Raw genomic sequence first — 60,948 nt, forward strand, 5'->3', positions numbered from 1 at the left:
TCTACCCTATGACGTCACCTAACAACGGGCTTGATAATGGCCCGTCGTCAAGCAATATGAGGGCATTATCAAATTACAGTGGCCCGCTCATTTCTGATAACGTGCGGGCGGTTTAATGATAATTCTATCCATTTTAGCTATTAATGTTCATTATCCCCATTTAGATAACACGTTCCACCTTCAGCTCGTGTCCCTGGGAACCAGCTCCTTGTGGACCTCAGGTCATGTCCAGCCACGTCGCTAACGTCCACACCCTGTACGGAGCCCTGGTAGGAGGGCCCGATGACAGTGACGGCTACAAGGACGACCGCTCCAACTACGTCAACAACGAAGTAGCTTGTGACTACAACGCCGGCTTCCAGGGAGCTGTTGCAGGTGAGTGTTCTTCCAGAAGCAAAAAATGTCATGATATGTTCTTATGTTGTAATGAATGATCTTGAGTAGGATTTTGTTGGATTTTATGCCTGCTTACAAACAGACAAAATTTAATCTTAATTAGAATCGAAATCAAGTATTTTACCTTCACCAAACCAATTTTCTGGTTTTGGAATGTTGATCTTATTGGTACGGAAGTCTGGAACGAAACCACTGTGTACAACAGTGTTGATAGCTATCTCAGAGTTATCCCCTATGAGGGGCGGTGGAGTAGCCTAGTGGTTAAAGCGTTCGCTCGTCACCCCGAAGACCCGGGTTCGATTCCCTACCTGGGTACAATGTATGAAGCCCATTTCTGGTTTCCCCCGCCGTGATATTGGTTGAACATTGCTAAAAGTGGCGTAAATCCATGCTCACTCACTATCACGTATGATCGGACTATGAGCCAAAAAATTGAAAAACGTGGTAACAAAATGTAAAAAAAGTATTTGGTATTTTTCCTTGCAGGTCTGAGGTCTTTGGTCACAAGGAAGGTTCACCCAGAACAGTTGGCTAAACCTTAAGTTGAATATTGGTAATAAAGTTAAATCAATACATGCATCGGTTGTTTTATCCTTTTCGTATCGGTAAGCATTAAAGTGAATCAATAAGTGGTTCATTTGGTTCATGCGGTTCATGCGGTTCATTATCAAGCATAGAACTGACGGTACTTCAACGGTAAGCCACCTCGGCGCATTGAAAATTATATATTCAACTATCATTATAAAATTATTCATTTTTCCGGGTTCAAATGATAAAAAGATTTCAATGTACAACTTGGTATATTCATTGAAAAGAGACGAATTTACAAAATGTTATATAATGATCACGAGAGAGAGAGAGGGAGAGAGAGAGAGAGAGAGAGAGAGAGACAAAGAGAGAGAGAGAGATTATTATACGAGCATATGTTATTATACTAATTTTAAGAAACGAGTGTCAGATTTTCTGTATCTCCAGAACGAGGCTAATACATGTATTCTTACACGAGTTTCGTAAAATCAGTATTACGCATGCGAATGTAATATTTTCTGTATTACTTATCATTTCTTATTCCTTTTGAGCTCCCCTTTAGAAAATGCACTGTTCACGATTACCGTCTTAAGCCCCGTTTACACGACCACGTTTACTTATATAAGTAAATATACTTACATAAGTATATATACTCACATAAGTAAAAGTGGTCGTGTAAACGCATTTGTTTACGTAAGCAAATATACTCCAGGAGTAAATATGCTTATGTGAGTAACATTTGGCCGTATAAACAGGGCTTTAGACAACCAAAAGTCGATCAAAATGTGACGTCAACAATTTTCAATTATAAGCTGTTTGAAAATAAGCCCTTTAGCAACTTGTGGCGAACTAATTACTGTTATATCCTATTCCTATAGAATATTTAAAATCACAAAACACAAAAGCGTGTGACCTTTGTATTATATATTGCCTTTCATACATTCCATCACAGAAACAAGTATTCTCGTTACTAGCAACCGACACCTAAACATTGTTTTATTGGAACTTTGGCATTGATATAGTACGTCACAAGCTTGGTGAATACTCAGTCGGACAGTTACAACAGTCGTATAGTTCAAACCGAAACCGTTTTCAGACAGGGACGTATCTACCATACAGGCAAAACGACACACAGTGTGTTCAGACAGGGACGTATCTACCATACAGGCAAAACGACACACAGTGTGTTCAGACAGGGACGTATCTACCATACAGGCAAAACGACACACAGTGTGTTCAGACAGGGATGTATCTACCATACAGGCAAAACGACACACAGTGTGTTCAGACAGGGGCGTATCTACCATACAGGCAAAACGACACACAGTGTGTTCAGACAGGGACGTATCTACCATACAGGCAAAACGACACACAGTGTGTTCAGACAGGGACGTATCTACCATACAGGCAAAACGACACACAGTGTGTTCAGACAGGGACGTATCTACCATACAGGCAAAACGACACACAGTGTGTTCAGACAGGGATGTATCTACCATACAGGCAAAACGACACACAGTGTGTTCAGACAGGGACGTATCTACCATACAGGCAAAACGACACACAGTGTGTTCAGACAGGGACGTATCTACCATACAGGCAAAACGACACACAGTGTGTTCAGACAGGGACGTATCTACCATACAGGCAAAACGACACACAGTGTGCTCAGACAGGGACGTATCTACCATACAGGCAAAACGACACACAGTGTGTTCAGACAGGGATGTATCTACCATACAGGCAAAACGACACACAGTGTGTTCAGACAGGGACGTATGAACCATACAGGCAAAACGACACACAGTGTGTTCAGACAGGGACGTATCTACCATAGAGGCAAAACGACACACAGTGTGTTCAGACAGGGACGTATCTACCATACAGGCAAAACGACCCACAGTGTGTTCAGACAGGGGCGTATCTACCATACAGGCAAAACGACACACAGTGTGTTCAGACAGGGACGTATCTACCATACAGGCAAAACGACACACAGTGTGTTCAGACAGGGACGTATCTACCATACAGGCAAAACGACACACAGTGTGTTCAGACAGGGGCGTATCTACCATACAGGCAAAACGACACACAGTGTGTTCAGACAGGGACGTATCTACCATAGAGGCAAAACGACACACAGTGTGTTCAGACAGGGACGTATCTACCATACAGGCAAAACGACACACAGTGTGTTCAGACAGGGACGTATCTACCATAGAGGCAAAACGACACACAGTGTGTTCAGACAGGGGCGTATCTACCATACAGGCAAAACGACACACAGTGTGTTCAGACAGGGACGTATCTACCATACAGGCAAAACGACACACAGTGTGTTCAGACAGGGGCGTATCTACCATACAGGCAAAACGACACACAGTGTGTTCAGACAGGGACGTATCTACCATACAGGCAAAACGACACACAGTGTGTTCAGACAGGGGCGTATCTACCATACAGGCAAAACGACACACAGTGTGTTCAGACAGGGTCGTATCTACCATACAGGCAAAACGACACACAGTGTGTTCAGACAGGGGCGTATCTACCATACAGGCAAAACGACACACAGTGTGTTCAGACAGGGACGTATCTACCATACAGGCAAAACGACACACAGTGTGTTCAGACAGGGATGTATCTACCATACAGGCAAAACGACACACTGTGTGTTCAGACAGGGACGTATCTACCATAAAGGCAAAACGACACACAGTGTGTTCAGACAGGGACGTATCTACCATACAGGCAAAACGACACACAGTGTGTTCAGACAGGGATGTATCTACCATACAGGCAAAACGACACACAGTGTGTTCAGACAGGGACGTATCAACCATAGAGGCAAAACGACACACAGTGTGTTCAGACAGGGACGTATCTACCATACAGGCAAAACGACACACAGTGTGTTCAGACAGGGACGTATCTACCATACAGGCAAAACGACACACAGTGTGTTCAGACAGGGACGTATCTACCATACAGGCAAAACGACACACAGTGTGTTCAGACAGGGATGTATCTACCATACAGGCAAAACGACACACAGTGTGTTCAGACAGGGACGTATCTACCATAGAGGCAAAACGACACACAGTGTGTTCAGACAGGGATGTATCTACCATACAGGCAAAACGACACACAGTGTGTTCAGACAGGGACGTATCTACCATACAGGCAAAACGACACACAGTGTGTTCAGACAGGGACGTATCTACCATACAGGCAAAACGACACACAGTGTGTTCAGACAGGGAGGTATCTACCATACAGGCAAAACGACACACAGTGTGTTCAGACAGGGACGTATCAACCATACAGGCAAAACGACACACAGTGTGTTCAGACAGGGACGTATCTACCATACAGGCAAAACGACACACAGTGTGTTCAGACAGGGACGTATCTACCATAGAGGCAAAACGACACACAGTGTGTTCAGACAGGGACGTATCTACCATACAGGCAAAACGACACACAGTGTGTTCAGACAGGGACGTATCTACCATACAGGCAAAACGACACACAGTGTGTTCAGACAGGGACGTATCTACCATACAGGCAAAACGACACACAGTGTGTTCAGACAGGGGCGTATCTACCATACAGGCAAAACGACACACAGTTTGTTCAGACAGGGACGTATCTACCATACAGGCAAAACGACACACAGTGTGTTCAGACAGGGACGTATCTACCATACAGGCAAAACGACACACAGTGTGTTCAGACAGGGACGTATCTACCATACTGGCAAAACGACACACAGTGTGTTCAGACAGGGACGTATCTACCATACAGGCAAAACGACACACAGTGTGTTCAGACAGGGACGTATCTACCATACAGGCAAAACGACACACAGTGTGTTCAGACAGGGACGTATCTACCATACAGGCAAAACGACACACAGTGTGTTCAGACAGGGACGCATCTACCATACAGGCAAAACGACACACAGTGTATTCAGACAGGGACCTATCTACCATACAGGCAAAACGACACACAGTGTGTTCAGACAGAACGTATCTACCATACAGGCAAAACGACACACAGTGTGTTCAGACAGGGACGTATCTACCATACAGGCAAAACGACACACAGTGTGTTCAGACAGGGACGTATCTACCATACAGCCAAAACGACACACAGTGTGTTCAGACAGGGATGTATCTACCATACAGGCAAAACGACACACAGTGTGTTCAGACAGTGACGTATCTACCATACAGGCAAAACGACACACAGTGTGTTCAGACAGGGGCGTATCTACCATACAGGCAAAACGACACACAGTGTGTTCAGACAGGGACGTATCTACCATACAGGCAAAACGACACACAGTGTGTTCAGACAGGGATGTATCTACCATACAGGCAAAACGACACACTGTGTGTTCAGACAGGGACGTATCTACCATAAAGGCAAAACGACACACAGTGTGTTCAGACAGGGATGTATCTACCATACAGGCAAAACGACACACAGTGTGTTCAGACAGGGATGTATCTACCATACAGGCAAAACGACACACAGTGTGTTCAGACAGGGACGTATCTACCATACAGGCAAAACGACACACAGTGTGTTCAGACAGGGATGTATCTACCATACAGCCAAAACGACACACAGTGTGTTCAGACAGGGATGTATCTACCATACAGGCAAAACGACACACAGTGTGTTCAGACAGTGACGTATCTACCATACAGGCAAAACGACAAACAGTGTGTTCAGACAGGGACGTATCTACCATACAGGCAAAACGACACACAGTGTGTTCAGACAGGGACGTATCTACCATACAGGCAAAACGACACACAGTGTGTTCAGACAGGGTCGTATCTACCATACAGGCAAAACGACACACAGTGTGTTCAGACAGGGACGTATCTACCATACAGGCAAAACGACACACAGTGTGTTCAGACAGGGATGTATCTACCATACAGGCAAAACGACACACAGTGTGTTCAGACAGGGACGTATCTACCATACAGGCAAAACGACACACAGTGTGTTCAGACAGGGACGTATCTACCATACAGGCAAAACGACACACAGTGTGTTCAGACAGGGACGTATCTACCATACAGGCAAAACGACACACAGTGTGTTCAGACAGGGACGTATCTACCATACAGGCAAAACGACACACAGTGTGTTCAGACAGGGGCGTATCTACCATACAGGCAAAACGACACACAGTGTGTTCAGACAGGGGCGTATCTACCATACAGGCAAAACGACACACAGTGTGTTCAGACAGTGGCGTATCTACCATACAGGCAAAACGACACACAGTGTGTTCAGACAGGGGCGTATCTACCATACAGGCAAAACGACACACAGTGTGTTCAGACAGGGGCGTATCTACCATACAGGCAAAACGACACACAGTGTGTTCAGACAGGGGCGTATCTACCATACAGGCAAAACGACACACAGTGTGTTCAGACAGGGGCGTATCTACCATACAGGCAAAACGACACACAGTGTGTTCAGACAGGGACGTATCTACCATACAGGCAAAACGACACACAGTGTGTTCAGACAGGGGCGTATCTACCATACAGGCAAAACGACACACAGTGTGTTCAGACAGGGATGTATCTACCATACAGGCAAAACGACACACAGTGTGTTCAGACAGGGATGTATCTACCATACAGGCAAAACGACACACAGTGTGTTCAGACAGGGATGTATCTACCATACAGGCAAAACGACACACAGTGTGTTCAGACAGGGATGTATCTACCATACAGGCAAAACGACACACAGTGTGTTCAGACAGGGGCGTATCTACCATACAGGCAAACCGACACACAGTGTGTTCAGACAGGGACGTATCTACCATACAGGCAAAACGACACACAGTATGTTCAGACAGGGTCGTATCTACCATACAGGCAAAACGACACACAGTGTGTTCAGACAGGGTCGTATCTACCATACAGGCAAAACGACACACAGTATGTTCAGACAGGGTCGTATCTACCATACAGGCAAAACGACACACAGTGTGTTCAGACAGGGGCGTATCTACCATACAGGCAAAACGACACACAGTGTGTTCAGACAGGGATGTATCTACCATACAGGCAAAACGACACACAGTGTGTTCAGACAGAACGTATCTACCATACAGGCAAAACGACACACAGTGTGTTCAGACAGGGACGTATCTACCATACAGGCAAAACGACACACAGTGTGTTCAGACAGGGGCGTATCTACCATACAGGCAAAACGACACACAGTGTGTTCAGACAGGGGCGTATCTACCATACAGGCAAAACGACACACAGTGTGTTCAGACAGGGATGTATCTACCATACAGACAAAACGACACACAGTGTGTTCAGACAGGGATGTATCTACCATACAGGCAAAACGACACACAGTGTGTTCAGACAGGGACGTATCTACCATACAGGCAAAACGACACACAGTGTGTTCAGACAGGGGCGTATCTACCATACAGGCAAAACGACACACAGTGTGTTCAGACAGGGACGTATCTACCATACAGGCAAAACGACACACAGTGTGTTCAGACAGGGTCGTATCTACCATACAGGCAAAACGACACACAGTGTGTTCAGACAGGGTCGTATCTACCATACAGGCAAAACGACACACAGTGTGTTCAGACAGGGACGTATCTACCATACAGGCAAAACGACACACAGTGTGTTCAGACAGGGGCGTATCTACCATACAGGCAAAACGACACACAGTGTGTTCAGACAGGGATGTATCTACCATACAGGCAAAACGACACACAGTGTGTTCAGACAGGGACGTATCTACCATACAGGCAAAACGACACACAGTGTGTTCAGACAGGGACGTATCTACCATACAGGCAAAACGACACACAGTGTGTTCAGACAGGGACGTATCTACCATACAGGCAAAACGACACACAGTGTGTTCAGACAGGGACGTATCTACATGTACCATACAGGCAAAACGACACACAGTGTGTTCAGACAGGGACGTATCTACCATACAGGCAAAACGACACACAGTGTGTTCAGACAGGGACGTATCTACATGTACCATACAGGCAAAACGACACACAGTGTGTTCAGACAGGGACGTATCTACCATACAGGCAAAACGACACACAGTGTGTTCAGACAGGGACGTATCTACCATACAGGCAAAACGACACACAGTGTGTTCAGACAGGGACGTATCTACCATACAGGCAAAACGACACACAGTGTGTTCAGACAGGGACGTATCTACATGTACCATACAGGCAAAACGACACACAGTGTGTTCAGACAGGGACGTATCTACCATACAGGCAAAACGACACACAGTGTGTTCAGACAGGGACGTATCTACCATACAGGCAAAACGACCTACAGTGTGTTCAGACAGGGACGTATCTACCATACAGGCAAAACGACACACAGTGTGTTCAGACAGGGACGTATCTACATGTACCATACAGGCAAAACGACACACAGTGTGTTCAGACAAGGACGTATCTACCATACAGGCAAAACGACACACAGTGTGTTCAGACAGGGATGTATCTACCATACAGGCAAAACGACACACAGTGTGTTCAGACAGGGATGTATCTACATGTACCATACAGGCAAAACGACACACAGTGTGTTCAGACAAGGACGTATCTACCATACAGGCAAAACGACACACAGTGTGTTCAGACAGGGACGTATCTACCATACAGGCAAAACGACACACAGTGTGTTCAGACAGGGACGTATCTACCATACAGGCAAAACGACACACACTGTGTTCAGACAGGGACGTATCTACCATACAGGCAAAACGACACACACTGTGTTCAGACAGGGACGTATCTACCATACAGGCAAAACGACACACAGTGTGTTCAGACAGGGACGTATCTACCATAAAGGCAAAACGACACACAGTGTGTTCAGACAGGGACGTATCTACCATAGAGGCAAAACGACACACAGTGTGTTCAGACAGGGACGTATCTACCATAAAGGCAAAACGACACACAGTGTGTTCAGACAGGGACGTATCTACCATACAGGCAAAACGACACACAGTGTGTTCAGACAGGGACGTATCTACCATACAGGCAAAACGACACACAGTGTGTTCAGACAGGGACGTATCTACATGTACCATACAGGCAAAACGACACACAGTGTGTTCAGACAGGGACGTATCTACCATACAGGCAAAACGACACACAGTGTGTTCAGACAGGGACGTATCTACCATACAGGCAAAACGACACACAGTGTGTTCAGACAGGGACGTATCTACCATACAGGCAAAACGACACACAGTGTGTTCAGACAGGGACGTATCTACATGTACCATACAGGCAAAACGACACACAGTGTGTTCAGACAAGGACGTATCTACCATACAGGCAAAACGACACACAGTGTGTTCAGACAGGGATGTATCTACCATACAGGCAAAACGACACACAGTGTGTTCAGACAGGGATGTATCTATATGTACCATACAGGCAAAACGACACACAGTGTGTTCAGACAAGGACGTATCTACCATACAGGCAAAACGACACACAGTGTGTTCAGACAGGGACGTATCTACCATACAGGCAAAACGACACACAGTGTGTTCAGACAGGGACGTATCTACCATACAGGCAAAACGACACACACTGTGTTCAGACAGGGACGTATCTACCATACAGGCAAAACGACACACACTGTGTTCAGACAGGGACGTATCTACCATACAGGCAAAACGACACACAGTGTGTTCAGACAGGGGCGTATCTACCATACAGGCAAAACGACACACAGTGTGTTCAGACAGGGATGTATCTACCATACAGGCAAAACGACACACAGTGTGTTCAGACAGGGACGTATCTACCATACAGGCAAAACGACACACAGTGTGTTCAGACAGGGACGTATCTACCATACAGGCAAAACGACACACAGTGTGTTCAGACAGGGACGTATCTACCATACAGGCAAAACGACACACACTGTGTTCAGACAGGGACGTATCTACCATACAGGCAAAACGACACACAGTGTGTTCAGACAGGGTCGTATCTACCATACAGGCAAAACGACACACAGTGTGTTCAGACAGGGACGTATCTACCATACAGGCAAAACGACACACAGTGTGTTCAGACAGGGATGTATCTACCATACAGGCAAAACGACACACAGTGTGTTCAGACAGGGACGTATCTACCATACAGGCAAAACGACACACAGTGTGTTCAGACAGGGACGTATCTACCATACAGGCAAAACGACACACAGTGTGTTCAGACAGGGACGTATCTACCATACAGGCAAAACGACACACAGTGTGTTCAGACAGGGACGTATCTACCATACAGGCAAAACGACACACAGTGTGTTCAGACAGGGATGTATCTACCATACAGGCAAAACGACACACAGTGTGTTCAGACAGAAGCGTATCTACCATACAGGCAAAACGACACACAGTGTGTTCAGACAGGGGCGTATCTACCATACAGGCAAAACGACACACAGTGTGTTCAGACAGGGACGTATCTACCATACAGGCAAAACGACACACAGTGTGTTCAGACAGGGACGTATCTACCATACAGGCAAAACGACACACAGTGTGTTCAGACAGGGACGTATCTACCATACAGGCAAAACGACACACAGTGTGTTCAGACAGGGACGTATCTACCATACAGGCAAAACGACACACAGTGTGTTCAGACAGGGACGTATCTACCATACAGGCAAAACGACACACAGTGTGTTCAGACAGGGACGTATCTACCATACAGGCAAAACGACACACAGTGTGTTCAGACAGGGACGTATCTACCATACAGGCAAAACGACACACAGTGTGTTCAGACAGGGTCGTATCTACCATACAGGCAAAACGACACACAGTGTGTTCAGACAGGGACGTATCTACCATACAGGCAAAACGACACACAGTGTGTTCAGACAGGGACGTATCTACCATACAGGCAAAACGACACACAGTGTGTTCAGACAGGGATGTATCTACCATACAGGCAAAACGACACACAGTGTGTTCAGACAGGGGCGTATCTACCATACAGGCAAAACGACACACAGTGTGTTCAGACAGGGGCGTATCTACCATACAGGCAAAACGACACACAGTGTGTTCAGACAGGGATGTATCTACCATACAGGCAAAACGACACACAGTGTGTTCAGACAGGGACGTATCTACCATACAGGCAAAACGACACACAGTGTGTTCAGACAGGGACGTATCTACCATACAGGCAAAACGACACACAGTGTATTCAGACAGGGACCTATCTACATCTACCATACAGGCAAAACGACACACAGTGTGTTCAGACAGGGATGTATCTACCATACAGGCAAAACGACACACAGTGTGTTCAGACAGTGACGTATCTACCATACAGGCAAAACGACACACAGTGTGTTCAGACAGGGACGTATCTACCATACAGGCAAAACGACACACAGTGTGTTCAGACAGGGACGTATCTACCATACAGGCAAAACGACACACAGTGTGTTCAGACAGGGACGTATCTACCATACAGGCAAAACGACACACAGTGTGTTCAGACAGGGACGTATCTACCATACAGGCAAAACGACACACAGTGTGTTCAGACAGGGATGTATCTACCATACAGGTAAAACGACACACAGTGTGTTCAGACAGGGGCGTATCTACCATACAGGCAAAACGACACACAGTGTGTTCAGACAGGGACGTATCTACCATACAGGCAAAACGACACACAGTGTGTTCAGACAGGGATGTATCTACCATACAGGCAAAACGACACACAGTGTGTTCAGACAGGGACGTATCTACCATACAGGCAAAACGACACACAGTGTGTTCAGACAGGGACGTATCTACCATACAGGCAAAACGACACACAGTGTGTTCAGACAGGGACGTATCTACCATACAGGCAAAACGACACACCGTGTGTTCAGACAGGGACGTATCTACCATACAGGCAAAACGACACACAGTGTGTTCAGACAGGGTCGTATCTACCATACAGGCAAAACGACACACAGTGTGTTCAGACAGGGTCGTATCTACCATACAGTCAAAACGACACACAGTGTGTTCAGACAGGGTCGTATCTACCATACAGGCAAAACGACACACAGTGTGTTCAGACAGGGTCGTATCTACCATACAGTCAAAACGACACACAGTGTGTTCAGACAGGGTCGTATCTACCATACAGGCAAAACGACACACAGTGTGTTCAGACAGGGTCGTATCTACCATACAGGCAAAACGACACACAGTGTGTTCAGACAGGGTCGTATCTACCATACAGTCAAAACGACACACAGTGTGTTCAGACAGGGTCGTATCTACCATACAGGCAAAACGACACACAGTGTGTTCAGACAGGGACGTATCTACCATACAGGCAAAACGACACACAGTGTGTTCAGACAGGGACGTATCTACCATACAGGCAAAACGACACACAGTGTGTTCAGACAGGGACGTATCTACCATACAGGCAAAACGACACACAGTGTGTTCAGACAGGGACGTATCTACCATACAGGCAAAACGACACACAGTGTGTTCAGACAGGGACGTATCTACCATACAGGCAAAACGACACACAGTGTGTTCAGACAGGGACGTATCTACCATACAGGCAAAACGACACACAGTGTGTTCAGACAGGGATGTATCTACCATACAGGCAAAACGACACACAGTGTGTTCAGACAGGGATGTATCTACCATACAGGCAAAACGACACACAGTGTGTTCAGACAGGGACGTATCTACCATACAGGCAAAACGACACACAGTGTGTTCAGACAGGGACGTATCTACATGTACCATACAGGCAAAACGACACACAGTGTGTTCAGACAGGGTCGTATCTACCATACAGGCAAAACGACACACAGTGTGTTCAGACAGGGACGTATCTACCATACAGGCAAAACGACACACAGTGTGTTCAGACAGGGGCGTATCTACAATACAGGCAAAACGACACACAGTGTGTTCAGACAGGGGCGTATCTACCATACAGGCAAAACGACACACAGTGTGTTCAGACAGGGACGTATCTACCATACAGGCAAAACGACACACAGTGTGTTCAGACAGGGTCGTATCTACCATACAGGCAAAACGACACACAGTGTGTTCAGACAGGGGCGTATCTACCATACAGGCAAAACGACACACAGTGTGTTCAGACAGGGACGTATCTACCATACAGGCAAAACGACACACAGTGTGTTCAGACAGGGACGTATCTACATGTACCATACAGGCAAAACGACACACAGTGTGTTCAGACAGGGACGTATCTACCATACAGGCAAAACGACACAGTGTTTCAATGTCATTGACTACCTTCACGGCATTCCATCGATCCGCTGGAGTAATTGCATTTTTTCTAACTACACTAGTCTATGAGACGTCACCTATGTTAAGAGTTTGTCTTGATTGTCATTTCGTTAAACAAAACGAAAAAAGCTAAAATAATTCTGAAAATCCAACTGTTTTAAATTCAGAAAAAGACCCTACGCTGCAGAGGCCTGTCTGCTCGCTCAGACATGTAAACTGATCCTTCTTATGTCCTTACTATACTGTTTCCTAATAAGTACCTCCAAATGTGCTTCAGTTACGTTTCTGTTAGACTGTCACTTGATAATGATAACAATTAACCCAGTAATTTGCCTGAAGACCTATTCTACCCCGCAACTAGGATACGATGACGACGATGACGTGCATCAACCAAGTCAGCGAGCCTGACCACCCGATCCCGTTAGGCGCCCCTTACGACAAGCATAGTCGCCTTTTACGGCAAGTGAGTGGGCGAGTATAGTTTTACGCCGCTTTTAGCAATATTCCAGCAATATCACGTCGGGGGACTCCAGAATGGGCTTCACACATTGTACCCATGTCGGGAATCGAACCCGGGTCTTCGGCGTGACGAGCGAACGCTTTAACCACTAGGCTACCCGACCGCTATTTTACGGCAACATGGGTTGCATTTCATAAAGGATTATATAATAACATATACAATATTTCTGCTGTTGTAGGGGCGGTCGGGTAGACTAGTGGTTAAAGCGTTCGCTCGTCACGCCGAAGACCCGGGTTCGATTCCCGACATGGGTACTATGTGTGAAGCCCATTTCTGGAGTCCCCCGCCGTGATATTGCTGGAATATTGCTAAAAGCGGCGTAAAACCATACTCATTCACTCACTCTGCTGTTGTAATTAAGAGTACAAAGAAAGTCTTATCATTTGGAATCTGTGCAGGTGATCTTTCAGTTCTGTTTTTACTTGACAGATAATAAACAGTCGTAAACAACCTTATCATGAGACGACTTTTAACGTCCTCTAAATTCAACTCCTTCTAGTTGAAATGAGCTGATTAATGCTCAGAACTAATATCGCGGAGCTGTGTTCCTGAGACCAGGGTGTCATTAAACACAAATAAAGTTGGTTGGTGGTTGATGTGTTGTTTAACGCCGCACTCAGCAATATTCCAGCTACATGACGGCGGTCTGTAAATAATCGAGACTGGATCAGACAATCCAGTGATTAATGTCATGAGCATCGATCCACCCAATTGGGATCGATGACATGCATCAACCAAGTCAGCGAGCCAGACCACCCGATCCCGTTAGTCGCCTCTTACGACAAACATAGTCGCCTTTTACGGCAAGCATGGGTTGCTGAAGACCTATTCTACCCCGGAATCTTCACGGGTCTCAAGTTATAATGAAAACACCAACATGGTAATTGGTTCACAAGTGTATAACTAACAGCTAATTGTATCAACAGATGACAATATAAAGGATAAAAAACAAACATGCATTGATAATGATCACTGATTAATTAAATCAGAGCGAATACACAAGCTGATTAGCTAAGCAACTGTAAATGTAATAAAACAACACTGTGACAAGATATTTGACAAGTTGCATAGACAGTCAATTTAGCCGGATCTGACCAATCAAAAACTGAGAGTAAATTAACTCAGCACTCTTATGAGTGGAAAACCTCGGTTGGTTTGAGCTACAGTCACAGACAATGCGACCGCGATGCAACCTCTTTGCGACTGATTTCCTTTGCGACCGACTGGCGATTTCTGAGACCGGTGCAACTACTTCTGCCCATATTTGGAATTAGCGTATGATCGCCGTCAATCAGCGATAGGTTTTGCAACTTGTCAGTGATCGATCGGCAACTGTTCACCGCAGATACGGCGAAATGGTTGCAACTGGCTGAGACCGATCGGTGACTAGACAGCGAATCTTCGGTGACTTGTTGCAACTGAACGGGGACTGGACGGTGACTAGTTGTCGATCGATCACCGATCAAAACATAATGCCTATAAAAAGGGTGCTTTTCTGAATGAAATAATTTCTTTGCAAATTGTCAAGATGTTAACAGCAGAACTGTTGAAGTTGCTCTGCCTGCAAAGAATAAATCAAAATGCTGCAGTTGCTGCCATGATGATGTACAGAAGAATAAGAAGGACCAGGCGAAATCAGTATTGGCCACAGCTAGGAGATGGTAGAGTTGGAGAAAGAAAGTCGTGGTGATTTCGTGGGCTTCCTAAGAATGAAGCCCGCCAACACCTGATATCTCTGGCTCTTCCTCCTCATCAGGTATCCGCCTCTTCTTTTGTTGAGATGTTGTTGGCTCTGGCTCAAATGTAGCAGACCTGTGCACCACAGCAGTTGTCTCTATTGTATCTTCTACAATTTCTGTTTTTTTTGTTTTCCTGCCTTCACGGACCAAAGTGATGAATTGAAATAATTGATGTGAACTCTCTGAGTACATATGCCAAACTGATGCTGATGTGCACAGACAAGTCTTTTTATAGACGGAGACATGTTGCAAACCCAACAGCAAATGAACGACGCACGCTTGGAAACCACTTTGCAACCAATCGACAACCAGTCACCGATGAAGCGCCGGTCGATCACCGCCTCATCACTGATCAATCACCGATAGGTCGCCACAACGTTGCAAAGAGTCAACACCTTTGTGTAGACGAAACCGATCGCCGCTAAGTGAAAACCAATCTGCGATTAAAATAACACCACATGGGGACCTCTAGGAGACCAATGAAACCTCGGAGCGACCAAATAGATCGCAGCCAGTCTTTTGTGCATGTTAAAAAGACTGGTTGCGACCGAACGGGTTTTGCGACCGCTCTGAAACCTTGTGGCGACCTCAGTGAAACCTTTCAGAGACCTCTGAAACCTCATTGCGATTGTCAATATTTTGGTCACCAAGAGGTTGCATCGCGGTTGCATTGTGTGTGACTGAGGCTTTAAATAGCGGGAAATAAACACAGGGCCTAGCCCTAACATAAATCTCTTGGACAATACAACAGACGGAAATCGCCTGAATATCAAACTAGTCTTATAGACTAAAGCCTCAGTCACATTGAGTTGGCAAGGCAAGGAAATTCTAACCTTACCAAAATTATAAGGTACTTGACCTAAGGAGTACCTCGACTGTCAATAACAAGGGTACTGGACCGAAACACCAGACCCCCAATAGTAAACAGATACTTGGCCTAAACTACACTATCTCGGGAAGGTTGGTTCTCCACGGATTACTAGCAAAACGGAGAATGAAAAACCCCAGCTGATACGTTTAGTTCAATACAACCAGAGTAAGTCAGTACCAGATTGGCACTGTCTCATGATCACTTACGAACGAAACCTGATTTTCGACTGACCGCCCTGAAGCAAGACGACCTGTAAACGGTCTAACGACGCCTGGAGGTCCAGACACATGATTATGACAATGATTTTTATACATGTGCGCGGACGTCGGAGAGAACAACCTTTCCTTGCCATTAGTGGGAATGCAATAGGCTGGAGAGCTTAGCCAATTGTGTTTCTTAATTCAGGGAAAACCCGAATAGCAAACTAACTACTAAGCCATTATGGAAATAAAGCGCTGAACATAAGCTATCCAACCGCATAACTAAAGATTTACAACCAGGTATGTACAAATAGAGGTGGCGAAAATGACCATAAATACAAGAGAAATATCTATAAGTACAAGAAAATCGCGAAACAGCGTGAAAATCGTAGTCACAGACAAATAAATGAGTTAGCAAACACATGTGAGATAACATATACCAAATCAATACATGATTAAAGTTTGACATTAAATCGCTAGAGAATAAAAGATACTGGTCACTAGTTCTATAAGAGGGAATGGTGCAGACACTTGACAACATGTCCGAGGTTTTGTCTGGAGATAAGATATTTTTTCAGCTACAGCTGCAAAACCAGACGCTTTTTTATGAAAACCATGAGTCTGAATAATGTTTTAAGAAAAACATTTTGCAACAATCTAATTTTTCGGGCAGACAATTTCTTGTTTATCAACTGTTTAATGCCTAATTACGAGGGGTGTTCATTAAAGATTTCCCCTTACCCACTTACGATGGACCTATTGGAATGAAACTTGGCATATGTATTAGTCTTTCTCCACATAGGAACCACCAAGAGTTACACACTTCTCCCATCGTTTTATGCAACTATGGAGACCTCGCCTGTAAAAGCCCTCATTTTGCGTCTCAAACCAGGACTTGACTTCAGAAATCAGTGTTTCATCATCTGTGAAACGTTTTCCCTTAGAAAATGACTTCATGGTTGGAAAGAGGTGGAAGTCAGATGGTGCAAGGTCAGGAGAGTAAGGAGGATGTGGAAGGATTTCATAGCCACAGGACCGCGCTTCTGTCTGGGCAACATGAGAATTGTGTACTGGAGCATTGTCTTGCAGGAGACGGACACCCTTGGTCAGCATGCGACGCCTCTTAAGCTTGATAGCGTCCCTGCAATTTCCGCAGCAGTGAAGCATAATAATTGTAATTGTGGTACCCTTTGCCAAGAAATCCAGCAACCCTACTCCGTGCTGGTCCCAAAACACCGTGAGCATGACCTTGCCTGCAGAGGGCTGGACACGTGCCTTCTTTGGGGGTGGTGACTCCACATGCTTCCATTGCATCGACTGAACTTTAGTCTCAGGATCATAGTGATGGACCCATGTTTCATCCTGTGTGATAAGTCTGTCAAAAAGTTTGCCTGGTTTTTTGGGCACATGTCCAAAAGATCCTTTGAGCAATTGACTTGTTCCTGCTTTTGGAAAGGTGTGAGCAACTGGGAATTCATCGTGCAGACACCTTATGAATGTTCAAATTGTCATGGATGATTTTTGTCCACATACCCTACCCTGATCTTGACATCTTGTGCTAACCGGCGAACAGTTATATGTCGGTCTGCCAAAATGGCGGTCTCCACTTGATGGATAGTGTCCTCATCAATGGCTGAATGGGGGCGACCAGGAATGGCAGCTGTTTCCACAGATGTCCGACCACACTTGAACTGGCGATACCAGTGTTTAACAACGTCATATGATGGGGCATCCTCCCCATAAGTTGCTTTCATTTCATCGAAAGTTTCTTTTGGTGTGCGACCTTTCAAATATATAAACCTAATCACTGCTCGGTATTCTACTGGCTCCATTGTCACACCCTACTCGAACATAACACCTGTAAAAGTGGTAAGATTAATAGTTCGGTGCTGCAAATTCAGACATAACCCATAGATACATGTATCATTACACATGTGAAATTTCAACCAAATATGATAACCCTAAGTGGTTTAGGGGAAATCTTTAATGAACACCCCTCGTATGTTTTCAAAGTTTGTCTGGGACAACCAACAATTTCAAATGGTCGGTCTCTAATGATTTGAATGTAGCTATCGTTGAGGTGTAAATCCAATACCGTGATGCACGTGCACACTGAAGCCAAAATGTGTGCACCTATTGGGATAGTCACAATCACGCACACGCTTAAAATGCCCCCGATACAGCATCTTAGTGAACGGAAACAATACGGTGTGCCTGCGTGCGTGCGTGCGTGCCTGCGTGCCTGCGTGCGTGCCTGCGTAGATGGCGACAAAACATCAAGCAGTACGCCAGAGCAACAATTATTGGTCATGATCGATATGGGGATGGCGGTGTCAAGGTGTGGGGCGGTATCACACATGGAAGGCGAACTGGTGTGGTTATTGTAAATGGGCCTTTGACCGGCCAGCGATATGTTGACGAGATTTTGCTTCCTGTCTTTGTTCCATTCGCTAGAATTATCGGCAGAAATTTTGAACTGCAAGATGACAATGCCAAAACACATCGTTACCCAGGTCGTCACCGATAATCTCCGACGAGGTTGGTTGGTTGGTTGTTTAACGCCGCACTCAGCAATATTCCAGCTATATGACGGCGGTCTGTAAATAAGCGATTGACATCATGAGCATCGATCCACCCAATTGGGATCGATGACGTGCATCAACCAAGTCAGCGAGCCTGACCATCCGATCCCGTTAGTCGCCTTTTACGACAAGCATAGTCGCCTTTTACGGCAAGCATGGGTTGCTGAAGACCTATTCTACCCCGGAATATCTCCGACGAGGAGGCATAGGGACACTGGACTAGCCCGCTAAGTCCCCTGACATGTCACCAGCACAGGACCTCTGGGAAGTTCTTGGGCGGAGAGTGTTCATCAGAGACCCAGTGCCCGCCAACGTGGCCCAGCTCGGGGTAGCTCTTCGAGCGGAATATCGGGCATTGCCAAGGTCAACCATACGCAAGTTAATCAACAGTATGCCGTCAAGATGTCGTGCATGTGTTGACCAACACAGTAGACGCACCAGGCATTGATCTACGCGCCCGAAATTAGTTTTACAGACGTTTATCGTTTCTACGGTGGCCAATACTTTTCACCGCGGTGGAAATATTATCACCGCAGCGGAAATACTTTTCTGTATTTTCATTTTAGTTTTTGACCTTTCCGTTTTTGTTTTAGACATTTCCATTTTAGTTTTTGACATTTTCGCTTCACGTTTAAGCGATTCAATAGCTAATTGAAAGTACATTTTCCATGTTTTCGGTTGTTTTTATACATGATTTATCACATATTTGAATGACAAATTGTGTTAATTTGCAAAAGGTTACGATAAAAGTAAGTGAAATATCAAAATATTGAAAAACAGACTCCATGTCCATTTTGGGCCACCGTACGTTTCACTAGTTCCTTTTTTTGTGTGTGTGTCGGTAGTATATACTCTCCAGATTGTTCCAGGGTCAGAAACATCTATTTACAGCCATGGTAAATCATGCGGCGTGAGTGAGAGGTCAACGCAATATCAGCAGAGTGGTAGCCTTGAAGAAATTCCATAACGAATGTACACACCAGTGTCCAAAACAACAGACACTGATAATCGACAACCTTGGTAAATTCCTTGGAAAACAGATTCCACATGACGTAAAAAGCAAAATAGTGATGAAAATAGATCACTGGAAATCATGATTACACCAGGTGTTCGCGAACATGTTTAGCAAGTCCTGCTGTACCGTAGCACCCGTCACCCACGCAACGGTCATTACAAAACAAGTGTCATGCAGAGAGCACGATGTGTGAAAACTCCATGCACAAGTCACGGGACAGAATGCATGCCAACTGTACTGTTTACGGGTTAATGTTAGGTTATACAGGGAGCATGGAAATATTGACGAATAACGTCACTGCTCTTGACATATTGCCTCATGTCAGTACTGGGTCATTTGGTGCAATGCTTCATGTCAGTACTGGGTCATTTGGTGCAATGCTTCATGTCAGTACTGAGTAACTGTGTGCAATGCTTCATGTCAGTACTGGGTCACTGGGTGCAATGCTTCATGTTCGCACTGGGTCATTTGGTGCAATGCTTCATGTCAGTACTGGGTCATTTGGTGCAATGCTTCATGTCAGTACTGGGGCATTTGCTGCACTGCTTCATGTTAGTACTGGGTCATTTGGTGCATTGCTTCATGTCAGTACTGGGTCATTTGGTGCAATGCTTCATGTCGGTACTGGGTCATTTGGTGCAATGCTTCATATCAGTACTGGGTCTTTGGTTCAAGGCTTCATGTCAGTACTGAGTAACTGTGTGCAATGCTTCATGTCAGTACTGGGTCACTGGGTGCAATGCTTCATGTCAGTACTGGGGCATTTGGTGCAATGTTTCATGTAAGTACTGGGGCATTTGCTGCACTGCTTCATGTTAGTACTGGGTCATTTTGTGCATTGCTTCATGTCAGTACTGGGTCATTTGGTGTAATGATTCATGTCGGTACTGGGTCTTTGGTGCAATGCTTCACGTCAGTACTGGGTCTTTTGATGCAATGCTTCATGTCAGTACTGGGTCATTTGGTACAATGCTTCATGTCGGTACTGGGTCATTTGGTGCAATGCTTCATGTCAGTACTGGGTCATTTTGTGCAATGTTTCATGTCAGTACTGGGTCATTTGGTGCAATGTTTCATGTCAGTACTGGGTCATTTGGTGCAATGCTTCATGTCAGTACTGGGTCATTTGGTGCAATGCTTCATGTCAGTACTGGGTCATTTGGTGCAATGCTTCATGTCAGTACTGGGTCATTTGGTGCAATGCTTCATGTTAATACTGAGTAACTGTGTGCAATGCTTCAGGTCAGTACTCGGTCATTTGGTGCAATGCTTCATGTCAGTACTGGGTCATTTGGTGCCACGCTTCATGTCAGTACTGGGTCATTTGGTGCCACGCTTCATGTCAGTACTGGGTCATTTGGTGCAATGCTTCATGTCAGTACTGGGTCATTTGGTGCAATGCTTCATGTCAGTACTGGGTCATTTGGTGCAATGCTTCATGTCAGTACTGGGTCATTTGGTGCAATGCTTCATGTCAGTACTGGGTCATTTGGTGCAATGCTTCATGTCAGTACTGGGTCATTTGGTGCAATGCTTCATGTCAGTACTGGGTCATTTGGTGCAATGCTTCATGTCAGTCCTGGGTCATTTGGTGCCACGCTTCATGTCAGTACTGGGTCATTTGGTGCAATGCTTCATGTCAGTACCGGGGCATTTGGTGCAATGCTTCATGTCAGCACTGGGTCATTTTTTGCAATGCTCCATGTCAGTACTGGGTCATTTGGTGCAAAGCTTGGATCAATCATGATGTGCACAGCACTTTCGAAAAAACACTTGAATCCTGGGTAAACACTGAATTATGAACCAAACATGATTCATTATCTACAATGACGATACCATGAAGTCGTGAAACGAATCACCACACCATATCAATAAGAACAACACCATGTCCGAGGTAGGTGGTTGCAGACAGAGTGATAGGGAAACAGTAAACAGACGCTCTTCATTCAGGGCGCAGACAGATAAAACTAAAAAAGTAATAGGAAGTGGTTTTTTTATTAATTCATGTCTCTTTCATCACCAAATGTGATTTGTAAAATGCCTAGATCTCCTTCAACATTTCTTTATAAAAGAATGAGTGAGTTGGGGTTAACGTAGCTGTGAACAATATTCCAGTTATATTAAAGCGTATCAGTTTAATGTGGGAGGAAAGCCCGAAGTAATGCAGATCTCAGACGTTTACCAGTTTGGTGGGTCCGACGAACACGGGTATGGTGCTGAAAAACCTAGAAACATACCCGGGGCGAACCAGGATTCGAACCCATGATCATACGTTTCTGGCGTGCCCAAGGGACGCAACTCTGCACAGCGAATTGCGGCGCCTTAGACGACTCGGTCACCACTGCCCCTCTTCATATAAGAGATCAATGTGACCGCCTCTTCTGTTTCATATATAGATCTACGCATAAAGATTCAGAGACTTGTTAAGATACAAGAACTTATCCACAATACTGTTTGACAAGAGGGATGACTTCAACTTTATGTCAAGCAATATTCCAGTCTTTTGAGGTACAATCGAGCATACTCATCTGCCAAGATTCAAAGACCGTCAAGTGACTCTTTCTCGAAATTGTTTCATCACGGTTCCAACATTCAAGGCCTTCGTAAAGCTTTCAAAACGTTTCTTTGGTAAACATTTCCACAATTTACGCATCAGTGACAAAAATTATGCCTGACGCAATTCCTTCGTACAATATGATCCCGTGGGTTTTTGCAGGTGAACACGTGACTTGTTGAGCCCGTGTTTGTGACGGGTGCCACGGAGCAGGATACACTCACCTTTCAGCCAACACCCGGTGTCATCACTGACAGTGTTTCTTGATACCCATGCTATAGTCGGAATCGTACAATGGATAATTGTTATGCCAATTGTTTTGTCGCTTTTATTTAATGATACTTTGTACTGAGCCGATGGAGAATATTTGTTGGCGGCTCATGATATTACCTAAATCAAATATGGCCATATTCAACTACACACTTCCTAGACTTGCCGATTGCGTGGTATAGTGGTTGCATTGTCTCGTTCCGAGTTCGAATCCCCACGTGGCCCATTTTCGGTGTTTCCCCGCCTCAATATGACTAGAATATAGCTAAAAGCGGCATAAAACACAACTCATTTACTCGCTTACATACTTCAAATTGTACCTCAGTTATGTGGATCACAAGAAATGCCGTCATATTGTGTTGATTACATATTGTACTCTTGGTGCATTCGTTAACCGCCGTGATATTGCTGGAATATTGCTAATAGCGGTGTAAAACCATACTCACTCACTGATGCATTAGTTGGTACTAACTGGTTTACCTGGGTATCTGTCGCGTCTATTTAAGTATAGTTTCTACAATGATACACATCCCGCCTCCGCTCACCCTAAAAGACGGAAGCACATGGCACAAGCCAAAACGGTCACGGCATCGGACACCGCCCCGGGCTCCATGCGCAAAACCCGGAAATGTCCTCCACCTGTCACCAAACACGCAATGTTTGAGGGGGGGAGCCGTACAATTACTGTTTTCACAACACATGTTTTCAGGACATCCATATGTACAGCGAGCAATGTATTTTAGAGGGTAACCATGGTGTTCTTCCCATGTTAAACGACCGCCTCCGTGGTACTTGTTGTTACCCTGTCTGGCGTTCGGCATTAAGGGGCTAAAACAAGGACTGGTCGGCTCGGAGTCAGTATACTGTGTCTGAGTGGGGTATTCATGTTAAACTGCGGCATGGTATCTCAGTGAGCTAGCACTATAAATCGGCATCAGTCCGGACTAGTACAAGCAGCCACACACACACACGTGCATGCACGACGCTATATAAGTGCAAAAATCTTGGACGCGACGTTAAACCCAATTTCACCTCACCCCATGTTAAACAGAATACCCTGATGTGATTGAACTACCTTAATGCATTTGTTACACCTTTCCAGATACATGCATCGTTGATACAGTCATTGTGTCATACTATAGACGTTTGTAAAACTGTATACTAATAAAAAAAATGGATATAACCAATGTTATATTTGGGATAACACTTTCTTAGTAAAATACAGATTCTAGTACTTTTGGGGTGTGAATCTGTACTTTACGAAGAAAGTGTTAACCCAAATATAACATGTGTTACATACTTTCTAAATAGCATTGTGTGTTCATAGCTTTCGGCCATATGAGCCTGCCAATTTACAGTTGTCAGAGGGGTACACAAAGTACGTGATCTAAATAAACAGTTGTCGGACTTTTATTTTGTGGAAGCCCGGTGACTGAGTGGGTCGCGGACTTTGTGTGCGAGCTATTAGATACAGTAGACCACTTTCTAAATGGCATTGTGTGTTCAAAGGAATAAATAGTATACATGCATGATATTTTAATGGGAAATCGGTAGTTCTGAAAATCAATAAATGTGATAATGTCATGTGGAGAAATGCCGATCTCCATACAAACTTAAAAATGTGCTTCATCTGAAACCGTTTTCTTAGATAATAGTACCAAGTGCATACAAACTTAAAAATGTGCTTCATCTGAAACCGTTTTCTTAGATAATAGTACCAAGTGCATACAAACTTTAAAATGTGCTTCATCTGAAACCGTTTTTTTAGATAATAGTACCAAGTGCCGGCAAGTACTTTTAAAAATATTTTTTGACTAGTATGGTTATCTTGTTTTCTTAGGATGTCACGAAAAGAGATAGGAATAACGAAAATAGATGGTTTATCTCAAACTGTGACATAAAGCCCACAATGCCAGCTGGCTAGTTGACACACACGGGACTTGAGCAAGGTAAGCGAAGTTGCATGAAATGGCCTAAAATGAAACAACCATGTAGAAATATACTCATGCCACTGAAGTAACCCAGATGAATTAACGATATCTATACTTGCTTCCGTGTCTACTTTCCGAATATTATACAGATAAGGTGCAAGGCATTACATCTCTACGTTATATGATTCACTAGTTGTCATCTTACTGATACCTGCACTTTTGCTAGTGTCCCTAACAGAGGCTCAGTTGCTACAAGACTATTGTGAGTGAGTGAGTTGGGTTTAACGCCGCTTTTAACAGTATTCCAGTTATATCACGGCGTGTCAGCTTAATGTGGGAGGAAAGCCCGAGGTGATGCAGGTCTTAGACGTTTATCACTTCGGTGAAACCCATGAGCACGGGTATGGTGCTGACTTTTGTTATATTTGTGAGTACGGGTCAGATGATTTAACGTTCTAGGATGTCTGAGATATATATATATATTTTTAGTCAGAGTGAGTGGTTATTGTTTTACGCCGCTTTTAGCAATATTCAAGCAATATCAAGGCAATGATATCAATGGACTTCGCACACTGTACCCATGAGGGGAATCAACCCGGCCCTTCGGCGTGACGGGCAAGCGCGTTCACCAGTAGGCTACCCAACCGCCCCTTTTTAGTGAGAAATTCTGTTACGTTAAGCATAATTTTGTCCTATGGTTTTACAAAAACGTCAGTGGATGGATCCAACAAAAGTCTCCTCCTTCCAGAGAAAGTCTAGTACTAGCGCCTTCACGCACACCCTAACGTCCCCTCTATAATTAAGCGGTCGGTCCCTAACGGTTCTAAGGGGCGGTCGGGTAGCCTAGTGGTTAAAGCGTTCGCTCGTCACACCGAAGACCCGGGTTCGATTCCCGACATGGGTACAATGGGTGAAGCCCATTTCTGGTGTCCCCCGCCGTGATATTGCTGGAATATTGCTAAAAGCGGCGTAAAACTATACTCACCCACTCACTCCTAACGGTTCTAAAATCGTGTGTATCAGGTAGTTCATGGCCATCGCTTGTTGTAGTCTCAAGATGCTTCTGCTGCTGTTGGCAAGTAGTATCGCCCTCTGCGGGGCAGACCTTTCAGTGAATATCGGCAACCACTGGAACGGTGGTTTCCAGGCCAAGATTTGCATCCCCATCACTCAAGAGCTTCACTCATGGAAGGTGCACCTGCATTTTGATAAAGAAGTGGATAGTATAAATGTAAGTAACCTCTTGATCATTTTGGTTTATGATTAGTAGCATGTTCTACTTAAATGGTGGACAGAAATTATGCCCGATGTAGTTCCCTATTTTGACGTGCACCATGTGCTCCGGTGACGTGCCTTTGCATGTGTTTGTGACGGTTGGGGCAGGATACGCTAACCTTTTCGCGAACACCTTGAATCATCACCATTTGATAGTGATTCATAAACACATGCTTATGATATAGTCGGCATCGTACAATGAACTCTAAATCGTTCAGCGGATTCTTATGAGTGAGTGAGTATGGTTTTACGCCGCTTTTAGCAATATTCCAGCAATATCACGGCGGGGGACACCACAAATGGGCTTCACACATTGTACCCATGTCGGGAATCGAACCCGGGTCTTCGGCGTGACGAGCGAACGCTTTAACCACTAGGCTACCCGACCGCCCCCGGATTCTTATGAATATGGAAAGGACTTTGTCGCTTTTATTTACAAAAGCATAAGGCATGGTTTAGCTGGCCTGGAGAAAAAACTGATTTAGGTTTAATTATATTTACGGGCATAGGTTTCATCTCCAACTTTATCATACTGCTATGACAGGAATCGGTGAGGACCAACACTCACGTGATTGCCCAATGTGCAAACTAAGGTAATGTCACCTTGACCTCAGAGCAATAAAATTCATGTAACCAAATAGGAATACGAGTGATTGAATAAAGTTTTACGCCGCTTTTAACAGTATTCTATTAATATCACGGCGGGGACACCAGAAACGGGCACAACACATTGAACCTATATGGACCACTAGACTATCCAAAGCCCCGGACGGTCTCCGTGGTCTAGTTGTAGAACGTCCGCCCGGAGAAAGGAAGGTCTGGGGTTCGATCCCCGGCCGCGTCATACCAAAAGACGCTGAAAGATGGTACTTGTTGTTACCCTGTCCGGCGCTCGGCATTAAGGGGCTAAAACAAGGACTGGTCGGCTCGGAGTCAGTATACTGTGTCTGAGTGGGGTATTCATGTTAAACTGCGGCATGGTATCTGGGTGGGCTAGCACTATAAAATCGGCATCAGTCCGGACGAGTACAAGCAGCCACACACACACACGTGCATGCACGTCGCAAAATAAGTGCAAAAATCTTGGACGCGACGTTAATTAAACCCCATTTCACCCCACACCCCAATGGCGGATACAGCTTTTTTGAAAAGGGGGGGGGGGGGTGCACAATTAAGATCTATTTATTGTCTTTGGTGGTAATTTATACAGAAATAAAGCACACACACACACACACACACACACACACACACACTCCCCCTCTGTACCCGCCCTCACCCCCTATCTACCGCCCAAAAACGGCACATCGAACTAGTACGACCTGTTAATACAATCACCACGCATATATTTTCAACAACAGTGCGGCACAGCTGACGTCCAAAAGACGAATGGAATGGAATACATTTTATCGGACAAGAAATGGAACGCTGATGAGCATGTTGGGGATCAGCTGTGTCTGGACATCGTGGCCGTCACAAGCGGAGATGTAACTCCGCAGATTACCGTGACGGTCGAGGGGATGCCCATCAGTGGGACGTCTTCTGGCGGCGGGTCTACAGGGACGCCTTCTGGCGGCAATAACAATCACAACACCGCACAGCCAGGTGCCACGGTAAAAGTGCCAGCGTCTACTAAAGTCAGTAAGTGATGGTACATTTGTCGCTCAAACTATAAGATGTCCACCGGTCTCTACAGGATATTTAAGAAATAAACGATGAATGGGAGTTGTTTGCCGTACGATAAAAGACCGAAGGGAGAATAAACCACGAGGGGCGATAAACATTTCTTATATGAGATATCAACATTACGTACAGCCTCTTTAAGGATGTTATAATTAGCTTTAAAAATGCTTTAAAAATATTAACCTGTATTTATAATTAACTAATGATGACTCCCTGAATAGAATTCGCGGCAATGTCGGACCAGTCCATTTTATGAACGGGGGGGGGGGGGGGGACTGTAGTCTCACATTCTCACAATTTTCACGTCGATTATCTGTACCTTTTCTCCCAATTCAGATTGTCACATCTCTCCTACTTTTGGAAGCGATCGTTCGACAATTGCATTTATGTACGTTGCCCAGCTACATCTAGGGGGGAGGGGGTGTCTTCAGCAGCCCATGCTTGCCGCAAAAGGCGACTATACTTGTCGTAAGAGGCGACTAACGGGATCGGATGGTCAGGCTTGCTGACTTGGTTCATACATGTCATTGTATCCCAATTGCATGGATGGATCGATGCTCAATCACTGGATTGTCTGATCCCGACTCGATTATTTACAGACCGCCGTCATAACCTGTAATATTGCCTAGTGCGGCGTTAAACAACGAACAAAACATCTATGGGGTACAACTCACAAGACACTTCCCTCTCAAAAATATCATCATCTAATTTACGACGTCATCAAACCTCCAGAAATAACGCCAGGATAGAACAATGTTTCATCGTGAATTAAATCACACTTCGTTCTTCATAGTTGTTTGCGATATACATATTGTGTTTGATCCTGTATTTATCCTCTGCTAAACCATGCAACTTTATTTGTGAATGACATGCACTAATCAACGCATACTGCGATAGCCACTTTAAGAAAACATTTTCATATACAAAAAGATGTTTTGTTTTGTTCTAAAATACTATAATTTCAGTTTGGGATAGGTTGAAAAAATTGCCCATAAAAGCTTGTTTGACAATATGAGGTTCCACAATTGCACGTAACGTTACGTGTTACATAGCAGTATATAGCAGTTATAAGAATGCTTGTATGAAGTAGTTCTAAATCGAATTTTACACCTGTAAACTCAATTATCGGTCACATTGTAATTGAAATCAATTTCTTGAAAACCAAATGATTTACTGAAAGAAATGTGGCGTGTGTTTAATGTCGACACTGTTTTTATGTTTATCAACATCTGTGACCCACTGTTATAGGACCTTACGGGTGAACAATCACATTTGGACTCATTAGATTTTTAAACTACAATATCTTCGGAACACAAAAATACAATTCACAGGGTTCAGTTTATATTTATTACAGAGATACATGACATCAAACATTTGGACTCATTTTCCGACTTATTGTTTTAGTAATAATTGAAGTTTTTAGACACAATTCTTGAAGATTTGAGAGTAGACATCAATGCCGAAAGGTTTTGAAATTATCTTTTTATTTCATTACGAAATAACGAGAGAAAAATAAGATAGTATTGTACAGTCCTCACACATGGCGATCTTCACTGAAGTAACTTGACGTCAAACGTCTTTGTGATGAATACACAATGCCGTTTAGAAAGTGGTCAAATGTAATAAATGTTATATTTTGGGTAACACTTTCTTCGTAAAGTACAGATTCTCGTACGTTTTTTGGTTGAGTCCCGTCCGGGATTCGAACCCACACTTGCCAGAGAGAGGCACCTAATCGCCAGCACCCAAAGTCAGCGATCTAACCCACCGAGGCTTCCACAAAAATGAAAGTCCGACAACTGGTAGTCTAGATCACGTACTTTGAGTACCCCTCTGACAAGTATAAATTGGCCGAAAGACAAATGTTATATTTGGGATAACACTTTCTTAGTAAAGTACAGATTCTCGTACTTTTTTGGGTTGAGTCCCGTCCGGGATTCGAACCCACACTTGCCAGAGTCTTTGTGATGTGACAGCACAATTGTATCTTAGCACCCATAAAGTCCCCTTTCTCCTGGTGGGTGACATACACATATATTAATATTGGCTGACTGATCATGATGGTGTTTATACCTGCAGCTCACAATGGCGTCGGGGGCGGTGAAGTGGCCACAACCAACGCCATGCAAATCTTCAACGACTGGGGCACCCGGTTTGAGGCTCAGTTTGAGTTCCCGGTCACTGAGCGCATTGAAGGGTGGAAGGTGGACATCCAGTGGTCTACTTCAGTCGACAAGATGGACGTAGGTACCGCGGCGTTATTGTCTCAGTAGCAGTTAAAAGAGTAAAGTAAATGCAATTTGCTGGTACATTTATACTCTTCGACTCTGGCAACAGCAAACAAACAAACAAACAAACAAACAAAAGGTCCACATGGAATTAGTTCCTTCCGAAATACATAATATAGTTTCCATAGTTTCATGAACCCAAATTTGTCCAGATACCACAAGGAAAGCGTGCTTTACGTGTTGCTGCAGTTCCCCAACCCTATAAATAGTGAAATTCAAGTTTCAGACACGTGGTTGCATTTTGCTCCTGTGTGAGATTCCCCTTCCAATAGAGGTTGAAAATCAGCCATGGTGAGGAAAAAATTAACGAACGCTTAAAGATGGAAAGTGATAGACATGAAAAATGCTGGCATGTCATGCAGGGCCATTGCAAGACAAATTGGTCGTCATCACAGTGTTATCACTCGTTTGATTGTCAAACATGGTCAAACCAATGATGTCAATGACAGGCATAGGTCTGGTAGGCCAAGAAAAACCTCTAATAGAGAGGATAGACGTCTTTTCAGGATAGTCAGACGAAATCCATTTGCCCTTCAACAGATTTAAGACTGCAGTGGATTACCCATCAGAGACTCTCGACGATGACCGTAAGGCGTCGCCTCAGATCAGCTGGTTATAACGACCAGTAAAACGTCCTCAACTGACTGAGAGGCACATGCGGAATCGTCTGATATGGTGTCGTGCCCGTAGTCGATGGAACTTGGCCAACTGGAGAAGGATCCATTCGTCTGACGAGTGTCGAATGCTGCTACGAACTGTTGATGGTCGAATACGTGTTTGGATGCAACGTAACACTCGTTTTGCACCAAGGAACATCCAGAAGACCTTAGCATGTGGCGGGGGGTCTGTCATGATATGGGGTTGTGTTTCCTTCGGCTGCAAACTTCCGCTGGTGACAATTCGTGGAAACCTGAATGGCCAACAATACCAAGATGCCATTCTTCGTCCAGTGGTAGACCCTCATTTTGACAACCATCCTCTTCAGACAAGACCTGTTTACATGGACGACAATGCTAGACCACACAGATCTCGGGCAGTTTTGGCTTATTTGCGTCAAGAAGCTATTGCCTCTCTTCCATGGCCGGCCTGTAGTCCGGATCTTAATCCGATTGAGCATCTCTGGGACATTCTTGGCCGGAAATACAGACATCGTGATCCCCAAGTTCAAAATCTCGCTGGACATGAAGCCGCACTTCATGAAGAATGGATCCATTTGCCTCAGAGAAGTATTCAACGACTTGTAATGCGTATGAGGCGTAGGGTTGAAGCTGTGGTCAATGTCCGTGGATCATACACACGCTACTGACGTTTCTGTCTTGCAATAGACTCTGCACTGCCTAGGGTGTCTATGTGACACCTGATATGGTCTGCTGATATCATGACAGTTACATGACAAAAAATGTTTTTCAATGTTTTCTAATCCTTCAATTTCTGGTCTTCGGTAAAATTCCTTTCTGCTCATATTCTTTTGGAACACAAGATAAACTTGCTTTGGGACAACTTTTGCATCACATGAGGTTTACATATACGGCTTATAACAATCGTACATCTCATTATAATAGTCATCATTAAGTGCCAAAAGTAACAGCTCACAAATATGGTGGGTGGCGCTTAACTTTTGTGCATGTGTATATATATATATATATATATATATATATATATATATACATATATATATATATATATATATCGACTGTCATATACATACGTACATCTACCTACCAATAAACATCAGAAAAGTGAAATTTCCGTCCAAACGGGATTTTACTGTATAGACCAAATCTGTAGATAAGAGACAGGTCTTATCGAAAATACATAAATACATATTGTGGTCCTCAGGTTGCTGGTGCTATTGTCGGCCATAAATCAGCTGATGGCAAATCATGGACCCTGGTGAACAGACAGGACAAGGTCTTCTTTGCCAAAGGCAGCACCATACAGCTGCGGTTCTTCGCCAACCACGCCGGGAGCAAGACCCCCACAGCTACCGCTACCCTGACCAACCTGGGACACGACGATGGCAGCTACCCGGCTATCAAGAACAGTCAGTGAACATTCAGTCAAACACATCATTGTACAAGTGTTTTGTAATATTCAGCAATATTACAGCTCTATAAAGACGGTCTGTAAATTATCTAGTCTGGATCAGACAATCCGGTAATTGACATCATGACTATCGATCCACGCAATCGGGATACGATGGCATGCATCAACCAAGTCAGCAAGCCTGACCCCCGATCCCGTTAGTCGCCTTTTACGACAAGCTTAGTCGTCTTTTACAGCAAGCAAGACCTATTCTAACCCGGATCTTCACGGGTCAGAGTAGTGAAAATATAAAGTAAATGATAACATTATTGTATATATGAACTGGACATTTATGGTTCTGAATATCAATCTGGTTGCGCAGTGTCTGAAATATTGCCAATGCGACGTTAAATTGTAACTCAATCATCCACGCTGGCAGTGAAACATAATGTCAGCCAGGGGCAATTTGATGTTGTAGGTATATCTCGGACAAAAGGAAGTCTCGTCTCAAATATTTCGTTCCTTAAAAATTGCTGTACACATATTTGGGATATTAGAAATAGACAGACAGTACACCATAAGGTGGACAAAACCAACAAAATTATAACGGAGAAATTACATTTAATTTTTTATTTGTTTAGGTTTTTTTTAGCCTATGTGGTCCTCTGTGGCTTTTCATTTATTCTCTTAAATGCACTGACAGCTGAATTTCTACAATTGGACCTGTTCACAGCTGGGGGCACCAAGTACAACTATGATGAAGTGTTGTTCAAGTCCATCCTCTTCTACGAGGCTCAGAGATCAGGGAAACTCCCAGCGTCCAACAGAATTCCCTGGAGGGGAGACTCCGCCCTGGGAGACAAGGGAAGTAATGGACAGGACCTCACTGGGGGGTGGTATGACGGTGAGTACCACTGTACAGGGGGAGGGGGGACTCCGCCCTGGGAGACAAGGGAGATAATGGGGAGGACCTCACTGGGGGGTGGTATGACGGTGAGTACCACTGTACAGGGGGAGGGGAGACTCCGCCCTGGGGGACAAGGGAGATCATGGGGAGGACCTCACTGGGGGGTGGTATGACAGTGAGTACCACTGTATATGTATAACATGAACCCGGTTTTTCGTGAGTTGAACTAAAGCGGGAAACGTTTACGGCATGCGTTAGATTGCATGTTCCTCTATCATTAAATGAGTGAGTGAGTGTGGTTTTACGCCGCTTTTAGCAATATTCCAGCAATATCACGGCGGGGGACACCTGAAATGGGCTTCACACATTGTACCCATGTCGGGAATCGAACCCGGGTCTTTGGCGTGACGAGCGAACGCTTTAACCACTAGGCTACCCGACCGCCCCTCATTAAATGAGTGAGTGAGTGAGTGAGTATGGTTTTACGCCACTTTTAGCAATATTCCAGCAATATCACGTTGGGGGACACCAGAAATGGGCTTCACACATTGTACCCATGTCGGGAATCGAACCCGGGTCTTCGGCGTGACGAGCGAACGCTTTCACCACTAGGCTACCCGACCGCCCCCTCTATCATTAAAAGCATACAGGAACTCCACTGTTGATATCGTCCCTTACAAGTTCACTACCTCTCTCCACAGCGAATATTCCATATTCTCAAACTCCCCATGAATACACAATGCCATTAAGAAAGTATATTCATAGCTTTCGGCCATGGGAGCCGTGCCAATTTACACTTGTCAGAGGGGCACACAACGTACGTGATCTAGACTACCAGTTGTCGGACTTTCTTATTTGTGGAAGCTTCGGTGGCAGAGTGAGTTAGATCGCTGACTTTGTGTGCTGGCGATTAGGTGCCTCACTCTGAGAGTGCGGGTTCGAATCACGGACGTGAGTTAGATCGCTGACTTTGTGTGCTGGCGATTAGGTGCCTCACTCTGAGAGTGCGGGTTCGAATCACGGACGTGAGTTAGATCGCTGACTTTGTGTGCTGGCGATTAGGTGCCTCACTCTGAGAGTGCGGGTTCGAATCACGGACGTGAGTTAGATCGCTGACTTTGTGTGCTGGCGATTAGGTGCCTCACTCTGAGAGTGCGGGTTCGAATCACGGACGTGAGTTAGATCGCTGACTTTGTGTGCTGGCGATTAGGTGCCTCACTCTGAGAGTGCGGGTTCGAATCACGGACGTGAGTTAGATCGCTGACTTTGTGTGCTGGCGATTAGGTGCCTCACTCTGAGAGTGTGGGTTCGAATCACGGATGTGAGTTAGATCGCCGATGACTTTGTGTGCTGGCGATAAGGTGCCTCACTCTGAGAGTGCGGGTTCGAATCACGGATGTGAGTTAGATCGCCGATGACTTTGTGTGCTGGCGATAAGGTGCCTCACTCTGAGAGTGTGGGTTCGAATCACGGATGTGAGTTAGATCGCCGATGACTTTGTGTGCTGGCGATAAGGTGCCTCACTCTGAGAGTGCGGGTTCGAATCACGGATGTGAGTTAGATCGCCGGCTTTATGTGCTGGCGATAAGGTGCCTCACTCTGAGAGTGTGGGTTCGAATCCCAGATGGGACTCTACCCAAAACAGTACTAAAATTTGTACTTTACTGAGAATGTGTTAACCCAAACATAACATTTGTTACCTTCAATACTCCCTCTTCTCAGCTGGTGATCATGTCAAGTTTAACCTGCCCATGGCGTTTACCACAACCATCTTGACCTGGAGTCTGATCCAGTGGAAGGACGCCTACCAGAAGTCCGGTCAGCTTGACCACATGTACGACTGTATCAAGTGGCCGCTCGACTACCTCCTCAAGTGTCACACAGCCAAGGACGAGCTGTATGTACAGGTGAGTGAACGCTGATCATTGTTGTTTGGTTGGTTGGTTTGTTGTTTAACGCCGCACTCAGCAATATTCCAGCTATATGACGGCGGTCTGTAAATAATCGAGTCTGGACAATCCAGTGATTGACATGAGCATCGACCCATGCAATTGGGATACGATGACATGCATCAATTAAGTCAGCGAGCCTGACCACCCGATCCCGTTAGTCGCCTGTTACGTCAAGCATAGTCGCCTCTTACGTCAAGCATGGGTTGCTGAAGACCAATTCCAGGCCGGATCTTCACGGCCATCAGTGTATCCTTACTTTTAACATCCTGTGAGGATTCCGGGGTAGGATAAGTCCCCAGCAACATATGCATGTCCTAAGTGGATCGAGTGGTCAGGGACTTGGTTGATTGCGTGATGATAACCCAACTGCTTGGATCGATGTTCATGATATCAATCATTGCTTTGACTAGTCTCAATTATTAACAAACCGCCGTCATATAGCTTGAATATGTCTGGGTGTAGCGTTCAACAACAAACAGTATTGACAAGGTACCTTCTATGTATGGAATATTAAGTGCATGCTATTTTTTATGTTTCGATTCTGAAATGTAAATGAGCTTCATCTGAGTGAGTGAGTGAGTTGGGTTTAACGCCGCTTTTAACGTTATTCCAGTTATATCGCGGCGTTTCAGCTTAATGTGGGAGGAAAGCCCGAAGTGATGCAGGTCTCAGACGTTTACCACTTCGGTGAAACCCACGAGCACGGTTATGTTGCATTCGTCACCACTCGCCCCTTTCCGTAACCTGCAAGAAGACTCGTCCCCCTATCGATGAGTGTCATTTGCGAAAATACGACAAACCAATCAGAATGCGCGTATGATTTCAAGTTCTTCGTCAAAGAATCCCTCAGAAATAATTTTTGATTTTAGATATGTCTTGCATCTAAAAATATACCCAAGACACAGTTAAATGTGTTCAATCATGCTGTATAATTCCGCATGTCCCGATGTGCTTTAAATTGCATCTGAAATATATATAATATATGGGGAAATATATGTGAACCATTACGCATCGAGTTGACAATTATTTTAGGTATGCCCGTTTGCGCTAAGAGGGAACCCGGTCACAAAAATGGCCACGAGATGGGCACGAGTCGCTATTCGGCTTGTCCCTGAATAACACGAGTTGGTCACGCATGGGTTATGTTGCTGACAAACCTAAAAACATAATCGGGGCGAACCGGGATGCGAACCCACAATCATAGGTTTCTGGTGTGCCCAAAGGATGCAACTCTGCCCAGCAAATCGCGGCGCCTTAGACGACTGGGCCACCCGTGGCCCCGAACTTTATCTGAGAATCGCATGTGAAATATATGTACCACCATATATACAACCAATCATTTTCAAGGTCGGAAACGGAGATACAGATCACAACTTTTGGGGAAGACCCGAGGACATGACGATGGCAAGACCCGCCTATAAGATAACCGCAAGCAGTCCCGGAAGTGACGTAGCTGGACAAACCGCTGCTGCAATGGCCGCTGGCTCTATTGCTTTCAAAGACAAAGGTCATTTGATGTCTTGTTCTTTGCGCATTAATCATCTGTTGGCCTATCGTGCATCTAAATGCAAACACCACAAATCTAAACACAACCCTGTCCTTGTGGAAATAGGTTGGGCATTTTTTTCAATTGTATAAACAAAAAAAGGATCTCCTAGTTTCGGAGTACTGGGTAAAAATACAGCTCTTCATGTTCCGTTTCGTCCTGTCATTTCCATGGCAAAACTATCATGGAAGAATGGTATGACATGATGGCATTAAATGGAATTGTATCTGATATTGTAGAACATAGACTTTAAACTCTAACGTTGTTGTGTGCATTGACTGGTGTATACCCATGCTGCTGACCGGGAAGATCCGGTTTACAATTGGTCTTCAGCAACCAATGATTGTCGTAAGAGGCGACTATGCTTGTCGTAAGAGGCGAATATGCTTGTCGTAAGAGGCGACTATGCTTGTCGTAAGAGGCGACTATGTTTGTCGTAAGAGGCGACTATGCTTGTCGTATGAGGCGAATATGCTTGTCGTAAGAGGCGAATATGCTTGTCGTAAAAGGCGACTATGTTTGTCGTAAGAGGCGACTATGCTTGTCGTAAGAGGCGACTATGCTTGTCGTAAGAGGCGAATATGCTTGTCGTAAGAGGCGACTAGCTATGCTTGTCGTAAGAGGCGAATATGCTTGTCGTAAGAGGCGAATATGCTTGTCGTAAAAGGCGACTATGCTTGTCGTAAGATGCAGCTAACGGGATCGGGTGGCCAGGCTCGCTGACTTTGTTGTCATCGTCATCGTATCTCAGTTGTGTAGAACGATGCTCAATCACTGAATTGTCTGGTCCTGACGCAGTTATTTACCGCCGTCATTAACTGGAATATTGCTGAGTGCGGCGTCAAAACAACAAACAAACCAGAATCTTATCCTCCACAATGGTGGACCCGACAGGGGAATAGTTTAGGGTATTGGGCAGGAGTTACAAATCCATATCAGAACTATGAGTACTTGTATTCAGATTTTGACTCCACGCCGCCTCTCCACTGATCCATAAAATGTGCTTTGGAAATACACGCTTGTCCGCTAGCCCGAAACTACAAAATTATGCAGAGGATAAGTAAGAATCCAGTGATGGTAATGCTCATTGGTTAGTATTATTAGAGGGCTATATTCTGAACCAGCTCTCTGGCTGAAATGAAAATGTAAACAGCAAACAGTTTTATCTTGTTCAAGCAGACCTAGCTACAGACTCTGAGGACTAGGGAAATAATGTTCAGACTAGTCCTCTGGACTAGTCTTAAAAAACGAATGTCTAAAGCTGTACACTGAACACGGACAGATCCCGCATACGCCAGCACCCTCCTTACCCACGCCAAACAACTGTACGACTTCGCCATGCAACACCAAGGCCGCTACAGTAAGAGCGTCAGTGCCGCCGCCAAGTTCTACCCGTAAGTTGTGCTGTACAAGTAGGAGGGGAAGGAGGTGGGGGGGGGGGGGGGGGGGGGGTATTTAACTGAGGCCTGGACTAGTAGGTTTTACAGTTAAGGCGTGCAGCATGTTGTTGAGAACATCTTTCTCTTGAAACAGTAGCGCCCGTATTGAAAACAAAATTGTCATAACACCAGAAGAATAACTTAGGGACTGTCACGCGTGTCCATTTTTATTCAGGTAATGAAAATAGGCTGTGAAAACCTCACGTTAGTCAAATGAGGCATTCTCCGTGCATGAACTCTGTGCGAACCCTACCATTGCCTGACATTGAAGCAATGTGTAGAGTTGGTGGCCGCGAGACTGTGGCTAACGTTGCACGAGAAATGGTTATTTATAGTTTGTGCGATGTTATCTGAGCGCTCATTGGCCAGATCACTCGCTGTATTCCCTCTCGTTTCAACCAGGCCGTGGCTTGATTCGTTGGTTGAAAACAGCAACTACAGTCCGATTGGCTCCAAATGAGAACGATTAATTGCGAAATAACTCAAACTCGGGAATAGTCTATTAAATGTCAATACGGTACATGGTAATGAATACCCTTTACCCAACAAAATCTGCTGTTTGTTATTTTTATTCCCATCACTGGAGACCTCCTCCGTGGTCTAGTGGTAGAGCGTCCACCCGGAGAGCGGGGTTCGATCCCCGGCCGCGTCATACCAAAAGATGTTAAAAGATGGCACTTGTTGTTACCCTGTCTGGCGCTCGGCATTAAGGGGCTAAAACAAAAACTGGTCGGCTCGGAGTCAGTATACTGTGTCTGAGTTGGGTATACATGTTAAACCGCGGCATGGTATCTCAGTGGGCTAGCACTATAAATCGGCATCAGTCAGGACTAGTACAAGCAGCCACACACACACACACACGTGTATACACGTCGCTATATAAGTGCAATAATCTTGGACGCGACGTTAAACCCAATTTCACCTCACCACACCCATCACTGGAAAAGCGACCGTATATGTTCACGGGCAATAGAGGATCGTAGTGTGTACAAACCGGTGAAGTATCGACAATGTTAAATACTTTTACTGTTGTATTATTCTGAGCATCTCACTGTCAAACCGTAGATCCACGAACAACACAGACGAGCACGCCTGGGCCGGACTGTGGCTGTATCAGGCAACAAATGACACTAAATACCTGACCGAGGCCGAAAAATACCACCAGCCCGGGGAGGCCTGGGGCATGAGCTGGGACGACAACCAGGCGGCCAACAATGTACGTTATTCTTTACATTTACCTTTCGCATGTCTTACCCCCACGCTTACCCTTTTCGCCAGCACTTTTTCAGTGCTTCATTCATATAACTTCAAAGCTATTTTGCCCTCTTCGGCAAATGGAATCTGTTTCGGTTGATAATCAAGTTATTCTCTTGCATTGATAAGTTATATTTACATATTCCTTGGTTTCTGGGGGGCACAGGTGGCCCAGTCGTCTAAGGCGCGGCGATTCGCTGTGCAGAGTTGCGCCCCTTGGGCACGCCAGAAACCTATGATTGTGGGTTCGAATCCCGGTTCGCCCCGATTATGTTTCTAGGTTTGTCAGCACCTTACCCGTGCTTGTGGGATTCACCGAAGTGGTAAACGTCTGAGACCTGCATCACTTTGGGCTTTCCTCCCACATTAAGCTGACACGCCGTGATATAACTGGAATAATGTTAAAAGCGGCGTTAAACCCAACTCAATCACTCACCTTGGTTTCTGTCCCATTTGGAGCGAGGGTCAAAACAGTGATGTAAAATACCTTAGGCCCAAAAAATGGTATTTAACAAAGGGTAACAAAATCTAACCTGCCTTCCCTAAAACGAAAACCTTTGACCCTACTTTTCTTGGTTTGATCGCGGCGCCACCCCGTTTACAGCACGAGTTGTGCCCCTTGTGATGAAAGCGCGATATCCAATCAGATCGCTGTTCTTATTTCGAATGGCCCCAGACGACTACCATAGCAGATAACCTGGTCGATCTGATGCAAGATTTCATCCCTGACAGACAAACAAAATTACAACAGACGATATACTTATTACTGCCGCATTTCACTCTTGAAATAGTTGAGGGGCTCATGGCAGCACAGTATCAAGTAACACTGCACATCGCAGTTACATGAAACGCTCAGCATGGGTCGTCTAAAAATAGTACTGCAACTGCGATAAGCGTTCAGTCGTTCGAGTTGGATACAAATAAGTGTGCACTCAAGTATATAATACGCATTAACTTCTTGGGAGAGCTGACTAAAATCTTGGAAAAAATGGTGTGGGGTGGAGGTCTAAGTATTCTAAGAGGTCAAGGGAACCACGGGAGTTCGAATTACCGATTCGTTTTGATTCCGTAGTAAACTTCTAAGACCTAAATATTGGTCAAAGCGACGTTAAACTCTTTCACTGACTCACTCACACCTTTCCCTATTGAAGTGAATATTCCAGACAGAGTAATGAGACTTATTCCTCTGTTCAGTTTGAAGTCTTTGATAAACTGGCAGGTGCTGAGATGTTTGTTCAGTTTGTTGTTGAGGGCGTTTGATCTACTGAGCACTCCATCTCACATTAAGGAGTTCTCGTTGTTCATGCATATCAAGTTTTTTGGATATAGTTGGGACGGTCGGGTAACCTAGTGGTTAAAGCGTTCTCTCGTCACGCCGAAGGCCCGGGTTCGATTCCCGACAATGTGTAAAACGGCGTACCTTGTGTGAACCTTGTGTGTTGCCTTGATATTGCGGGAATCTTGCTAAAAGCGGCGTAAAACCTTATTCATTCACTTTGGATATAGTTCGTCTTCAAAGTTATCGGAGTGAGTGAGTATTTAATACGCCGTATCAGTAATCTTGGAAATCGACATACAATGTAAATGTATGCTATGCAATGTTAAAGATGGGTTTTAACTGATCTCATTGAATTCAGCTCAAATCTTTACGAATACAAACTATGTAAGATAACATGTGTTAAGAATTTTGTTGTACGTCCGATCAGGAGTAGATCGGTTGAACGAACTCGTTACTGTGTTCAAGTTTCACTGTCAACGGCCCCAATTTTAACTGCCCTGTAGAACAAGTAAGTGGGAAGTCGTATTTATCTTTTTACCGAATTTCCCACAATAAATACTACTCCTTGTCGTTACAGGTTCTGTTTTATAAGCTCACAAAGAACGACAAGTACAAGCAGGACATGACAGACACTTTCGAGAAATACTGGTTCCCCAACCAGGTCATCAGGTACACACCTAAAGGTCTGGCGTGGAGGCTGCAGTGGGGATCTCTCAGATATGCGTGTAAGTGACAGTAAGTGGTGATTGGTCGTAAGCAGTGTCCCTATCCACCAGCTCAATCAGCACAGCAGGTCATAATCTCTTTTAGGCGGGTTGTACCCGTGAAGATCTGGGTTAGACTAACGGGATCGGGTGGTCAGGCTTGCTGACTTGGTTGATGCATGTCATCGTATCCCAATTGCGTGGATCGATGCCCATGATATCAATCACTGGATTGTCTGGTCCAGACACGATTATTTACAGACCGCCGTCATATAGCTGGAATATCGCCGAGTGCGGTGTTAAAAAACAAGCAAAGAAAATCCTGGCAGGTGTCATTTTAACTGCGTTCTGATTGACTGATTTTCGCCAATGTGTGTACTAGTTTTCACAGCCCATAAATGGGAAACCACCTGTCCTTGAATCGGGACTGTTTGAATCATGCATAAGAGTTAATTTATACAACTGTACCTTACCTTTCCACATTAATTGCGACGTATTTCTAAATTCCTGACATGGGTATAATGAGGTGAAGCCCAATTCTGGTGTCCCCCGCCGTGATATTGCTGGAATATTGCTAAAAGCGGCGTAAAACCAAACTCACTCAATTTTCTATCTTTACAATACAAATGCTCGTACAACTCTACAACTCGTAAGTTGTGGTAAGAGGCGACTAACGGGAGTGGGTGGTCAGGCTCGCTGACTTTTGGTTGATGCATGTCATCGTATCCCAATTGCGTGGATCGATGCCTATGATATCAATCACTGGATTGTCTGGTCCAGACACGATTATTTACAGACCGCCGTCATATAGCTGGAATATTGCTGAGTGCGGCGTTAAACAACAAACAAACAAACAAACAAACAAAACATGGTGTACTGTCCTACCAGCTCGGTGTGTCACGTGATGTATTACAGCCAACATGGCGCTGGTGGCACTGATGGCGGCCGAGGAGGGAATCAACCCTGCCGTGTACCGGGAGTGGGCCATGAAACAGCTCCACTACGCGCTCGGGGACACCGGCTTCAGCTACGTCATAGGGATGGGGAAGGACTTCGCTCACAGCCCTCACCATAGATCTAGGTACGTGTAGGTCGGAGTGATATACGTTAGACGTGTGCTCTAAAGGCCGCCAGGTCTCAGAAGACGCGGGGTCAGCATCGAAGAATATCGTTCCGGCATCTAACAGGCTGGTTATCTTAAGTTCGTGAGTGAGTTTGGTTTTACGCCGTTTTAATAAAAAAAACTACCAATATCACGGCGGGGTTTATTAGTGGGAAATACGTGTTTACAACCTCAGTGTAGCTGGATTCCTGGACGTCTCGCCTACCACTCGACAAATACGGATAGAAAGATAGACAGACAGACAGACAGACAGATAGATAGATAGATAGATAGATAGAGAGACACACAGACAGACAGACATAGACAGACAGACAGATAGATAGATAGAGAGACAGACAGACAGACATAGACAGACAGATAGATAGATAGAGAGACAGACAGACAGACTTAGACAGACAGACAGATAGATAGATAGATAGAGAGAGAGACAGACAGACAGATAGACAGACAGACAGACAGATAGAAAGAAACACACATGCACACACACACACACACACACACACACACACACACACACACATTAACAGAGTCCAGATATTCGTGCTTGTCAAAATTCCTTTATCCACACAAGATTTTCCCCCGTTTAACGGCTCTTCGGGTGTGATGAAAGCTTTCAAAGTTCAAACAAACAAAGCTTTCAGTTGAACGGCGAAAGATCTCGTGTGGATAAAGGAGTTTTGAAAAGCACGAATCTCTTGACTCTTTTTTCTTCATGTGTGCTAATACTTACAAAATGAAAACAAGCCATTCCACCGATCAGGAATATTTCTTACAGTAATGACAAAAATTGCAAAGTGCACTTTTCAAGGAATGTCCATTTTTTAGAGATAAACATCATCATTGAGTTTCCATCATACAGTTATTTAATTAAATTACGCTTATAAAACAGTTTACCGCCACCATAGATAGAGCGTCTGCCCGGAAAGCGGAAAGTCGGTTGTTCATACCAAACGACGTTTAAAAATGGCACTTTCAGAAGTGCAATAATCTTGAAATCGACGTTAAATCGCATTTCACCTCATTTATACTATATTCAATTAGTCACCGTCTCAAAAGACATTTACACCTTCGTGTAACTAAGAAGAGTTATCTCCCCTTCAGTTCCTGCCCCTGGCCCCCATCAGCGTGTGGGCCCCAGGTCATGTCCAGTCATGAGCCAAATGTCCACACCCTGTTCGGAGCTCTGGTAGGAGGGCCTGACGACAGTGACGCCTACAAGGACGACCGCGCCAACTACGTCAACAACGAGGTGGCCTGTGACTACAACGCCGGCTTCCAAGCAGCTGTTGCAGGTGTGTGTATACAAATAACACCGATAACGTCCCTGATCAAACTACAATTCAAATATAAGACAGCGAATGGGACTTCTCCCAGGAAGCGCTGCCTAGTCAAGATCAGGTTTGATGGCCTGGATACGTCTGAGGCTGTAAACGGGCCTATTCCAAAGAATTTTATTATTATTTTTAATTATTTTTTAATTATTATTATTGTTATTGTTATTATTATTATTATTATTATTATTATTATTATTATTATCATTGTTGTGTACATGTGCTAACTGGGCGGAGTAGCCGAATGGCTAGGACGATTGGTCGTCACGGCGTACAGACCACATCAGTCGTACCGGCGTACGCAAAGCATCACGTTGCTCGGCATGACAGCTGTACACACGTATAAGTCACACTGAATACATGGCCCCATTCATTGACCAGTGCTAACATCGTGTTGTTTGTAATTATCCCCAGGTCTGCGTTCTCTGGCCAACAGAAACCTGCATCCAGAACAGAAACACTGATCCATGTCTTGGTCTTGTAAAGCAAAGATTTGAATAAACAGCTGAAAGGAAAGTGGTTGTCTTGTAAATAGCCACTGTTAATATATAGAATTAAAATACTGGAATAGCAACTGTGTATGAAGCAAATAAACTTTACAATTTCCGTTGTGCTGTAGTGTTCACTTTCGCGATTGTCCGCCATGTCCTTTTTAGTCATAGCCCGTCCTTCCGTCTGGTCATGAAGAAACAGCGGTAACCCTACGGAAGCCTTTTAGGGCAATTTGTTTTTGGGGTTGTTTTTTCGATACTATCTTGAAATTTCAAGATACAGAAGTTGAAATTTCAAGATACAGAAGTTGAAATTTCAGGATACTAAGTTGAAATTTCAAGATACTAAGTTGAAATTTCAAGATACAGAAGTTGAAATTTCAAGATACAGAAGTTGAAATTTCAAGAAACTAAGTTGAAATTTCAAGATACAGAAGTTGAAATTTCAAGACACTCTCTTGAAATTTCAAGATACTAAGTTGAAACTTCAAGATACTAAGTTAACATCTTAAGATGTAAAAATACGTGAATAAGTGAATAATCTTGAAATATCAAGATCCTACGGAAGCCTTTAAAGGCCATTTGGTTTTTTTCTATTTTTTTCGATACTCTCTTGAAATTTCAAGATACTAAGTTGAATTTTCAAGAAACTAAGTTCAAATTAGTATCTTTAAATTTCAAGATAGTTTCGAAAAAAAAAAATGGCCCTAAAAGGCTTCCGTGGGTAACCGCATCTCTCGATTTTTGATTTTTCAATGCACGGAGCTACGGGCTGTCCCATAGTGTTTTCCTAGTAGGTCCCCGATCCAATGCTGCATCGCTCTGTAAATGATTGGGCAAAGAACATGCGTCGTAATCTAGCGTTTGTTTGTTTTTGTTGGTTGGTTGGTTTGTTTAACGCCGCACTCAGCCATATTCCAGCTATATGACGGCGGTCTGTACATAATCGAATCTTGACCAGACATTCCATTGATTGACGTCATGAGCATCGATCCGCGCAATTGGAATATAAAGACATGCATCAACCAAGTCAGCAAGCCTGACGACCCGATCCCGTTAGTCGCCTCTTCAAAGCTGATCGAGTTACAACATCCAAGGCCTCAGTAAAGCTTGTTGTTTTTTAAATTTATTTATTGTAGACATGTGAAGGACACTTCCAAAATTCATCATGGGATGTATCAATGTTGAGAATCATTAAAACATAACTTGGTAAACAATGTCAGAATAAAAATACAGACACGGCTAAATCCATATTAATAAGAAATCTCTTCTGATAACATCTTCTTTTCAGAAAGCACTCAACACCAAGAGAGTCTAAACGTTAATGTGTAAATAATAAAATAATGTGACTGTAGTCAGACTAGTTAGGCGAGCTACAAGGTTGTGGCACTATTCGTGTTTTACCACGTGCAGAGGCATAGCGACTGTGTTCGGCAGGGGTCACAACGTTCGGACGTTGACACAATGACACACAGTCATGCAAACATTCACTGAGGTCAAGGACGATGAACGGGTCACTCTACCCTGCGCTACGTCAAGGGCGATGAACGGGTCACTCTACCCTAGCGCTATGTCAAGGACGATGAACGGGTCACTCTACCCTAGCGCTACGTCAAGGACGACGAACAGGTCACTCTACCCTAGCGCTATGTCAAGGACGATGAACGGGTCACTCTACCCTAGCGCTACGACTCAGAATAATATGAGAGAAACGATCGTCTTCGTGCTAATATCGCTTTACAGGACGTGGCCCTCGTCCTCAAACCGATTACAGCAAAACTCTAAAAGTATGGTAGTTACCATACTGTAAGGGCTAAACTGGCTTTGTACAGCCGAGCCCAGGGAACAATAGTGAGTATGGTATTACGTCGCTTTTAGCAATATTCCAGCAGTATCACGGCGGGGGACACGCGAAATGGCCGGGCTTCACACATTGTACGCATGAACCCATGTCGGGAATCGAACCCGGGACTTTAATCACTAGGCTGACCGACCGCCCCCAGAGCAGTCACAGTGTACCCGTTGTACTCCCGATATATTGATGTGAAATGTCCATGAAGTAGACTGTTAATAACTGATTTGGGCACGCCAGAAACATTGTGGGTTCGAATCCCGGTTCGCCCCGATTATGTTTCTAAGTTTGTCAGCACCATACCAGTGCTCGTGGGTTTCACCGAAGTGGTAAACTTCCGAGACCTTGATCACTTCGGGCTTTCCTCCCACATTAAGCTGACACGCCGTGATATAACTGTAATACTGTTAAAAGCGGCGTTAACCCAACTCACTCACTCACTCACTCACTCACCCCTAATGTGTCATCGTAGAGACAGGATGATCAGCATCACCACCCAATTGGAATAGCTGGAGAAATTCGCTGTGCAGAGTTGTGTCCCTTACGCGTACCAGAATCCTATCATCCTGATTATGTTTCTAGGTTTGACAGGGCCATACCCGTGCTCGTGGATAAAGTGGTAAGAAGGGATTCAGCTGACACGACCTGATATAACTAAAACTGTTCACGGCATCTTCCCGAGGGAAGGGGATTAACTGACCTTAAAAGTTTTCAGTTTCAACCCTTGCCGAACTTGGCTGGAATTGGGGTGTTATATTTTGGCTGGACTAACGAGTCTATGCATAGTCTAACCAAAATCGCGTCACGAAATGGACATCATGTTCGTTAACATCCTAGCAAATTTCGATCGATTGCCGGATTTGCAAAGCATGTGTACCACCAACTCTGCGTCAAAAGATATTTTCCGAATCTTTTCAGGTTTTTAATCAAGGTGCTCACGTACTTTGATGCACTTCGCAAAGTAAGACCTGTTTTATCACAATCTTGATTTTGATTTTCGCTTAGATCGTCTCAATAGGGCCCCGTATTTTGTTTGAAGCAAATGCAAGTGATATGAGATGTGGAATCTGATTGGTCAATAGGAGGGACATAGAAGGGACATAACTCGTAATAGCCAGTGGTGGCACTACGATCGATCCCAGCAAGTCCAGCCCAGCAAGGATAAAAACTTGACTTTCACAGTTAACTCACTTGGCTCGGGAAGATGTGTTCAAAGCTACGCTTAACAAAACTGACTGACAACGATGAAAGCTTTTGTCTCTTACAATGATATCAACAACATGTCTCATTTTCTGGCGTGTTTTATTTACCTTCAGATGCAACATTTTGCATGCATGTAATAACTTTTGGTTGGTGGGATTTTGTATGAAGACTGGATATTTTCAGCTACATCTTCAAAACCAGATTGTATTTTTAATTCAAAGAATGAGCCTTAATATTTTTATTAAAAAACACCCATTGCAACAATGTATTTTTTGGCAGACAATCAATTATTTCCAATCCCCGGGGGAAGTCGGGTAGCCTAGTGGTTAAAGCGTTCGCTCGTCACGCCGAAGACCCGGGTTCGATTCCCGACATGGGTACAATGTGTGAAGCCGATTTCTGGTGTCCCCCGCCGTGATATTGCTGGAATATTGCTAAAAGTGGCGTAAAACCATACTCACTCTCTCACTCCAATGCCCCGACGCATAATTGTTTTTCAAGCATTTTTTAAACAATTTATTGTTTTCGATAAAATCCCAGCAACCTCCAAAAATACCTATTAGTCTGTCCCTAATCTCGAATCAAAATATTAGTGAAATTTACTATTCCTGTTGAAACACATTGCATGCTAGCCAATGCCACATGCCAACTGTGGGGTAAATCGATAGCAACTGCATCTGATTCTTTATATAACTGTACATGTATATTGATTCAAATTGTTCGTCTGCGCAGAATTCCAACGTCACCGAGGTCTCAAGTATGTGAAAATCTTACGTCACTTCCGGTGCTTTGGAATAATAAGCTACATTCAGGTGAAACAAAAAACATTGGACTATTTTTTGCCTCTCGAAGCATGTCCAGAGAAACAGAAACACGTTCATTCTTGCAACGGCTGCAATGTCCCAGGTTATTTTCCGTTCATGGCTCTTTGGAATGTTGAAATGGCCAGGGATATTTACACAAACGTGAAGCTTAATCCATAAATTGGTTCTTGGAAGGGTGGACATCAAGGAAGACGTTAGTTTGTTTGTTTGTTTGTTTGTTTGTTGTTTAACGCCGAACTCACCAATATTCCAGCTATATGACAGCGATCTAGATCTGTAAATAAATCAGAAAACATTCTGGGTTCGATTCACTTCGTGAACAGAATGTGTGTAGGATATGTTTGTGTCCCCCGCCGTGATTTGGCTAAAAATGGAGAAAGACATTAAATTACATACAACTTTAATGGTGCATTAATTGAATATACAGTTTCTTCAATTGATAGTAGTCAGTTGCCAGGAGCAATAAGTCTTGGGTTCCAGCTGCCAGATGATCCTAAGTCCATGAGAACCAATCCTTTGCTCGTGGGTTCCCCCAATGAGGCCAATGTCATATAACCTGCGTCACGCCAGGCCTTCCCCGACGGCACATGTTGCACTGAAATACTGTTGAAACTCATTCACACCTTGTTAGGACCCGTGAAGATCCGGGGTAGAACGGGTCTTCAGCAACCCATGCTTGCCGTAAAAAGGCGACTAACGGGATCGGGTGGTCAGGCTCGCTGACTTGGTTTATGCATCGATGCTCATAATGGCAATCACTGGTCCAGACTCGATTATTTACAGACTGCCATCATATAGCTTGAGTAATGCTGAGTGCGGCGTTAAACAACAAACAAGTTGAAAGCTTGTCAAGCTCCGTGCTCTTCGACGTTACATACAAATCCATTATGTTCACAGTTGTACACCTGCAATTAAAACTGCTTGATGTGATCACGTGCAAAGTCATTTGAATTCCTTGTTGATTAATATGTCCAGTTTTCAAATTACATTATATGTTTATAACGAACTTCGGTTATATTAACGGAATTTAGCCGCCCCTTTTAGTTCGTAATATACAGTGTCCCGAAACCAGTTTCTTTTATCTATTAATTCGTATAGCTGCAGTACATGTCTATACATCTCTGCCGTTCGCCAGGATCCGTAATCGAATAGCACAATGCACACTCGTGAAAGGGTCGACGGAAGGAGTGTCGGGTCAGATATGAGATCAGGCTTGCTAGGTCATCATAGGTGTTCCCCTGCGTCCTCACTGACGCCATGCCTGCAAGGCCACGAAAACATTTCATTTAGGATATAACCGTTTAAGTGTGTTCAGATTTCGGCCTACCTTTAGAATACAGTACCACAAACTTTTCAAACACGTGACAATACCCTATGACGTAATTTGTAGTATTTTGTTGCCAGTCACACCGGCGAAACAATGCATAAGCTCCTCCTAGTGATCTTTCATCTCTACACAAAATGTCATTGAATACGCCAAGCGCTGTGGAGAGTTTTGAATATTTGTTTACTGACTATAGCCTGCGGCGGCGCATTTTATAGCAAGCGCTAGTTTACAAAAGCACTTTTATTTTATTTTTATTTTTTAGTTCGTTTTTCTCGTAATTCAAGTAATTCTCACAAAAACTGGTTGCTTGTCTTTGAGACATGTGACCTACGGCAGAGACCGTCCTCGGGAGAAGTTGTGGTACTGTATTCTGAAGGTGCCCTCAGATTTCTATCGACATCATAAAATACAACCGTTATCATTAATCTCTCTACGTGAACTGACGCATGAAGATCCGGGGTGGTATAGGTCTTCAGTAACCCATGCTAACAGTAAAAGGCGACTATGCTTGTCGTAAAAAGGCGACTAACGGGATCGGGTGGTCAGGCTCGTTGACTTGGTTGATGCATGTCGTCGTATCCCAACTGCTTGGATGGATGCTCATAATGTCAATCACTGGATTGTCTGATCCAGACTCGATTATTTACAGACCGCCGTCATATAGCTGGAATATTGCTGAGTGTGGCGGTAAACAACAAACAAACAAAACAAACTCTACGTGAACTCTTTTGAGGTTGACATGACGTCACACCTGAGGTTGTGACGTCATGTGATTCGGATAGACTGCTAGGCGGCGTTGCAAAGGGCAAATCGCTTGCAACCGATGTACAGTGCTTCGCGACTTACACTGGTCGGTCCCTGTGAGTCCGCCTTTACAACGGGGCGCTAACTTTCAGCCGACAGCGGAACAAGAAATTCTTGACTGGGTCAACTGGGAATGAGCAAAGGCAACTGACAACCCAACCTCCTCAGTCTGCTCACAGGACCATGTAACTGATATTAATATCAATTAAAAAAACTCGCAAAAGAAATCGTTGACGATTGGTGATGTGACAAATACAGCAGCTACACAATCATGATAATGACAACAGGTCTGAACATTGCCAGACAGCATCACAGAGGCGTCAGAGAGCCAACCTGCCTAGCCGCTGTCAGTTTAAAGACAGACAGCCGACCGACACAGGTAAGATGAGGTGAAATGGGGGTTTACGTCGCGTGCAAGATTGCTGCACGTGTGTTTGTGTGTGTGTGTGTGTGTGTGTGTACTAGACCCGACTGATGCCGATTTTATAGTGCTAGCCTACTGAGATACCATGCCGCAGTTTAACATGAATACCCCACTCAGATACAGTATACTGACTCCGAGCCGACCAGTTCTTATCGAGCGTCAGGCAGGGTATCAACAAGTACCATTTTTTAAAGTCTTTTGATATGAGGCGGCGGGATCGAACCTCGGACCTTCCGCTCTCCGGGCGGAAGCTCTGCCACTAGACCACGGAGGCGGTCTCCGACTTTTCTGCTGGCAACGGTAATAATAGCCAAGCTGCTGTTATCTGATTTGTATAGACTACACTGTAAATATTTAGATAGAAGAGATAGATATAATTATTTAACATATTTAACTCAGGGAGTATATACGACAAATATAAACTCCCTGTTGACAGCCATGTCCTGCCAAAGTTCCCCGATACTTACCATTTCCATAATTTCCATTGTCATCAGCTTCAGCACCACGTGCACAAAGAATAAGTACCAAACAGATAAGTATACTGCACATGTATGTCATTGTTCCACGAGAGGGAGGCGCGCTGCTGCACCCATTCAGAAAGTAATGCCTTATGTAGTAAGACATGTCTCTTGACACTTGTAAACTGTGTACTGGACGAACATAAATCACTGTAAGCGACATTTTCTCCGGCTGTGTAAGGCGGACACTGAAAGTACAGTTACAAGAATCAATCGGTCTTCTTGTTGACGTATCTGGAATTTTTTATCTGATTTCTTTTGTGGCACGGGTGACCCAGTTGTCTAAGGCGCCGCGATTCACTGTGCAGAGTTGCGCCCCTTGGGCACGCCAGAAACCTATGATTTTGGGTTCGAATCCCGGTTCGCCACAATTATGTTCTAGGTTTGTCAGCACCATACCCGTGCTCGTGGGTTTCACTGAAGTGGTAAACGTCTAAGACCTGCATCACTTCGGGCTTTCCTCCCACATTAAGCTGACACGTCGTGATATAACTGGAATAATGTTAAAAGCGGCGTTAAACCCAACTCACTCACTCACTCACTCTCAATTACTAGTACTTGTTTCTTAGATGCAGTGTGAAAGGTTTTAGTTAACACGAGTGCTAGGGTGTCTTGGAGTAGCATGGTATTTTGTTAAAGATTGTCAATAGAAAAAAAACATGCCAATTATAATGCTGATCAATAAAGCCGGGTCCGTTCAAATGTATTTTCTGATATATAAAATAGTTACTGGCGTAAAGGTTTATAAAGATCATGACGACAGGTGCTATATGAAGAAGCTAATGTTCGTTATTAATGTGGGTCCTTCACGGGCAATGGTATTGACTGTTGATTTGTTGTTAAAGGCCGCACGCAGCAATATGAAAGCTGTATGATGGCGGTCTGATAATTATTGAGTCCGTACCAGACAATCCAGTGATTGATATTGTGAACAACTCTATAGCTCCGGGTGTAATCAAACTATGTGCAAGTATTTGTTTAACGCAGAACCTCAGCAATTTTACAGCTATAACGGTGGTCTGTACAAGATAGAGTCTGGACCAGACAATCCAGTGACAGCAATGTGAAGGTGAGCTAAAACCTACTTGCTCTGATGCAATTTAAGTTTTCACTGGCTTGAATTATACTTGTCTGGACTGCCAACTGACGCAAGCGATGTCTTTCTTTACAGACGCACCAATACTCTTACTCCGACTGTCATATAGAGTGTGTTCAGCCTTCTAATCTGATGTCGCCGTGTAATAAATGTCATATCTCCTCCTCACCCACGTGACCTTCTCCCCTGCAGCTGTCTGCCAGCGATGACCTTCCACAAGAGGGCGGACAAAATGACATCTTGTCTTGTAATGCTAAAATGTTAATTGGTTGAGTGTTTTTATTTAAACTTCATTTCACCTTGAGTTATAAATACGTTGCCAACTCGTTTGGATGGATTTTAAAAAGAATTTAAGCTACGTAAGATGTGAGCTATTTAATCTTACTACGAAAAGTCTACAACTGGAAATTCTGGAATTCCTCGTGCTATGTTTGAAAACAAATATATCTTCTAGGTCTCCATTGCCTCCATATATTGTCTATGTCATGTTTATTCCTGGCAGAGTTAGTATGAACACTGAATATGTCTTCAGCAACCCATGCTTGCCAGAAAGGCGACTATGCTTGTCATAAGAGGCGACTAACGGGATCGGGTGGCAAGGCTCTCTGACTTGGTTGATGCATGTCATTGATCCCAATTGTGTGGATCGACCCGTGAAGATCCTGGGTAGAATAGGTCTTCAGCAACCCATACTTGCCGTAAAAGGCGACTAACGGGATCGGGTGGTCCAGCTCGCTGACTTGGTTGATGCAGGTCATCGATCCAAATTGCATGGATCGATGTTCATGATATCAATCACTGGATTGTCTGGTCCAGACTCGATTATTTACAGACCGCCGTCATATAGCTGGAATATTGCTGAGTGTGGCACAAAACAACAAACCAACCAACCAATTGTGTGGATCGATGCTCATTATATTAATCACTGGATTGTGTGGTCCAGAATTTGATTATTTACAGACCGCCGCCATATAACTGGAATATTGCTGAGTGCAGTGTTCAACAACCAACCAGGTATGAACACTGAGCACTTGTCTCGACATACAGAACACGCCCCAGTCTTCAGGGGGTTTCACTTTAGTCATAGTAACATTTTGGCATCTTGCCTTCTGATGCAGACTGTACGCGTTTCTGTAGTTGTAACATTTGGATTTGTCATCTTGATTATTATTGTCCGTCTTTCTGTGCCATCAACATCTTGTCATATTGACCAAGAAATCCACAAAACAAGATTACCATCGTCAAGCCAACCCATGGAAAGACAAACAAACTGCAACAAATTTCTGACATTTTATTTTGCTGACAATATTATTCCATAAATAATTTCAACAAATATCTGTACACATGTTGGGCTACTAGCACTCCTTCAGGAAGCGGAACAGAATACAGTTTCATTCATACACATCACTGCCATAACACTGTGTCTTAATACAAAGTCAAGTCTTATGACATCATTGTCATCGTTACACCCAACTAAAAGGCTTCCGTAGTAAGCGCATCTGTCGATTTTTGATTTTCCAATGCACGGAGCTACGGGCTGTCCCATAGTGTTTTCCTAATAGGTCCCCGATCCAATGCTGCATGGCTCTGTATATGATTGGGCAAAGAACATGCGTCGTGACGTAGCGTTTGTTTGTTTTTGTTGGTTGGTTGGTTGGTTTTACGCCGCACTCAGCCATATTCCAGCTGCCGTCATATATTCCAGCTATATGACGGCGGCCTGTACATAATCGAATCTAGATCAGACAATCCAGTGATTGACGTCATGAGCATCGATCCGCGCAATTGGAATATAAAGACATGCATCAACCAAGTCAGCAAGCCTGACGACCTGATCACGTTAGTCGCCTCTTCAAAGCTGATCAGGTTACAACATTCAAGGCCCCAGTAAAGCTTTTAATTATTTATTTATTTATTTATTTATTTATTGTAGACATGTGAAGGACACTTCCAAAATTTACGCATCAAGGGATGTATCAATAGTGATCATTTGAAAAAGTCATCACAATCATTAAAACATAACTTGGAAAACAGTGTCAGAATAAATATACAGACACGGCTAAATCCATATCAATAAGAAACCCCTTCTGATGACAACTTCTTTTCAGAAAGCACTCAACACCAAGAGAGTCTAAACGTTAATGTGTAAATAATAAAATAATGTGTGACTGTGGTCAGACTAGTTAGGCGAGCCACAAGGTTGTGGCACTATTCGTGTTTCACCACGTGCAGAGGCATAACGACTGTGTTCGGCAGGGGTCACAACGTTCGGACGTTGACACAATGAGTGAGTGAGTATTGTTTTTACGACGCTTTTAGCAATATTCAAGCAATATCACTGCGGGGGACACCAGAAATGGGCTTCTAACATTGTATCCATGTCGGGAATCAAACCCGGGTCTTCGGCGTTACGAGCGAACGCTTTAACCACTAGGCTACCAGACCGCCCCGTTGGCACAATGACACACAGTCATGCAAACATTCACTGAAGTCAAGGACGATGAACTGTTAACTCTAACCTAGCGCTACGTCAAGGACGATGAACGGGTCACACTACCCTAGCGATACGTCAAGGGCGATGAACGGGTCACTCTAACCTAGCGATACGTCAAGGACGATGAACGGGTCACTCTAACCTAGCGCTACGTCAAGGACGATGAACGGGTCACTCTAACCTAGCGCTACGTCAAGGACGATGAACGGGTCACTCTACCCTAGCGATACGTCAAGGACGATGAACGGGTCACTCTGCCCTAGCGCTACGTCAAGGGCGATGAACGGGTCACTCTAACCTAGCGCTACGTCAAGGGCGATGAACGGGTCACTCTAACCTAGCGCTACGTCAAGGACGATGAACGGGTCACTCTACCCTAGCGATACGTCAAGGGCGATGAACGGGTCACTCTAACCTAGCGCTACGTCAAGGACGATGAACGGGTCACTCTAACCTAGCGATACGTCAAGGGCGATGAACGGGTCACTCTACTCACTAGACTGTTAATTACTGACTTGGGCATGTCAGAAACCTATGATTGTGGGTTCGAATCCCGGTTCGCCCCGATTATGTTTCTAGGTTTGTCAGCACCATACCCGTGCTCGTGGGTTTCACCGAAGTGGTGAACGTCCGAGACCTGCATCACGTCGGGCTTTCCTCCCACATTAATCTGACACGCCGTGATATAACTGGAATACTGATAAAAGCGGCGTTAACCCAACTCACTCACTCACCTCTAATGTGTCATCGTAGAGGCAGGATGATCAGCATCACCGCCCAATTGGAATAGCTGGAGAAATTCGCTGTGCAGAGTTGTGTCCCTTACACGTACAAGAATCCTATCATCCTGATTATGTTTCTAGGTTTGACAGAGCCGGAACCGTGCTCGTGGGTAAAGTGGTAAGAAGGGATTCAGCTGACACGACCTGATATAACTAATACTGTTCACGGCATCTTCCCGAGGCAAGGGGATTAACTGACTTTAAAAGTTTCAAGTTTCCACCCTTGCCGAACTTGGTTGGAATCGACAGCAACTGCATTTGATTCTTTTATAACTGTATATGTATATGGATTCAAATTATTCGTCTGCGCAGAATTCCAACGTCACCGAGGTGTCAAGTATGTGAAAATCTTACGTCACTTCCGGTGCTTTGGAATTGTAAGCTACATTGAACTATTATAGTTGCCACTCTAAGCATGTCCAGAGAAACAGAAAGACGTTCATTCTTGCAACGGCTGCAATGTCCCAGGTTTTTTTCCGTTCATGGCTCTGAAAAGGTCAGGGATATTTACACAAACGCTTAATCCATAAATTGGTTCTTGATAGGGTGGACTAATCATAACATATCAAAGAAGACGTTTGTTTGTTTGTTTGTTTGTTTGTTTGTTGTTTAACGCCGAACTCACAAATATATGACAGCGATCTGTAAATAAATCAGAAAAAAATCTGGGTTCGATTCACTTCGTGAATAGAATGTGTATAGGATATATTTGTGTCCGCCGCCGTGATTTTGGCTAAAAATGGAGAAAGACATTAAATTACATACAACTTTAACTTTAACTGACTTTAAAAGTTTCAAGTTTCCACCCTTGCCGAACTTGGTTGGAATTGGGGTGTTATATTTTGGCTAGACTAACGAGTCTATGCATAGTCTAACCAAAATCGCGTTACGAAATGGACATCCTGTTCGTAAGCATCCTCGCAAATGTCGGTCGATTGCAAAACATGTGTACCACCAACGCGGCGTCAACAGATTTTTTCCGAATCTTTTCAGGTTTTTAATCAAGGTGCTCACGTACATTGATGCACTTCGCAAAGTAAGACTCGTTTTATCACAGTCTTGATTTTATTTTCGATCAGATCGTCTTAATAGGGCCCCGTATTTTGTTTGAAGCAAATGCAAGTGATATGAGATGTGGAATCTGATTGGTCAATAGGAGGGACACAGAAGGGACATAACTCGTAATAACCACTGGTGGTACTACGATCGATCCCAGCAACTCCAGCCTAGTTCGGTAAGGGTGGAAACTGGACTTTAACAGTTATCTCACTTGGCTCGGGAAGATGTGTTCAAAGCTACGCTTAACAAAACTGACTGACAACAATGAAAGCTTTTGTCTCTTACAATGATATCAACAATATGTCTCATTTTCTGACGTGTTTTATTTACCTTCAGATTAACATTTTACATGCATGTAATAGTTATTGGTTGTTGGGATTTTGTATGAAGACTGGATATTTTCGGCTACATCTTCAAAACCAGATTGTATTTTTAGTTTAAAGAATGAGCCTAATTTTTTTTATTAAAAAACACACCCATTGCAACAATGTATTTTTTGGCAGACAATCCATTTATTTCCAATGCCCGGGGGGCAGTCGGGTAGCCTAGTGGTTAAAGCGTTCCCTCGTCACGCCGAAGACCCGGGTTCGATCCCCGACATGGGTACAATGTGTGAAGCCCATTTCTGGTGTCCCCCGCCGTGATATTGCTGGAATATTGCTAAAAGCGGAGTAAAACCATACTCACTCACTCAATGCTCCGACGCATAATTATTTTTCAAGCATTATTTTAACCAATTTATTGTTTTCGATAAAATCCCAGCAACACACCCCCCACACCCCCCACACCCCACCCCACACCCCACCCCCCCCCCCCCCCCACACCCCCACCCCACCCCCCACCCCCCAAAAAAAAATACCAGTTAGTCGGTCCCTAATCTCGAATCAAAATATTAGTGAAAGTTACTTTTCCTGCTGAAACACATTGCATGCTAGCCACATGCCAACTGTGGGGTAAATCGACAGCATCTGCATCTGATTCTTTATATAACTGTACATGTACATGGATTCAAATTATTCGCCTGCGCAGAATTCCAACGTCACCGAGGTCTCAAGTATGTGAAACTCTTACGTCAATTCCGGTGCTTTGGAATTGTAAGCTACATTGAGCTGTTTTAGTTGCCACTCTAAGCATGTCCAGAGAAACAGAAAGACTTCATTCTTGCAACGGCTGCAATGTCCTAGGTTATTTTCCGTTCATGGCTCTTTGGAATGTTGAAATGGCCAGGGATATTTACACAAACGTGGAGCTTAATCCATAAATTGTCTTGGAAGGGTGGACTAATCATAACATATCAAGGAAGACGTTAGTTTGTTTGTTTGTTTGTGTTTTTTTTTGTTGTTTAACGCCGAACTCACCAATATTCCAACTATAAGACAGCGATCTGTAAATAAATCAGAAAACATTCTGGGTTCGATTCACTTCGTGAACAGAATGTGTATAGGATATGTTTGTGTCCGCCGCTGTGATTTGGCTAAAAATAGAGAAAGACATTAAAATACATACAACTTTAATGGTGCATTAATTGAATATACAGTTTCTTCAATTGATAGTAGTCAGTTGCCAGGAGCAACAAGTCTTGGGTTCCAGGTGCCAGATAATCCTAAGTCCGTGAGAACCAATCCTTTGCTCGTGGGTTCCCCGAAAGTGGCCAATGTCATATAACCTGCGTCACGCCAGGCCTTCCCCGACGGCACATGTTGCACTGAAATACTGATGAAACTCATTCACACCTTGTAAGGACCTGTGAAGATCCGGGTTAGAACGGGTCTTCAGCAACCCATGCTTGCCGTAAGAGGCGACTAACGGGATCGGGTGGTCAGGCTCGCTGACTTGGTTGATTCATCGATGCTCATAATGTCAATCACTGGTCCAGACTCGATTACTTACAGACCGCCATCATATAGCTGGAGTAATGCTGAGTGCGGCGTTAAACAACAAACAACAAGTTGTAAGCTTGTCTAGCTCCGTGCTCTTTGACGTTACATACAAATCCACTATGTTCACAGTTGTACACCTGCAATTAAAACTGCTTGCTGTGATCACGTGCAAAGTCATTTGAATTCCTTGATTAATATGTCTAGTTTTCAAACTACATTACATGTTTATAACGAACTTCGGTTATATTAACGGAATTTAGCCGCCCCTTTTAGTTCGTAATATACAGTGTCTCGAAACCAGTTTCTTTTATCTATTACATGGGGCGTTCGTAATGCTGCAGAACATGTCTTTACATCTCTGCCGTTCGCCAGGATCCTGAACGAAACAGCACAAAGCACACTCGTAAAAGAGTCGACGGAAGGAGTGACGGGTCAGATATGAGATCAGGCTTGCTAGGTCATCATAGGCGTTCCCCTGCGTCCTCACTGACTCCATGCCTGCAAGGCCACGAAAACATTTCATTTAGGATGTAACCGTTTAAGTGTGTTCAGATTTCGGCCTGCCTTTAGAATACAGTACCACAAACTTTTCAAACACGTGACAATACCCTATGACGTAATTTGTAGTATTTTGTTGCAAGTCACACCGGCGAAACAATGCCCTGTGACGTCAGGGGTCATCGAGTGTGCATAAGCTCCTCCCAGTGATCTATCATCTCTACACGAAATGTCATTGAATACGCCAAGCGCTGTGGAGAGTTTTGAATATTTGTTTACTGACTATAGCCTGCGGCGGCGCATTTTATAGCAAGCGCTAGTTTACAAAAGCACTTTTATTTTTTATATATTTTTTAGTTCGTTTTTCTCGTAATTCAAGTAATTCTCACAAAAACTGGTTGCTTGTCTTTGAGACATGTGACCTACGGCAGAGACCGTCCTCACGAGAAGTTGTGGTACTGTATTCTAAAGGTGCTCCCAGATTTCTATCACATAATAAAATACAACCGTTATCATTAATCTCTCTACGTGAACTGACCCATGAAGATCCGGGGTGGAATAGGTCTTCAGCAACCCATGCTAACAGTAAAAGGCGACTATGCTTGTCGTAAAAAGGCGACTAACGGGATCGGGTGGTCAGGCTTGTTGACTTGGATGATGCATGTCATCGTATCCCAACTGCGTGCATGGATGCTCATAATGTCAATCACTGGATTTTCTGGTCCAGACTCGATCGTTTACAGACCGCCGTCATATAGCTGGAATATTGCTGAGTGTGGTGGTAAACAACAAACAAACAAAACAAACTCTACGTGAACTCAGTTTTGAGGTTGACATGACGTCACACTGGAGGTTGTGACGTCATGTGATTCGGATAGACTGCTAGGCGGCGTTGCAAAGGGCAAATCGCTTGCAACCGATTCACAGTGCTTCGCGACTTACACTGGTCGGTCCCTGTGAGTCCGCCTTTACAACGGGGCGCTAACTTTCAGCCGACAGCGGAACAAGAAATTCTTGACTGGGTCAACTGGGAATGAGCAAAGGCAACTGACAACCCAACCTCCTCAGTCTGCTCACAGGACCATGTAACTAATATTAATATCAATTAAAAAAACTCGCAAAAGAAATCGTTGACGATTGGTGATGTGACAAATACAGCAGCTACACAATCATGATAATGACAACAGGTCTGAACATTGCCAGACAGCATCACAGAGGCGTCAGAGAGCCAACCTGCCTAGCCGCTGTCAGTTTAATGACAGACAGCTGACCGACACAGGTAGGATAAAGTGAAATGGGGGTTTACGTCGCGTGCAAGATTGCTGCACGTGTGTGTGTGTGTGTGTGTGTGTGTGTGTGTGTGTGTGTGTGTGTGTGTGTACTAGACCGGACTGATGCCGATTTTATAGTGCTAGCCTACTGAGTTACCATGCCGCAGTTTAACATGAATACCCCACTCAGATACAGTATACTGACTCCGAGCCGACCAGTTCTTATCGAGCGTCAGGCAGGGTAACAACAAGTACCATTTTTTAAAAGTCTTTTGATATGAGGCGGCGGGATCGAACCTCGGACCTTCCGCTCTGCCACTAGACCACGGAGGCGGTCTCTGACTGTTCTGCTGGCAACGGTAATCATAGCCAAGCTGCTGTTATCTGATTTGTATAGAATACACTGTAAATATTTCGATAGAAGAGATAGATATAATTATTTAACGTATTTAACTCAGGGAGTATAAGATAGACACAATTTTATGGAGTATATACAGGGAGTATATACGACAAATATAAACTCCCTGTTGACACCCATGTCCTGCCAAAGTCCCCCCATACTTACCATTTCGGTAATTTCCATTGTCATCAGCTTCAGCACCACGTGCACAAAGAATAAG

General features: G+C 44.3%; 2 protein-coding genes across 6 annotated transcripts in view; both read left to right on the plus strand.

Moving 5' to 3' along the window:
• Positions 1–975, plus strand: part of LOC124125065 (endoglucanase 4-like) — a 22,055-nt gene extending 21,080 nt beyond the window's left edge. For all 3 annotated transcript variants that reach the window (XM_048394420.1, XM_048394419.1, XM_048394421.1), the window contains exons 13-14: positions 185–375; positions 883–975. In XM_048394420.1, the coding sequence (XP_048250377.1) occupies positions 185–375; positions 883–938 (247 nt within the window). In that variant the 3' untranslated portion in view covers positions 939–975. The remainder of the gene's footprint in view (positions 1–184; positions 376–882) is intronic.
• Positions 976–24,930: 23,955 nt separating this feature from the next.
• On the plus strand, positions 24,931–44,321 carry LOC124125064 (endoglucanase 4-like). 3 transcript variants are annotated; one of them, XM_046488381.2, is made up of 14 exons: positions 24,931–25,020; positions 26,053–26,233; positions 27,636–27,915; positions 30,037–30,200; positions 32,085–32,289; positions 33,004–33,174; positions 34,900–35,084; positions 36,477–36,636; positions 37,958–38,069; positions 39,180–39,330; positions 41,225–41,372; positions 42,267–42,432; positions 43,576–43,766; positions 44,220–44,321. In XM_046488381.2, exons 2-14 carry the CDS (start codon positions 26,060–26,062, stop codon positions 44,267–44,269), a joined length of 2,157 nt encoding a protein of 718 aa, XP_046344337.2. In that variant the 5' UTR covers positions 24,931–25,020; positions 26,053–26,059; the 3' UTR covers positions 44,270–44,321. The 3 variants fall into 3 exon arrangements, with proteins under 3 accessions (XP_046344337.2, XP_046344335.2, XP_046344336.2); XM_046488379.2 differs by lacking the exon at positions 24,931–25,020 and adding an exon at positions 25,062–25,087; XM_046488380.2 differs by lacking the exon at positions 24,931–25,020 and adding an exon at positions 25,349–25,403.
• Positions 44,322–60,948: the final 16,627 nt, after the last annotated feature.

This window comes from Haliotis rufescens, unplaced genomic scaffold, assembly GCF_023055435.1.
Source record: "Haliotis rufescens isolate VD_foot unplaced genomic scaffold, xgHalRufe1.0.p SCAF_13, whole genome shotgun sequence".
NCBI lineage: Eukaryota > Metazoa > Mollusca > Gastropoda > Lepetellida > Haliotidae > Haliotis > Haliotis rufescens.

Coding starts and splice junctions, on each gene's coding strand:
- LOC124125064 (XM_046488380.2), top strand. CDS start 25,357: ATGCAGGTCTTAGACGTTTATCACTTCGGTGAAACCCATGAGCACGG. Junction 38,070..39,179: donor GCCGCCGCCAAGTTCTACCC/GTAAGTTGTGCT, acceptor GTCAAACCGTAG/ATCCACGAACAACACAGACG. Junction 42,433..43,575: donor AGCCCTCACCATAGATCTAG/GTACGTGTAGGT, acceptor TCTCCCCTTCAG/TTCCTGCCCCTGGCCCCCAT.